The sequence below is a fragment of the Brachypodium distachyon genome, chromosome 4 (assembly GCF_000005505.3).
Source record: "Brachypodium distachyon strain Bd21 chromosome 4, Brachypodium_distachyon_v3.0, whole genome shotgun sequence".
NCBI lineage: Eukaryota > Viridiplantae > Streptophyta > Magnoliopsida > Poales > Poaceae > Brachypodium > Brachypodium distachyon.
The window spans coordinates 27,262,075-27,334,163 of NC_016134.3; the positions used below are offsets into that span (position 1 = coordinate 27,262,075).

A 72,089-nucleotide genomic window follows, 5' to 3' on the forward strand; every position below is an offset into this window, starting at 1 on the left:
AGTCCCAAAATCAAAAAAGTTCAGCAAGGATCAAAGATAGCTTGGATATGAACTTCTCCACTACTACAAAACGGTCTATATGCAATGTCACATCAGTAACGGGTCCGGCGCGACCTTTACTGATGAAAAACATCAGTGTTGGTCGCTGCCACGACCGTTACTGATGATCTGAGCGGGCACCGCTTGTCTCCGGCCAGCGACACATCAGTGGCGGTCGCCCCAAAAACGACCGCCACTGATGTACACTCATAGCTCGCGAGTAACATCAGTGGCGGTCGTTTTTGGGGCGACCGCCACTGATGAACCATGCATCAGTAACGGTCGGTCCAGCTCGACCGTTACTGATGTGTACACGATTATCAGTAACGGTCGACAAAACCTCGACCGACACTGATGTTAATCGCGTTTTAAATACGCTGAGCGGAGCCGCAGCTGGTCGCACTGCGCGTCGTACCCGACCAGCTACGGCCCCTTCCTCTTCGACGACGGCGAGGTGCCGCCCGACCGCGCCATGGCTGCCGGTGAGCACCCCAGGTACGCCCTCCCCCTTCCTCCTCCCTCCCCCCGCGCCGGCGGCACCGCCTCCATGGCCGGCGAGCGACCATGGCCGCCGAGCTCCATTTTTGGAGCTCCGGTGGCCGGCGAGCTCCGATCTTCGAGCCCTAAGCTTCCATCTCCCTCCCGATGTCTCTCTCCCCCCGATCTCTCTCGCCGGCCTCCAATTTCTCCCCGAATTTTCCCAATTTCAAACTCTTGAGCCCCACGGCCGCCGGCCGAAATGCGGCCTCCTCGTCATCGCCCGGAGCTTCCCTCTCGCTTGCGAGCTCTCTCTCCCTCCCGATCTTTCTCGCCGGCCTCCAATTTCTCTCCGAATGTCTCTAACTTAAAAAATTTAGTTAGCTCCGGTTAATAAGCACCTTAATCTCCGTGTCAATGATTAGGCTAACTATTTTGCTTTTTTGTTTTCTTGTGTATTGTGTTGTGATCGAAGGACCGTTCTTGGATGTACGCCAAGGAAAGAATCAATGCTCGATGGATAACCGAATGGACGGTCTTTTTTGGAGTCACGAAAGGTGATATGGAACGAAAAGGACTTTCGATGATGCGTTGCCCATGTCACAAATGTGGAAACACATGCATGATGAAGCCAGAAGATGTGCAGATGCACGTGCTGGCATCGGGTTTTGTCGATGGTTATTCTCGCTCGACTTGTCACGGGGAGGATGCGGTTGATGTCGGTAGCGGCCGGCGGCGAACCCCGTAGGTATCCCTCCTCCCTCTCCCTTCCTCCTCTCCCCCCCACGCGTGCCGGCAGCCCCCATCCCCAAGGCCGGCTGGCGGCCGGCCATGGCCGGCGAGCTCCGATCTTCGAGCCCGAAGCTTCCCTCTCCCTCGCGAGCTCTCTCTCCCTCCCGATCTATCTCGCCGGCCTCCAATTTCTCTCCGAAGTTCCCCAATTTCAAATTTTTTTGAGCTCCGGCCGCCGGCCAAAATGCGGCCTCCTCCTCGTCGCCCGGAGCTTCCCTCTCCCTTGCGAGCTCTCTCTCCCTCCCGATCTTTCTTGCCGGCCTCCAATTTCTCTACGGATGTCTCTAATTTAAAATTTTTAGTTAGCCCCGGTTAATTAACACCTTAATCTCCTTGTCAATGATTAGGCTAACTATTTTGCTTTGTGTTTTCTTGTGTATTGTGTTGTAGATCGAAGGACCATTCTTGGATATACGCCAAGGAAATAATCAATGCTCGATGGATAACCGAATGGACGGTCTTGTTTGGAGTCACGAAAGGTGATATGGAACGAAAAGGACTTGTGATGATGCGTTCTGCATGTCGAATGTGGAAACACATGCATGATGAAGCCTGAAGATGTTCAGATGCACGTGCTGGCATCGGGTTTTGTGGAAGGTTATTCTTGCTGGACTTGTCACGGGGAGGATGCGGTTGATGTTGAAAGCGGCAGCGAAGATGATGATGTCCTGCGGTATGATCTGGCGAATGATTCCGAGGAAGAAACAAGGGTCGATGAGGAGGCTAATGTGGAAGGTGAAGGAGCTCCACGTGGCAGGATTGCCGAAATGCTAGATGACCCGTACCTACGGGACCAGCTGGAGGACCCTGAAGATGAGGCAGAGTCTGCTCGGTTCAAAAAATTGTTGGAGGACGCAAACACACCCTTGTATGATGGAGCTGGCGAAGAAAATAACGTGCTCGAAGTGACGCTCAAACTTTTGAGGCTGAAGGCAGCATCATGCTGGTCAGACAAGGGCTTCACGGACTTGTTAGTTACCTTGCTACGGTTTTTCCACGGCCAAATAAGTTGTCCAAGAGCACATACGAGGCGAAGAAGATTACATGCCCGCTTGGATTAGATTGCGTGAAACATCATTCATGTCCAAACGACTGCATGGTATACATTGGAGAGTACGAGAACCATGAGAGCTGCCACATATGCGGTGCATCGAGATACAAGAAGAAAAACGCCAGAGCTGGCGAAAACGATGGGGAAGAAGTGATGAAGGGCAGGCCGGCAAAGACTGTCTGCTATCTTACGACAGGTGGCCAAGTTGAACGTTGGATGCAGAACGTTAAGGACGCAAGGTATCTCGTCCATCACGATCCGGCGCAGGCTGCATTCGATCCTGACGGGCACTACCGTGTGGAGGAACCTGGGGTCCTAAGACATCCTGCCGATGGGACTTAGTGGAGGAAATTCGACATGGCATTTCCGGATTTCGGGGCAGAGCCCAGAAACCTGAGGCTCGGTCTCAGCACTGACGGGATAAATCCTTTCGGAAGCATGAACAACAAGCACATCACATGGCCAGTGATCTTGTTTGTCTACAACCTTCCTCCATGGTTAATCATGAAGAGAAAGTACATCCACATGTGCATGCTCATACAGGGTCCAAAGCAGCCGGGAGCTGACCTAAATATGTATCTGCAGCTAGTGAAGGATGAGCTGAAACAGCTTTGGAACCCTGGCAGAGTGGTTTCGGACGCAAACAGGAGGGAGTACTTCACAATGAGAGCAGCGCTTCTGACCTGCGTGCATGACTACCGCGCGAATGGCAATACTTCATGCCAGGTGACACATGGGTAAAAGGCCTGTACAAAGTGCGGGCAAAACACGACATCGGAGAAGTTGCCTGCTTCATCCAAAATTGTGTACATGGGCCACCGAAAGTGGTTGGATGCTAAAGACCCTTGGAGGGATGACAAGGAAAGGTTCAATGGGAAGATGGAGCACGGGACAGCGCCGAAGGAGAATTCTGGTATGCAAATCCTCGAAATTGTGAACGATCTTGAGGTTGTCAACGGAAAGATTGCTGCGAAGAAATATAAGGAACCTGAAGGTGTCGTGTGGAAAAGGAGGTCCGTATTCTGGGACCTGGAGTACTGGGCACATTTAGAATGTCGCCACAGAAAAGATGTCATGCACGTGGAGAAAAATGTATGCGACAACGTGCTGGGGTTGCTGATGAACATTCCAGAGAAGACGAAAGATGGACCCAACGCACGAAAGGACCTGGAACTCATGTCTATCAGGAAAGAATTCTGGGGCAAAGATCAAGTGTCGGTAGCCGACAAGAATGGTTTCATGACGGTGACCACGCGGTGTCGTCTTGCATGTTACAACCCGTACAAAGACAAGTTGCATAGGATGTGCCAGCGCCTGCAAGGCATTAAAGTCCCATCGAACTACTCGTCGAGCATCAAGCATCTAGTTGACATGAAGAGTCACAAGCTATCTGGCATGAAGTCTCACGACAACCATATCATACTGACTCAGTTACTTCCAGTCGCAATCAGAGGTATCATGGAGCCGCACGTAAGGGAGACAATCATGAAGCTTTCTGACTTCTTTGACAGCATCTCGCAGAAGTCAATCACCGTTAGACGATGCCAGATACTGAAGGATAGTATGATACAGATTCTGTGCGAGCTCGAGATGTTCTTCCCTTCATCATTCTTCGATATCATGGTCCATCTAATGATCCACATATGCGATGAGATCCTGTCCCTAGGGCCCTCGTTCCTGCATAACATGTATGGCCCTGAACGATACAACGGGGTTCTGAAGCGGTACGTTCGTAACAGATTGTGTCCAGAAGGTAGCATCGTGGAAGGCTTTAGGGAAGAAGAGTGCATCGAGTTCTGCACGGATTGGTTGGCCGATCAGAAATCAATAGGTGTTCCCGAATCACGGCACAAGGGCAAGCTCGACGGCGAAGGTGGCCTTGGACATACATACCTTAATGTCTATGGAAGAGGAAGGGAAGCTGACTTTGAAAGAGCACATTTGATTGTGTTGCAAACTGTCGGTTGCTGCCGGCCTTATCAGGAAAAGCACATGGAACAACTGCGAAATGAAAACCCTAAAAGAGGAGAAGTCTGGATGCACTGGGAGCACAATAAAACATTCGCAGCGTGGCTGAAGAATTATTGGTACGGCAGGAAGACGACCAATGTATTCGAAGAGACGGTTGCATGTTTGTCATGGCAACCTGCTTACCACGTCTCTACTTGGCAATCATATGCAATCAACGGCTATAACTTCTACACTGCGTCTCTGGACCGTAAAAGCACGTATCAAAATAGTGGTGTAGTCATGACTTCTGAGACCGCGACCGACGACAACAGCAAAACCAAAGCGTTCTTCGAGGAGATCTAGGAATTGGAGTACTCGATCACAAAGATCCCAATGTTCCGTGTAAGATGGACCAAAGGTCACAAAGAAGAAAGTCACAGGTTCACGATGATGGTGCTACCTCCTGAGATCCCTCGTGAACAAGTTGACGTAAGAAAAATCCCGGCAAGAGAGGATTCATGGGTCTTTGCTAAACAATGCAAGCAGGTATTCTACATAGATGACCCGGCAAATAAAGGTCGCGTCGTAGTAAGAAGAGGGAAAAGAAACATTATTGGAGTGGACGGAGTTACTTCACAAGAAGACTACGAAGGTTTCCATGATCCGACGACCGCCGCAGATGACGAAGAAGCGGGACGCACGATATTAACGAGGAAAAGGAGAGGGAAAAGAAGAAGTGATGGGAGCGAGAGCGAAAAAATACCACAAAAACCCTACCTCAGAAGAAGTTCTGCGAGGAGTCAAGTTATGACTTATCGAAGGAAGGAGAAGCACTAATAGTCACATTGTAAAAATGTACTCGTACTGAATCTTAATGCAAACATTGTACTAAGTAAAATTATGTGTGAAACTTTGTACTGGTCAAATACTAGAGAAATGTGTGATCGATGTACTTTTGTGTATGCATGTTAGTACATGGCTTTGTCACTCCCGAAAATTCAATCCAAATTAGCAAAAAAACTAGACAAAATGCATTAATTTATTCATCAAACTTCAACTTCATCTATCTCAACACATCAATAATGGTCGCTTAGTTACTCGCCCATACACACATCAGTAACGGTCGTGTAACTAGGCGACCGTTACTGATGTTCTGTTGAGCATTGCTCACTTGAGCACATCAGTGGCGGTCGTTTTGTTCCACGTCCGTTACTGATGATTGAAGGAACATCAGTAACGGTCGCGTTGCTTACCCGCCCGTTACTGATGTCTATGGGGTATATAAGGGAACCGGCCGAAACAGTTAGAATCATTCTCGCCTATGTGTCCTCCCTAACCCGAGAGACCAGTTGTGGGTGCTTCCTAACCCTAGTGAAAGCGCTGCCAGATTTTCGCGCCGCCGCCGCCACCGTCGACCCCGCACGCTGCCCCGAGCCCGCCCCCGTGCCTCCCCGTCCTCGACCGGAGCCCGCCGGCACCGGCCTCCTCCGCCCCGAGCCCGCGCCTCCCCGTCCTTGACTGGAGCCCCGGCCGTCTTCCTCCTCACCGAGCCCGCACGTCGTCCTTGCCCCGAGCGCCGCCACCGCGCCCGATGCTCCTGCCTCGACCATGCGCCACCGAGCTCGACGCCACTGTCTCCCTCCTCACCGAGCCCGCGCCGTCTCCATCCTCGCCACAGGTGCGCGCCTCCTCTGCCTCCTTCTCCTCTGCCTCCCTCCCTGGCCTCTAATTTTGTCGCACCAGTGGCACCCGGGGTACCCCCGCTGCGTGACTCGTGGGCCCGCCCCCGAGTTCTCGGGAAGGTTTCATCCCGGGCAGCGGCTACGAGCAGCCCGGCAAGCTACCAGCCCAGAAGGGCTAGCGGGGCTTCGGGGAATATTCCCGCCTGGGCACCACCCGGGAAGCCGCTTCCCGGGAGGAGGTTCCTGGGTGCGTTGGGCCCGGGCGCTTCTGGGGGCATGACTTGCCGGGATGAGGGGTTCCCGGGCGGAGGCTCCCGCCTCAAGGGTGGGGCCCAGTGGGCAGATCAACAGCGCCACGCGGGCGCGTGGCGGGCATGGGGTGCGCGGCCCCACCGGGGCAAGGAGTAAGGCGCACGGCTCATTAAATGAGCCGACAGGAGGGGCGTTACCCGTCCGATCAGGTGAACAATGGCTGTCCAATCCTACTCTAGGGTTTTAGACCCCTAGCGGCGGAGGTGGCATCCATGCATGCCACTAGCTCACCAGCGGGGGGGGGGGGGGGGAGTTGTATGCCTCTCCGCTCGACACTTGTAGCCCATGCACCGTGGCACCTGTGGCATCCCCTTGAGTATAAAAGGAGGACCCCCGCCAACGGTCAAAGGGTTCGGGGAGAATAGGGTTGTTGGTTCCGGTTCCGGTTCGAGGTTAGAGGTTCGAGGGTTCCACGTTCGCAAGGTTGGTTAGTTCAGGGTAGCAAGTAGCGTTCGCAAGAAAAGAGAGAGCCCGGGGACCTTCCCCCGGCAAGGTGTAAACACTTGATTCATAATCAATACTAGCTCAGACAAGCAGGACGTAGGGTTTTACACCTCCGGGTGGCCCGAACCTGGGTAAAAACGTGCGTGCATGTGTTCTTTGTTTGTGCGCATCCTGAGTACATCATCTCGCCGGCCCCACAAGGCCGCATCGGCCGTGCCGCCGATCGCTGGGGCGAACCCCGACGCCCCTGCCGAACCTAAAAGGGGGCCGTGACCGCATGCCCCCGGTGTCAGAGCACCGTGCGACGACAGATTTAGCTTGATTTAGGGTTAGGATTTGTTCCTGTTAATTTAGGGTTAGGATTTGTTGCTGTTAATTTAGGGTTAGGGTTAGGATTTGTGAATTTGATAATTGAGTTAGATGGGCATGTTAGTTTAGGATTAGCATTGTAGTTTGTAGTTTGTAGGATTAGTATTTGTTCCCCGAGCCACATAAGCATGTTAATTAGGATTTGATAATGCCATGCTGACTATCAGAATAGTTTATTTCCCTCCTTAACTGAGTTAATGGGTTCAATAATAAAGGTTAGAGATCAAGCCTGACAACGATGGGTCTGATTGTTACTCTCTTTGCAATTCAAACTGATGAAGTACATTAAGATTGACGTATATTAGACACTGTTTGCTAGTTGTGCTGTTTATATAGACATAAGCTTATCAGATGTGTTTATAACACATGTTTATTCTTGCATATATTCTACTGCTGTTATTTCTCAGTAGCTAGGAGCATGTTTATTCTTGCATATATTCTACTGCTGTTATTTTATTGCAATCTTCAATCATCAGCTCGGTTTGGTTGTTATTTCTCAGTAGCTAAGAGCATGTTAAACAGATCATATGCTATATACATGCTATATATGACTTATATACGTGCTTCATTTATGTGAATTGTGGGCCTGACCATCGTGTCGGGTCATTAGAGAAGGGGCCGGCCATCGTGCCGAGGGGGTACATATGTGGGTGGGTTTTTTATGCAGGTTTCGAGCTCCTAGGTCATGCCGAAATTTTTAGTATAGGTCATGCCGAAATTTTTGGCCGATATATATTTGATGGTTTCGATTGCATAGGTACGAAATGGGCAAGAGTAGCCAGAAACCAATTCTTGATCGGGTGGAGGTAGATCGTGTCGATGAAGAGTCGTCATCGGGAGAGCAAATTGCCAGCTCTGGCTCAGGTAGCTCTCATTCAAAAGAGCGTGACAACGAGCGACGGGTGGAAGAGAGTAACCCGCTGCCTTCTAAAACTCCCGCTAAGAAGCAAAGGAAGAAGACGCCGAGGGGGAGCCACAACTTAAAGGAGTTCTGTTACGTGGTCACCCGGCACTCTAAGAGAGGCCGCTCGGAGTCGCCTGAGAGGGCACAGAAGGCCTTCGCAACGACCTATGGAGCCGTTGCATGTAAGTATTGCAAGATCACCGACGAGTGGAGTGACATCTCCCAAGTCGTTAGAGACACGTGCATCGCGGACGTTGCAAGGAGGTTCCAAGTCACCGACGAGTGGCGCGAGCGATTCTTAGCGGCCGTCAACATAGCAGTCTGCAATGGACTTGCTAATTGGAAAACCACCGCCAGAAGTTGGATGGACAAACCGTACGAGATCATCAAGAAGAAATGGCCGTCGGTAACTGATGAGGCCGAATGGGAAAAGTTCAAGAAGGAATCGTCTGACCCCGCCTTCATTGCGAAGAGTGAACGCATGAGGGCGCTGCGCTTAAGGAAGCCCCTTAACCACATGCTAGGGAGTGCAGGGAAAGAGGGGAAGAAGAAGGTCTGGCGCAAGCAGGACCAAATTCTCGAGGCGGCAGGCAGGGTGCCTCCAGTGCATGACATGCTGGAGGACCAACGTGCTAGAGAATATGCACGTGAGCACATGACACCCGAGGAGTGGGCGGGCATTGAGCCAATGCCGCCGCCTGTTAAAAATGCCCACAGAATGCAAACAGCACACATACAAGAAACAATGCCTATTTACCCACAAATCCATCACTCCACAGCATGAAAACATCACACATATTTGAAAACATCACTCAAGAAACAGTCGCTACTTCAGTGTAGAAGATATTTTTCGTGTTGCAAAATCCAATTTTTTGAGTTCCGCTATGGTAATTAAGTTTCCCCCCAATAGAAATAAGATAATGGAAGAAGATTTAGACATGAGCGCCTACACCCAACTCAGTGAGGTAAACAACAAGTTTCAACAATGACATCATCAATCCGAAGATCATTTAAACCCTCTGAAGATGCAAAAAAGATATTCCTAAAGAATAATGAGCATGGATTTGAATATGTCTACTCTATGCATGATTAATTACTATATATACTACTCCAGGTATCGAAATAATTGCGACAAGCAGATCAAGGTAGTGTAAATCGACACACTAGCTACATGGCTAAAATAGCATGCATGTTTGTAAAACAGTGAAATAACTAATGCCCAATTAAAAATAGAGGGAAGGGAGGGCATACCTCCATTGATGAATTTTTCTTCATCATATTTAGTCTTTTGTCCTTGGCCCACCTCATCAATCTCTACTCCTCGTCATGGTAACTAAAATCAACAAAATAAATACAAATCAATAACGTTAAATGAGATAGAATGAGAGAGTGAATAGATGAGGAGGCCAAGAATCGGTTTGGAATAGTTTTGATAGGATGTGATGTTGCATGGTAAGTTGGAGAAGAGAGCTTGATTCCTTAAATACATGAAATCATCCTCATTGTGGTAATGAGACTGAGGTCCCGAACTTGGCAAGTTGTAGTGACATGAAAGATCCATGTGTCTATGTCATGCATTTCTACGCTCTCAAGATCAGTGAACTGGATATCACACAAACATTGAGTGGGCAATGGTCGTAGACAAGCATGAAATTGCTACGGCCTCAACAGTCTCACCGATGCATATATAGGGAAATTGCACAAATTTCAATCGGTAGCGCCGATTCATGGAAAGAACTTACATTCTCACCGCTTCACCCGAGGACAAGAAGGACGATATGTGGTCAAGGATACCGTTTTGGAGGTCACAGATCACTATCGAAACTATGCGGGGACAGAGGCTGATCCACAACTGGTCTGCCGTCCCTCATCACGGGTAGATCTATGTTGTACATCCAGCAGACAAATGGCATTTTCAGAATGGTTTCATAAAATATGGCCACTGCCTCCACTAGTCGAGTTGGTGTCAATGTCGGGAAGCTGTTTGTGGCTTTATAGGGTGGAGCAGTTGTGCGGGCAGTGCACAAGGGTCAAATGTAAGGGCAAAGAGCAACGTGCACACAAGAGAACACATGTCCCCACAACAACTGGGAATAAGTGGAGCATAGATGAAAATTCATGGAGGGGAGGAAAGACGGGAGAGATTCCATTTCTTTACTAATTGGGCTGCACCACAGGAAATGTCTTATACACCTAGACCGGAATGGAATATACACCTGGTTATTTACAAGTCTAGGGGAATACGTTATTAACATGCAGCGTATCGTCGCCATCATTGTAAATGATCTTCCATACATGCATAGTTGGTTGCTCGCGGATGCGAAGAAGGTTGTTAGCCAACTCATGTACATGCACGTGTAACTAACTGCATGCTAATAATAAGTGATCAGAAAATGCTTTTAATGTATGTTGCAAACACAAAACTCATCGATGCCTTCGTATTCCCACAGGAAGTACCGCGGAGATCTCCCCTTGATGAGGAACAACACACCAATTGTCGAAGCCTTCTATCCACCCAAGGTCTCGATAGTGATCTCTGACCTCCCGAACAATATCCTTGACCACATATTCTCCTTCTTGTCCTTGTGTGAAGCAGTGAGAGCGTGTGTTCTTTCCAAGAATCGGTGCTACCTATGGAAATTTGTGCCAATTCCCTATTCGTTAGGGAGACTGTTGGGGACTGCAGCAATTTCTTGCTTGCCCGCAACCATGCCCCACTCAATGTTTGTGATATCCAGTTCGTGCATAGAAAGATGGATCTTCATCTCACTACGACTTGCCAAGTTCGGTGCCTTAGTCTCATTATCCACAGTGAGGATGGTTTCATCTAGTTAAGGAATCAAGCTCTATTCTCCAAGCACATGGGAGCTCTATGTTGAAAAGGTTAAGTTAAAATTTCATACCATTGTATTCTTCACATACACTTGGAAAGGCTGCACAAAAAATGTGCTCTACACACTTGGACCGGCATGTGTTATTACACATAACTCGTGTCAGCCCGTCAAGCCAGCATGGTCGTCTCTTCCCCAGGCTGCCGGTGGCTCGGGCTCCAGCCTGGAACGGTGCGTTTCCGGCCCCGCACTTCCAGCCCAACTGCAACATCCTCGGCCCCTCCCTCCGCTGTGGCTCCGGCCTGGAATGGTGCCTTACGGGCCCAGCACTTACAGCCCGACGACAACATCCTCGGGCCCCTCCCTCTGCCGAGCACCGGGCCGGTTCCGGTGCCTCTGAAACAACCCAGGGGTCGTTGGGAGCCCCTGCCTCTGGAATGATCGACAGTTCGTTTGGAGCCACAGCAGCCATGGCGCGACTCCTCTTATCCCTCCAAGAGATCCGGCAGAAGGCTGCATCCACCCTCCCACGTGCCGTGGAGGGAGGATCCTGCTCCGTCGCCTTGCTACCCCTTGCCACCGTGCCGGATCCTGTGCAGCCCGGTCTACTGCCAGATCCCATCACGCTCACCGCAGATCCAGTGAGTACGTACATTTCCTTTTTTTTTATGTTATTGCAAAAAAAGCCAAATTTAAGAAACTACCATATGGGAGTTGGTCGGCCAATTTCTCTTTCCGGAGGAACCCGTCAAGCTACATCCATGTGAATGGATAAGTAGGTCATATATAGTCATTAGAGGGAGGGTAAATACAGGGATTTCTTCTTCTTTGCGTATATGGAGAGGGCATCACACGTGTCAAAACATACCCTCCCATACTGATATCTCTGGCCCAAGGTAGAAGAAGACACACACAAACACAATGAATTCACGGAGGCTTTTGGCACCCGCACACCTCGTGCCTTTTTTCTCTTGTTCACATATAAACACAGCTGATTACAAGTCTTAAGTAGAGAGGAAAACACACGCACACACTACTGCCCTGATCCGCTAATTGCTCTCCACTAGCTGGTAGCAGGCCACGAATAATCACGTTGGATACGGCTACACGATTCAGCCGGAGTCCTCCTCAACTTGCTGATTACTCGGTCCACACCTGAAGCCTCTAACGGCCATGCAACTCGGTCGGCAACAGCACATGTACCTGCATGCTACTTATCCTATCGATGCGCACACATGCATCCATTCTCCACCAAACTAGCTAATTCAGCTAACTAAAGTACTAAACTCACTTAGCTTGCATGCACACACGTGAACACATATCTGCGTGTGCGCTGCCACGGGTGCTACCTGGACGACACAAAGGAATGAACATGATGAAAAACTCTAAACAACAAGGTTAACTCCAACAAACACGTACGTCATCCTGACCGACTTGTAGGCCCTCACCTTCAAAAAAGGTCAGCATCCCATTCTTCTTCATTTTCATTCTCTTTCTTTCTGGATTCTTTTAGAGCCACACATTTGGTTAATGGATGCTCATCTTCAGTTAGGTCTACAACAAAGTAGACTTTACTGATGAACAGAGCGCGGTCTGCCCGTCGCCGCCCAGCCATACATCAGTGGCGGTCACGCGAGGAGCCCGCCACTAATGTACCATCATACCTCGCGAGAGACATCAGTGGCGGTCGGTTAAGAGACGACCGTTACTGATGAACCACGCAACAGTAACGGTCGCCCTAACACGACTGCCAGTGATGCGTGGTACATATAAGTAATGGTCGCTCTCGGCCCGATCGTTACTGATGTGTGGTACATCAGTAACGGGCCGTGTTAAAGTGACCGTTACTGATGTATCCCCTATTATCGTTAACGGTCGCCCGTGGCTTGACCGCCACTGATGAGGGTCGCGGTTTAAATACGCAGACCAGAGCCGCATCTGGTCGCGTTGCGCGTCGTAACGGACCAGCTGCGGCCCTTCTTCCCCGGCGACGGCAAAGCCATGCCTGATTCGGCCGACGGCGAACCCCGCAGGTATCCCTCCTCCCTCTACCTTCCTCCTCTCTCCCCCCCACGCGCACCGACAGCCCCCATCCCCAAGGCTGGCTGGCGGCCGGCCATGGCCGGCGAGCTCCGATCTTCGAGCCCGAAGCTTCCCTCTCCCTCGCGAGCTCTCTCTCCCTCCCGATCTATCTCGCCGGCCTCCAATTTCTCTCCGAAGTTCCCCAATTTCAAATTTTTTTGAGCTCCGGCCGCCGGCCAAAATGCGGCCTCCTCCTCGTCGCCCGGAGCTTCCCTCTCCCTTGCGAGCTCTCTCTCCCTCCCGATCTTTCTTGCCGGCCTCCAATTTCTCTACGGATGTCTCTAATTTCAAATTTTTAGTTAGCCCCGGTTAATTAACACCTTAATCCCCTTGTCAATGATTAGGCTAACTATTTTGCTTTGTGTTTTCTTGTGTATTGTGTTGTAGATCGAAGGACCGTTCTTGGATATACGCCAAGGAAATAATCAATGCTCGATGGATAACCGAATGGACGGTCTTGTTTGGAGTCACAAAAGGTGATATGGAACGAAAAGGACTTGTGATGATGCGTTCTGCATGTCGAATGTGGAAACACATGCATGATGAAGCCTGAAGATGTTCAGATGCACGTGCTGGCATCGGGTTTTGTGGAAGGTTATTCTTGCTGGACTTGTCACGGGGAGGATGCGGTTGATGTCGGAAGCGGCAGCGAAGATGATGATGTCCTGCGGTATGATCTGGCGAATGATTCCGAGGAAGAAACAAGGGTCGATGAGGAGGCTAATGTGGAAGGTGAAGGAGCTCCACGTTGCAGGATTGCCGAAATGCTAGATGACCCGTACCTACGGGACCAGCTGGAGGACCCCGAAGATGAGGCAGAGTCTGCTCGGTTCAAAAAATTGTTGGAGGACGCAAACACACACTTGTATGATGGAGCTGGCGAAGAAAACAACGTGCTCGAAGTGACGCTCAAACTTTTGAGGCTGAAGGCAGCATCATGCTGGTCAGACAAGGGCTTCACGGACTTGTTGAGTTACCTTGCTACGGTTTTTCCACGGCCAAATAAGTTGTCCAAGAGCACATTTTGCAAAAGTCAATCACCATTAGACGATGCCAGATACTGCAGGATAGTATGATACAGATTCTGTGCGACCTCGAGATGTTATTCCCTCCATCATTCTTCGATATCATGGTCCATCTAATGATCCACATATGCGATGAGATCTTGTCCCTAGGGCCCTCGTTCCTGCATAACATGCATAGCCCTGAACAATACAATGGGGTTTTGAAACGCTACGTTCGTAACAGATTGCGTCCGGAAGGTAGCATTGTGGAAGGCTTTAGGCCAGAAGAGTGCATCGAGTTCTATACGGATTGGTTGGCCGATCAGAAATCAATAGGTGTTCCCGAATCACGGCACAAGGGCATGCTCAAAAGCGGCCTTGGACATACATTTCTTAATGTCTATGGAAGAGGAAGGGAAGCTGACTTTGAAAGAGCACATTTGGTTGTGTTGCAAACTATCGATTGCTGTCGGCCTTATCAGGAAATGCACGTGGAACAACTGCAAAATGAAAACCATAAAAGAGGAGAAGTCTGGATCCACTGGGAGCACAATAAAACATTCACGGCGTGGCTGAAGAATTATTGGTACGGCAGGGAGACGACCAATAAATTCCGAAGAGAGGGTTGCATGTTTCTCACGGAACCTGCTTACCACGTCTTTACTTGGCAATCGTATGCGATCAACGGCTATAACTTCTATACTGCGTCTCAGGACGTAAAAGCATGTATCAAAATAGTGGTGTAGTGATGACTTCTGAGACCGCGACCGACGACAACAGCAAAACCAAAGCGTTCTTCGGCGTTATCGAGGAGATCTGGGAATTGGAGTGCACGATCACAAAGATCCCAATGTTCCGTGTAAGATGGACCAAAGGTGACAAAGAAGGAAGTCACAGGTTCATGACGATGGTGCTACCTCTCCTGAGATCCCTCGTGAACAAGTTGACGTCAGAAAAATCCCGGCAAGAGAGGAACCATGGGTCTTTGCTAAACAATGCAAGCAGGTATTCTACATAGATGACCCGGCAAATAAAGGCCGCGTCGTAGTAAGAAGAGGGAAAAGAAACATTATTGGAGTGGACGGAGTTACTTCACAAGAAGACTACGAAGGTTTCCATGATCCGATGACCGCCGCAGATGACGAAGAAGCGGGACGCACGATATTAACGAGGAAAAGGAGAGGGAAAAGAAGAAGTGATGGGAGCGAGAGTGAGAAAATACCACAAAAACCCTACCTCAGAAGCACTACTGCGAGGAGTCAAGTTATGACTTACCGAAGGAAGGAGAAGCACTAGGGGTCACATTGTAATGTACTCGTACTGAATTTGAATGCATACTTTGTACTAAGTGAAATTAAGTGTGATCGATGTACTTTTGTTTATGCATGTGATGAATTTTTTGAGTTTAATTTAGCAAAAATACTAGAGAAATGCATTAATTGATTGATCAAACTAAAAATACATGAATTCCATGATGTACAAATACTAGACAATTGGAGTCCATGTCCTATGCTCATCAGTAATGGTGAGGCTGCTATGCACCCGTTACTGATGAGTCCCTATACTCATCAGTAACGGTCAGGCTTCTATGCGCCCGTTACTGATGAGTAGTTGGGCATTGCACATAGGAGAACATCAGTGGCGGTCGCTTTCTAGCGCGACCGTTACTGATGATTGAATGATCATCAGTAACGGTCAGCTCCCTTACCCGACCGTTACTGATGAGTGTCGGGTATAACAGAGAACACTTAGCAAAATTTAGGATTATTCCGCCCGCGCGTCGTCAACATACAGAGCGACCAGTAGTGGGCGATTAACCCTAGGAGAGGCGAAGCCCTGCCGGATTTTTTCGCCCCGAGCCCGCCGCCCCGCGTCGAGCGCCCCCCCCCCTCCTCTCCTTGTCCTCGCCTCCTTCCTCCTCCGCCCCGAGCCCGCGCCGGATTCCTCCTCCGCCCCGAGCCTGCGCCGTCTTCCTCCTCCGCCTCGAGCCCGCGCCTCCCCGTCCTCGACCGGAGCCCGCCACCGACGGCCTCGTCGTCCTCGCCCGGAGCAGCCGTCGACCTCGCCCGCGACCTCCTCGCCGTCTTCCTCCTCCGCCCCGAGCCCGCGCCGTCGTCTCCCTCCTCCGCCCGCCGTCCCTGAGCCCGCGCCATCGTCCCCGCGCCCACCGTGTCATCGAGCCGTCTTCCCCGACCCACAGGTGCGCGCTCCCTCTTCCTCCCTCCCACTGTTAGGGTTAGGGTTAGGGTTAGTCTAGATTGTTGCAGCTTCTGCTCCTGTTTTACAAATGTTGTTACATGCTGTTTACTTAGGATTTTAGCTATATACATGCTGGGATACATGCCAAAATTTAGGATTTATATACATGCTGGGATACACCAAGTATATGATTTTAGCTTATATACATGTTGTTTACTTATGATTTTAGAGTAATTTAGGATTCATATACATGCTGTTTACTTATATACATGCTGGGATTTATATACATGTTGTTTACTTATATACACCAAGTATATGATTTTAGCTAGATACATGCTGTTACTTATGATTTTAGAGTAATTTAGGATTTATATACATGATGTTTACTTATGATTAATAATTCATTTCTAGACCCTTGAACAGTGAAATTTAGGATTTGTATACATGCCGGGATACACCAAGTATATGATTTTAGCTATATACATGCTGTTTACTTATATTTACTTATGATTTTAGCTATATACATGCTGGGATACACCAAGTATATGATTTTAGCTATATACATGCTGGGATACACCAAGTGCTTCATTTATGTGAATTGTGGGCCCGACCATCGTGTCAGGTCATTGGAGAAGGGGCCGGCCATCGTGCCAAGGGGGTACATATGCGGGTGGGTTTTTTATGCAGGTTTCGAGCTCCTAGCAGACAAAATTTGCTAGTTTTTTTAGCATAGGTCATGCCAAAATTTTCGGCCGAAATATATTTGATGGTTTTGATGGCATAGGTACGAAATGGGCAAGAGTAGCCAGAAATTAGTTCTTGAGGACGTAGCTCCTGAGGAGGTAGATCGTGTCGATGAAGAGTCTTCATCGGGAGAGCAAATTGCCAGCTCTGGCGGCGACCCTAGCTCTGGTGAAGGTAGCTCTCGTTCAGAAGAGAAGAAGCCAAGGAAGAAGACGCTGAGGGTGAGCCAAAACTTGAAGGAGTTTTGTTACGTGGTCACCCGGCACTCTGACAGAGGTCGCCCGGAGTGGCATGAGAGGGCACTGAAGGCCTTCACAACCACTTGTGGAGCCGTTGCATGTATATATTGCAAGATCACCGACGAGTGGAGTGACATCTCCGAAGTCGTTAGAAACAAGTGCATCGTGGACGTTGCAAGGAGGTTCCAAGTCACTGACTAGTGGCGCGAGCGATTCCTAGCGTCCGTCAACATAGCAGTGCGGAATAGTCTTGCTAATTGGAAAACCACCGCTAGAAAGTTGATGGACAAACCCTATGAGATCATCAAGAAGAAATGGTCGTCGATAACTGATTAGGCCGAATAGGAAAAATTCAAGAAGCAATCGTCTGGCCCTACCTTCATTGCGAAGAGTGAACGTATGAGGGCTTTGCGCGCGAGGAAGCCCTTGAACCACAGGCTAGGGAGTGCAGGGAAAGAGGGGAAGAAGAAGGTCTGGCGCAAGCAGTACCGAATTCTCGAGGCGGCAGGCATGGTGCCTCCAGTGCATAACATGCTGGAGTACCAACATGCTAGAGAATATGCACGTCAGCACATGACACCAGAGGAGTGGGCGGGCATTGAGCCAATGCAGCCGCCTGTTAAAAATTTTACGGTAAGGGTTCACGTGCATTAATTTGTTTTCGGCGTTAGGCGGCGTATTCGGTGAAAACCTTCATTCGGTGCAAACTTCATAAAAATCATGTTTAAAAGTTTCAAAAAAAATCTACGAAAATATCATATGTTGGGATTGTGATGTTCTACAAACCTGCAAAATTTCAAGTTCAAAGTCAAAATCATTTGGAAGGAATTAAAAAGAGAAATTTATGATGAATAGTGTCAGACATTGAAAGATCACTATTCATGCAGAATTTGTTTTTTTCTCTGCTACCAAATGCCATTGAATTTGGACTTGAAATTTTGCACATATATAAAACATCACTTTTCTAACATATGTAATGTTTTCGAGAATTTTTGAACCTTTTTCGATGGAGTTTTCACAGTTTGCACCGTAGAGGTGGTTTTCACCTGATATTTTGCCTCGGCGTTAATTATGACACTCATGATCCATATAGACTCACGTCCTGTTTTATATGATAACAGGAAAATGCCCACAAATGGGAGGAGAGCAAGAGGTCAGAAACATCGGCCGACTCCGTGCAGAGCAAGAGGTGGGAGTCGGCTGTGACCGCCAGCTTGCAAAAGGCGGAGCACATGGGCCGTGTTCTAGGGGAAGGCGAAGGGGCCTGCTGGGATGATTATTTCCCGCCTGCTCCGAAGCGAAGCAGGGTCCAGAAAAAGCTCCCCGCTTCTGCTGAAATAATAGAACAAGCTAAGGCGGAGACGCGAGAGCAGGCATCTATGGTGTGTCAAGAGGTGTCAAGAGAATATGCCGTGCAAGCCGTCCATCATTTGGTGTCGGCATTGGCGAAAGACCACCCCGCCCTTGACGCCATACTCGGGGGAGGAGTGGAAGGTTTGAGGAACCTCCTTCCTCCTCTTCCTTCTCTTCCCCCGCGAAAGAGCACCCCGCTGAAGAGCAGCGCCGCCTCTGACACATGTATGGAAGACGATGACACATACACCCCAGGTTACGGCCCGGCTCCTAGCATGGACCACCCCCCCGCTAGACAACCGGACCCAAGCGAGGGCATCCGAGATAACGATCCGGGTTCGAACAACAACATCTTTGTAAGCATACTTTTCAGACACCTTTTCACTCCTTACCTTCATGAATAAAGATCTTACACACATATGCCTTCTTCTTGTTACGCGCAGGCACCGGCGAAGTGTCGTATCCACGTAGACAAGCCTGGGAAGCCTGTAGGCGCCATTGGCCGCCTGATGCCCAGACAATCACCGCCATTGGTGCATGGCATTCTTATGAACAACACACAAGTGAGTGTAATGGTGGACTCCGTCGTCAACGACAATCGTGATTATGCTATCCCGCTACCTCCGGAGGAAGGCGTGGATATCCTAGGCGGTTGTCCAAACTACCGCATTATGTGGCCTAGGAGCTTGGTATCTCTCTACAACCAGCGCCAGCCCTCTATGACTCCATCTCTGTCCGCCCACAAAGGTACTTCTCAATCGCCGCTCGGCCTTTCCCCTAGGATACTTCCTCTTGTCGATGCCGGCGGAGATGAAGAGCTGGCAATGTCGATGCCTCCACAGCTCAAAGATAGCCAGACAATGGCTGGAAGCGTCCCTCCTACCTTCTCTCTCTTGGGTGCCGCTGAGTCCATGGGTGGCCGCAAGATCGATGACAAGTACAAGGCAGAGGAGCAAAAGGCATGGGACAATAAGAGGAGGCATAAAAAGAGGGGGCGCGGCGGCAATACCATCAAGGAGTCCTCCAATGTCAATCAAGATGAGATGCACTATGTGCCTGACATAACTGGAGTCTGGGAAGACAATAGGCCTGACATTCTTATGAAGAACCCCCATCAAGGCCAGAGATTTGAAGACGGATCCTATTTCGTGGCTAGGGAGTTTGATCGGGTGCTTATTACGACAAGTAGACAATGACGATGTGGAACAAGGACAAAAAACTAAATCTAAAGAAGGACAACCACGACACGCGATTGATTACGTCTAACCTCTACAACTGAAGCGCTGCATGCGCTCGAGACTCGCCTCTGACATGTCGAAAACGTACCGACCTTCCTGATCACTTTACTAATTATTTGCACTGAATGAAATACAATAGATCAATTACAATGATGGCAAGGACACGCTGCGCGTTAATAACACATCTCCTCTGATTTTCCATGACTATTTCAGATTCCGTTGGTCCAAGTGTAGAAGACATTTTTTATGTTGCAAAATCCAATTTTTCGTGTTCACTATGGTAAGTTTCCCCCGGAATAGAAATAAGATAGTGGAAGAACATTCAGACAAGAGCCCCTACACCCAACTCAGTGAGGTAAACAACAGGTTTCAACAATGACATCATTAATCCGAAGATCATTTAAAGCCTCCGAAGACGCAAAACAAATATTCCTAAAGAATAATGAGCAATATGGATTTGAATATCTCTACTCTATACATGGTTAAGGAGGTGATTGTTGGAGTTAACCTTGTTGTATAGGTTTAGTCTCATATTTATTTCTAATTGCATGATGTTGTTTTAGTAGCCGGCTAAGCTTTACCTAGCTGTATGCATAAACATGGCAGAGAGATCGGCAAGAGAGCACAGCACTAAGCGAGATAGAGAGAGTGCGTGCAGTGCAAGCCGCCAGACTGCAGCCATGAGTTGAGTACTTGCATGCACTAGAATTAGTCAAGGTGATAAGTGTTAGTTAGCCGCTGCATGGAGTTGGCCGAGTCTTGTGTGGCCGTTGGGATAAGGCTGGTCAAGTGCTCAGGTGTGTGCGTGCATGGTAGGAAGTCGTCAGTTAGCTAGTTGTTAGGAGCTGCATGTAGGTTGTTAGTAGGCTGAGACGTGTGCACATGTTAGCTTGGTTTGGCCGGGTCTTGAGGATCCTGGAGCCAATCTAGGAAAAAGAGGCGAGGCGTTGGGTTAGTACGTGTGTTGATAAGCACGTTAGTGGCACGAAGCAAAAGTCAGTTTGTTGCTCTGGTCGGCTACTTAAGCCTTGTAATCGTGTTGTGAACAGGTTGAGTGGAAGTGAAAAAAGCACAAGTTGCGGTGCTGCGAAATTCCTCTCGTGTGTGTATTATATCCAGTCAATTAGCGTGTGCGTTGATCCTTGGCTGACATTTGGTATCAGAGCCAGCCCAAGATCCTACGATACTACCTCGACGACGATATGGTCATCGTCCCGCACGGTGCCGGGGGGAGCATGGTGTCGCTCTCCCTACCGATGCTCACGCTGGCGAACTACACCGTCTGGGCAATCAAGGCGGAGTCGATCCTCGATGCCCAGGGCGTCTGGGAGGCAGTGTCCCCTGCGGATGGCGAGATGGTGGACGAGAAGAAGAAGACGGCGAGGGCGCAGCTTTTTGGCGCGCTGTCCGAGGATATCCTCATGCAGGTGTCGACGAAGAAGACGGCGAAGGTGGTGTGGGACAGCCTCAAGACGTGGTTCGTCGGCGCCGATCGCGTCAAGGCGGCGCGGCTCTCCACCCTCTGAGGCGTGTTCGACATGTTGTGCATGGCGGAGGGAGAGCCGCTGGAAGACTATGCCGGCAAGATCAACGGCATGGCGGCGAGGTATGCCAGCCTCGGCTCGACGCTTGACAACGCCGCCATGGTGAAGAAACTCCTCGACACCGTGCCTGACCGGCTGTACTCCGCGGTGGCCGGGATTGATCAATCTGCAACGTGGAGACGTTGGCGTTCGAGGAGGCGTTGGGCGGGCTCAAGGCGTTCGAGAAACGTTCACGGCGGCGCGTGCTGCTAACCGGCGGTGTGGACAACAACGACCATGGTGGTGGAAGTCGCTTGCTCCTCACGGAGGAGGAGTGGCTCACTCGCTACAAGGACCGCAACGGCACCGGCAAGAAGAAGAGCACTTTCGACATATGGAAGGTGCGCTGCTACAATTGTCAAGACTACGGGCATTTCTCTAGAGATTGCCCCAAGCCAAGGAAGGAGCAGGCGCATCTTGCCGTTGCCGATGATGACTACGAGCTGGCGCTGCTTTGAAGGTCTGCGTGGAGGTTCAAATAAATGCCAACAAGGTTAAGGAGGTGATTGTTGGAGTTAACCTTGTTGTATAGGTTTAGTCTCATATTTATTTCTAATTGCATGATGTTGTTTTAGTAGCCGGCTAAGCTTTACCTAGCTGTATGCATAAACATGGCAGAGAGATCGGCAAGAGAGCACAGCACTAAGCAAGATAGAGAGAGTGCGCACAGTGCAAGCGGCCAGACTGCAGCCATGAGTTGAGTACTTGCATGCACTAGAATTAGTCAAGGTGATAAGTGTTAGTTAGCCAGCTCCATGGAGTTGGCCGAGTCTTGTGTGGCCGTTGGGATAAGGCTGGTCAAGTGCTCAGGTGTGTGCATCCATGCTAGGAAGTCGTCAGTTAGCTAGCTGTTAGAAGCTGCATGCAGGTTGTTAGTAGGCTGAGACGTGTGCACATGTTAGCTTGGTTTGGCCGGGTCTTGAGGATCCTGGAGCGAATCTAGGAAAAAGAGGCGAGGCGTTGGGTTAGTACGTGTGTTGATAAGCACGTTAGTGGCACGAAGCAAGCAAACGTTAGTTTGTTGCTCTGGCCAGCTGCTTAAGCCTTGTAATCATGTTGTGAACAGGTTGAGTGGAAGTGAAAAAAGCAGAAGTTGCGGTGCTGCGAAATTCATCTCGTGTGTGTATTATATCCAGTCAATTAGCGTGTGCCTTGATCCTTGGCTGACATCACTGATGCATATATAGGGAATTGAGACAAATTTCAGTAGGTTTCATGGAAATAACATACGCTCTCACTGCTTCACGCGAGGACAAGAAGGACAATATGTGGTCAAGGATATCGTTCTGGAGGTCAGCGATCACTATCGAGACCATGCAGGGACAGAAGGCTTCAAGAATTGGTGTGTTGTCCCTCATCACGGGGTAGATCTTCGATGTACTTCCTACTTCTTTAGGCCTTTTCCCTTTTTCTGATGGCATATCCATACTTTAATAACCTAGTGGGGGAATACGATGGCATCGATGAGTTTTGTGTGTTTCCAGCAGGCATTAAAAGCATTTTCAGAATGGTTACATAGAATATGGCCACTGCCTCCACTAGTCAAGTTGGTGTCAATGTTCGGAAGCTGTGTGTGGCTTTATAGGGAGGAGCAGTCGTGCGGGCGGTGCACAAGGGTCAAACGTAAGGGCAAAGAGCAACGTGCACACGAGAGAACACATGTAGATATGAAAGTTCAAGCAGGGTAGGGAAGACGGGAGAGATTCCATTCTTTACTAATTAGGCGTTACACCACAGGAAATATCTTATACACCTAGACCGGAATGGAATGTACACCTAGTTATTTACAAGTCTAGGAGAATGCGTTATTAACATGCAGCACATTGTCGTCATGACTGTAAATGATCTTACATATATGCATAGTTGTTTGGTCGTCGAATCGAACAAGGTTGTTAGCCAACTCATGTACGTGCACGTAACTAATTGCATGCAAATAATAAGTGATCAGAAAATGCTTTTAATGTCTGTTGGAAACAAGAAACTCATCAATGCCTTCGTATTCCCACAGGAAGTACCGCCGAGATCTCCCCATGATGAGGGACGACACACCAATTGTCGAAGACTTCTGTCCACGCAAGGTCTCCATAGTAATCTCTTTCCTCTCGAACAATATCCTTGACCACATATTTTCCTTCTTGTCCTTGCGTGAAGCAGTGAGAGCGTGTTTTCTCTCCAAAAATTGGCGATATCTAGCTATGGAAATTTGTGCCAATTCCCTATTCGTTGGGGAGACTGTTGGGGACTGCAGCAATTTCTTGCATGCACGCAACCATGCCCCACTCAATGTTTGTGATATATCCAGTTCGTGCATATAAAGATGGATCTTCATCTCACTATGACTTGCCAAGTTTGGTGCCTTAGTCTCATTATCCACAGTGAGGATGGTTTCATGTAGTTAAGGAATCAAAGCTCTATTCTCCAAGCACTTGGGAAGGCTGCATGTTGAAAAGGTTGAGTTAAAATTTCATACCATTGTATTCTTCACATACACTTGGAAAGGCTGCACAAAAAATGTGTTCTACACACTTGGACCGGCATGTGTTATTACCATAACTTGTGTCCGCCCGTCATGCCAGTATGGTCGTCTCTTCCCCAGGCTGCCGGTGGCTGGGCTCCATCCTGGAACGGTGCGTTTCCGGCCCCGCACTTCCAGCAAAACGGCAACATCCTCCGCCCCACCCTCCGCGGTGGCTCCGGCAAGGAACGGTGCCTTACCGGCCCAGCACTTACAGCCCGACGACAACATCCTCGGCCCCTCCCTCCGCTGTGGCTCCGGCCTGGAACTGTGCCTTTCCGGCCCAGAACTTCCAGCCCGACGACAACATCATCGGGCCCCTCCCTCCGCCACCCAGGGGTCGTTGCGAGCCGCTGCCTCTGGAACGATCGACAGTTCGTTTGGAGCCACAGCAGCCATGGCGCGACTCCTATTTTCCCTCCAAGAGATCCGGCAGAAGGCTGCAGCCACCCTCCCACGTGCTGTGGAGGGAGGATCCTGCTCCGTCGCCGTCCTACCCCGTGCCACCGTGCCGATCCCGTGCAGCCCGGTCTACTGCCAGATCCCGTCACGCTCACCGCTGTCAGAGCTCGTCAGGCCCGGCGCAGATCCAATGAGTACGTGCGTTTCCCTTTTTTTATGTTATTGCAGAAAAAAGCCAAATTTAAGAAACTACCATATAAGAGGTCGTCTCCCAATTTCTCTTTCCCGGAGGAACCCGTCAAGCTACACCCATGTGAATGGATAAGTAGGTCATATATAGTCATTATAGGGAGGGTAAATACAGGGATTTCTTCTTCTTTGCATATATGGAAAGGGAATCACACGTGTCAAAACATACCCTCCCGTACGTCATCCTAACCGACTTGTAGGCCCTCACCTTCAAAAAACGTCAGCATCCCATTCTTCTTCATCTTCATTCTCTTCCTTTCTGGATTCTGCTAGAGCCACACATTTGGTTAATGGATGCTCATCTTCAGTTAGGTCTTCAACAATTAGTCAAGTGTATTGCTACTTTCTACAATGTTGCTATATATTGTAGTATAAATTATTATTATGTTAAAGGTTATGACTAGTCAAGCTATATATATCCCTCATTCCAGGTATATCTTTAGTTTTGTTAGAATTTATCGCAGTATCACATTCTACCAAAACTGTTCCAAACCGATTCATGGCCACTTTATCTATTAACACTCTCATTCGTATCTAGTTTAGCGTTATTGATTTTTATTCATTCCGTTGGTTTTGGTTATCGTTACGACAAGTAGACAGTGACGACGTGGAACAAGGACAAAAAACTAAATCTAAAGACGGACAACCATGACACGCGATTGATTACGTCTAACCTCTACAACTGAAGCGCTGCATGCGCTCATGACTCATCCCTGACATGTCGAAAACGTATCGACCTTCCTGATCACTTTACTAATTATTTGCACTGAATGAAATACATGAGATCAATTGCAATGATGGCAAGGACACGCTGCGCGTTAATAACACATCCTCTCAGATTTTCCATGTCTATTTCAGATTCCGTTGGTCCAAGTGTAGAAGACATTTTTTGTGTTGCAAAATCCAATTTTTCGTGTTCCTCTATGGTAAGTTTCCGCCAGAATAGAAATAAGAGAGTGGAAGAAGATTCAGACATGAGCGCCTAAACCCAACTCAGTGAGGTAACCAACAAGTTTCAACAATGACATCATTAATCCGAAGATCATTTAAAGCCTCCGAAGACGCAAAACAAATATTCCTAAAGAATAATGAGCAATATGGATTTGAATATCTCTACTCTATACATGATTAATTACTGTATACTACTCCAGCTATCAAAATAATGGCGACAAGCAGATCAAGGTATTGTTAATCGACACACTAGCTACATGCCTAAAATAGTATGCATGTTTGTAAAACAGTGAAATTACTAATTCCCACTTAAAAACAGAGTTAAAGTACGAACAATGGAAGGGAGGGCATACCTCCGTTGATGATTTTTTCTTCATCATCTTTAGTCTTTTGTCCTTGGTCCACCTCATCAATCTCTACTCGTCGTCATGGTAACCAAAATCAACAAAGTAAATACAAATCAATAACGTTAAATGAGATACGAATGAGAGAGTGAATAGATGACGAGGACAAGAATCGGTTTAGAACAGTTTTGATAGGATGTGATGTTGCCTGGTAAGTTGGAGAATAGAGCTTGATTCCTTAAATACATGAAATCATCCTCATTGTGGTAATGAGACTGAGATCCCGAACTTGGCATGTGACATGAAAGATCCGTGTGTCTATGTCATGCATTTCTATGCTCAAGATCAGTGAACAGGATATCGCAAACATTGAGTGGGGCATGGTCCTAAGCAAGCATGAAATTGATGCGGTCCTCAACAGTCTCACCGATGCATATATAGGGAATTGAGACAAATTTCAGTAGGTTTCATGGAAATAACATACGTTATCACTGCTTCACGCGAGGACAAGAAGGACAATATGTGGTCAAGGATATCGTTTTGGAGGTCAGAGATAACTATCGAGACAATGCAGGGCTAGAAGGCTTCAACAACTGGTGTGTTGTCCCTCATCACGGGGTAGATCTCCGATGTACTTCCTACTTCCTGGGGGAATACGATGGCATCGATGAGTTTTATGTGTTTCCAGCAGACATTAAATGCATTGTCAGAATTGTTTCATAGAATATGCCACTGCCTCCACTAGCCGAGTTGGTGTCAATGTCGGGAAGCTGTTTGTGGCTTTATAGGGAGGAGCAGTCATGCGGGCGGTGCACAAGTCAAATGTTAGGGCAAAGAGCAACGTGCACACGAGAGAACACATGTCCCCACAACAATTGGGAATAAGTGGGGCAGAGATGAAAGGGAAAGACGGGAGAGATTCCATTTTTTTTTACTAATAGGGCATTGCACCACAGGAAATGTCATATGCACCTAGACTGGAATGGAATCTACATCTTGTTATTACAAATCTAGGAGAATGCATTATTATTGTCGCCATCACTGTAAATGATCTTACATGCATGCATAGTTTTTGGTCGTCGAAGCGAATTGGTCGAAGAAGGTTGTTAGCCAACTCATGTACATGCATATAACTAATTGCATGCAAATAATAAGTGGTCAGAAAATGCTTTTAATGTCTGTTGGAAACACAAAATTCATCGATGCCTTGATATTCCCATTGGAAGCTAGTACCGCAGAGATCTCCCTGTGCAAGGTCTCAATAATCATCTCTGACCTCCCAAACAATATCCTTGACCACATATTGTCCTTCTTGTCCTCGCGTGAAGCAGTGAGAGGGTGTGTTCTTTCCATGAATTGGCTCTACCTATGGAAATTTGTGCCAATTCCCTATTCATTGGTGAGACTGTTGGGGACTCAGCAATTTTTGCTTGCCGGCAACCATGCCCCCCTCAATGTTTGTGATATATCCAGATCATACATAGACGGATGGATCTTCATCCCACTACGACTTGCCAAGTTCGGAGCCTTCGTCTCATTATCCACAATGAGGATGGTTTCATGTGTTTAAGGAATCAAGCTCTATTCTCCAAGCACTTGGGAAGGCTGCATGTTGAAAAGGTTGTGTTAAAATTTCATACCAATGTATTCTTCACAATTGGGAACGCTGCACAAAAAATGTGTTCTACACACTTGGACCGGCATGTGTTATTACCATAACTCGTGTGGTCCCAATCGTTGGAATTAATCAGCTGCTTCACTGATATTCTGGCGAAAGCTGAGGAGGCGCATTTTGTCAGCAGGCGCGTCAAGGTCTAGGAGATCCTGGTGGAATCCATGGCAGGCAGCTGCCACCAAGGGGTCGCGTCGAATAGGATGCAGTCTTTTGGGACATTACCATCGTGGAATGAGGATACAACATCAACAAACATCCTGTTAGTGGTAGAGGTGGGCGTGGGGCTGGGTCGTCTGCCATTGAACCGTTGGCAGTGTACCACCAGACCTACTGCAAACTTTGCCAATGCAGGCCCTTCGCTCTCTCTCTCTCCACTTGCCGCCTCTCTGTCTCACACTCCTGCTCTCTCCCTCCTCACCATGCGCCGGCGCAACCCCTCCTTTTCCCTCCAAGAGATCCGGCAGAAGGCTGCAGCCGCCCTCCCACGTGCCGTGGAGGGGAGGATCCTGCTCCGTCGCTGTGCTGCCCCGTGTCACCGTACCGGATCCCATGCAGCCCAGTCTACTGCCAAATCTCATCACGCTCACCGCTTTCAGAGCTTGTCCCGGCACAGATCCAATGAGTAAGTACGTTTTCATTTTTTTTTTGTTATTGCAACAAAAGCCCAATGTAATTATGAAACTACCAGAGTTTGTCTGCCAATTTCTCTTTCCAGGAGGAACCCGCCAAGCTATGTACGTGAATGGATAAGTAGGTCTCCAGCGAGCTTCAAGTTGACCTCGCCGTGCCGAGGAGGTGGGCCCCGCTGTCAGTTTCGCTGTTAGCAACGCTGACAACAAGATTATGGGTTCTGCGCTACACTTTGGTCCACGAATACGGGTTATGTGATAAAAAAAACCCAAAATGTGTAGTTTTTCGATATAGTTCGTCGGAAACTAAGGGTTTTGTGATATTTACTCTTTCTTTTTCATCATCTTGTCTCTATTCGGTCGCCTACTCTTTCCTTCCTTCTGCCTCCTTCCTCTCTCGCAAGGTATCTGCTGCCTCAAGTATTGTTTCGATAATCCCTCCGATGAGATTGTGTGGAATTGTGTCTACTAACGGTGAAATCTTGGGCAAATTCAAAAACACCGAGTGTTGTTTGGATTTCTCGCGGCCGTGCGTAACATCACGAATGCCTGACTTGTTCTCATGTTTCCTGCCGATTAAAGCATTTTTTAATGATCCCTTCGGTGGTATTGTGTGGAATCATGTCTACTACCACAACGCAAAATTTCTTCACAATCCAATGGTGGAATCTCCGGAAAATTTCAAAAGGCCGAGTGTTGTTTGGATATCTAACTACCGTGCGGGACAACACGATCGTCCGACTTGTTCGCATTTTTTCCACTGCCTCAAAAAAGGTTTTGCTGATCCCTTCGATAGGATTTTGCGGAATCCTCAGATGACAGGTGTACAGAATCAGAAGTCATACATTAATAACCTTCTCTAACAATGACTAGTGTCCGTACATACCCGGCCAGTTAATAACTTGTTCGTGGAACACGAGGAGGGCCATGCTACCTATCTACCTATCTATGGGCAACAGGAAAAGATTGTACGTAGCGTGTAACATTCTTACACCTTTTGATATTTTACTGCTTGAGTCACGTTTGGCATTTATATAACCAAGTAGTCGGGCACGTCATACTCTGTGCAGTGTTTTATTGGCTATGCATAAGATATTGGAACTAGAGATGGCGATAATATGAAGTGAATAGCTTGGGAAATTTCTGATCGACATCAGGGTAGGAAGTAGTAGAGCTGTCAGTGGTCGCTTCTAGATTGACCGCCTGCGCTGAGATGGACCAGCTTTATTCTTTTACGAATCTGTCACCAGAAGTGAACATATACTACGTAGTTTAATCTATCGTCCCATCTAACTTTCTTGCCACAATTGAAGCATTGTACCTTTCTTCCCTTCATTCATCTACCAGCTCTCGTTGAGATTCTCTTCTTCCTTGAACTCCCACGGAATAGCTGCTCTCCCTTGGGCACCACACCTCTCATCTTTTGTCAAGTTCTCCTTCACCGCTACTCGGTTCCTTAGTGGACTCTTCTTCCTATAGGTGAAGATCGCATCCTCTTCATCTCTTTCTTTCAAGGTGATACTGCGCATCTGCTTGGCTAATGCTTTGTTGATTAGCCAATAAATTCCCAAATTGGTATCAGTGGCGGTGGTATTAGATAGAGGTGTGTAGCAGTAGTGGCGGTGGTTTAGGACAGCCACCAGAGGTAGGTAGCATCAGTGGCATTGCACATCACAGCCACTGGTGGCTCATAGCACCAGTGGCGCGAGGTTAGTGGCTGGTCGGTTTCACCACCACTGATATTGATTTCGAACAGCCACTGGTGCTATATTCTGTAGCAGTTGTTTGGTCGTCGAAGCCAAGAAGATTGTTAGCCAACTCATGTACATGCACGTAACTAATTGCATGCAAATAATAAGTGATCAGTAATGTCTGTTGGAAACACAAAACTCATCGATGCCTTCGTTATTCCCACAGGAAGTAAGGCGGAGATCTCCCCGTGATGAGGGACGACACACCAATTGTCGAAGCCTTCTGTCCACGCAAGGTCTCGATAGTGATCTCTGACCTCCCGAACGATATCCTTGACCACATATTGTCCTTCTTGTCCTCGCGTGAAGCAGTGAGAGCGTGTGTCCTTTCCAAGAATTGGCGCTACCTATGGAAATTTGTGCCTATTCCCTATTCATTGGTGAGACCGTTGGAGACTGCAGCAATTTCTTTGCTTGCCCCCAACCATGCCCACTCAATGTTCATGATATATCTAGTTCGTACCTAGACAGATGGATCTTCATGTCACTACGACTTGCCAAGTTCGGGGCCTTAATTAGTCTCATTATCCACAATGAGGATGGTTTCATGTATTTAAGGAATCAAGCTTTGTGATATATCCAGTTCGTGCATATAAAGATGGATCTTCATCTCACTATGACTTGCCAAGTTTGGTGCCTTAGTCTCATTATCCACAGTGAGGATGGTTTCATGTAGTTAAGGAATCAAAGCTCTATTCTCCAAGCATTTGGGAAGGCTACATGTTGAAAAGGTTGAGATAAAATTTCATGCAAATGTATTCTTCACATTCAGGGAGGCTGCCCAAAAAATGTGTACTACACACTTGGACCAGCATGTGCTATTACCATTACTCGTGTTGTCCTAATCATTGGAATTAATCAGTTGCTTGAGTATGGCGGTGGAGGACTGCTCACTAAAAAGGAAATACGAAAATTGATGCAAACAACTGGTTAATTCCAATGATTGGGAAGACACGAGTTATGTTAATAACACATGCCGGTCCAAGTGTGTGGAACACATTTTTCTGTGGTTTAATTCGTCCATTTGTTAAGGAAATGGAATCTCTGGTTTGACGTCTATGTCTTGCTCTTTGGTGTTGATTGGGTTTTGTGATGTTCCTAGATTTTTCAGTTTCAAGCAGGAAAACGAAAATCTAGGCATTTGATGGATGATGGACATACCGGGTGTGTTTGGTTCTCTCGTAAGCCGTACCAAATTTTGGCAGCCTATACTATTTCGCTCTTTATTTTGTTGGCAGATGTTCGTTTATTGTTGTCGCTTGCATTGCTAGCTAACACCATTAATGAACACCACTTTAGAGATCACACACCATCCTGCATTGAACGGTGGAAATAAAAAAGGGGTAAACATAAGGAATGTATTAATGTGAAAGGTACTATCAGAAAACCCTCCTTGGCCGAAGGCTTTTTGTCGGGGCCTTCCGTGCATGCGTTTTCCGGCAAACCGCTCTTTGCTGAAGGCCTTTTCTCAATCCTTCGGCAAAGGCTTTGCCGGAGGCTTTTTCTCAGCCCACTGCGAAGACTGCGTGCGCGAGGAGAGAGAGAGAGCACAGGTGTGTTTGCTTCTCTCGTAATTTAAGCCATACCAAAAAAATTGGCAACCTATACTATTTCGTTCTTTGTTTGGTTTGTAGATTTTTGTTTATTATTGTCATTTGTTCACACCATTAATTCACTGAATATTTTCAACAATAATATTCTCAAATGTGTAGTAAGATACGACCTTTAGCGGCTCAAATTTATCATTATGCGACGAATTAAACATATATATGTCCCAGGCCCAACGCAGGAGAAGGACATGCATCTGCTCTCCAAACGCAATAATGACCAACGGAACCTGCATGCAGGACACACACATTATTACATTGACTAGGCTCCAAGATCAAGCAGCAGCTGCAGGTACACATCGATCTCCACGACGCCTCCGGTGGCCACGTCGTAGTCGTAGCTCCTGCTGTGTGCGTACCCCCTCGCTAACCGGAACCGGCCGGTGCCCCCCACGATGACGGACTCCCTAACCGCGGTGTCCGTGTCCACCCTGCCCTGCACCGCCAAAGAGCTCCCCGCGTACTCCCCGGTTTCCAGCACCAGGTGCAGGCTCAGGGCGTTCACGGTCCCTCCCTCCGCCACCCGCACCGTGAACCCCTGCGCCTTGCCCACGCGCGCGCTGCCGGGCTCCGGACCCTCCGTCAGCACGTTGTTCATCACCGCGATGTCGCCGAACCTCCGTGGGTTGTTGTCCTTTTCGCCGGGTGTGGCGTTGTCTTTATTGTTGTCCCTTCCGGCGACGATGAGCGCGGCCGTGGGGTGCGGACCGGTGTAGACGTCGTGCATGTAGAAGTGGAGGTGCGTCGTTGTTGTCGTGGGGATGCTTGGAACGTTTATGCGGTGGGAGTAGTAGTAGGAGGATGCGGCTAGCAGGGCCGAGGAGACTACGAGGATCCAGGAGACCGAGCTAGCCATGGTGATGAGTACAACTGGTCGATCGAAAGATTAACGGCGCTGTGGAATGATATATAGGCAACACAAGAAAAGAGGGTGGTGGGTAGGATACCGATGAGGATAATTTCAACTGGATTTTATTAAAGGAAAATGGAATGGAGGATATGTCCCAAGTTTCTGATCATACACAAGCATCTTTGTTAAGGTTCTGAAGTACATACGACCATGCATCTGGACAAAGCACAAAAGTAAGTATTGTGTACTAACAAGCTATATATACGGTCAGTTTAGGTATAAACCGATCGATTTTGCACTGGCCGAATGAAGAAGACTTGTGTTTTAGTTTATTAATATACTCCAGTATAGAGCGTGCAACCATTCTGGTAGCATATATGGATCTATTAAATTCGTGGATTTGTTTTTCATTCATGAATTCTTCTATGCTTCTGTTTTTCTTGATTCAGTGAAAAATTTAGCATTCATAGCCTGTCAATCCTGCTTCCTTTTGGCAACATAAGGAGATCTAATATTGATTTGGTTGAGCTTCATGCTATAGAGAGCGAGGGATCGAGGAGGTCATTGTTGACCTTCTTGGATCGTGCGGATCTTTTTTTCCGATGACGCGAGCTTTATATTCAATTAGGATGTAGCATGAAGGGATACATCAAACCAAGTTCACACCTGGCCTCTTCCTAACAGGATGCGCATGTGCACAAACCAAGAAAACAAAAACGCAAGAAATATGTGATATTACAACCCGCCAAAAAGAACCAAGGAGACGGCAGACCTAGAATCACCCACTGTGGATGAACACCTCCCTAAATGCCCGCTCCACTTGCAAGCATGCAGCGATAACAATTGGCAGTCTTGCTCTCGTTGAAGAAATGTCCACAAATGTAGTCAATGCATTCACAGGTATATAACTTTTTTTAAACGATCATACGATCGTGCTCCACTATCAAGAGATAACGGAACAGTAGTTCACCGCACACAGAGTCTTACCACAGGTATATAACTTGTATAAAAGATATAGAATGTCGTTTGCTAAAAACGATGTCATTCTACATAACCAAATTGACCAACAAATCTGACATTGCTTCCTTTTGGGATTTAAGCAGTAGTACTGCAATAAGCTTTGCATATATTAGCCGTTTGCCTTTACAGAACACATTGCAACCTATGTACGTATATGTATTAGTCACTTGCAAGTTGCAGTCGGGGCAATTAATGAAGCAAACGGTTGTTTTAGCAGTTTAATAACTTCAGTTCTCGTGGAACATGAGGAAGGGCTAATTGTACGTGGCGTGTGATTCTTGCACCTTTTGACATCTTACCGTGTGTAGCGTGTGTGCCGTGCAAATAGACCAAACCACACCGGACAAAAGAATATGAACACTGGCGACATGTACTGATGATAGCAGACAACTAGCTTCATAATATATATATATTATGAACATCTAGTTGGGAGAAGCAGCAAGTAGAGCTATGAGTGGTGGTGGTCCGCTATATATGTGGACTATGGCGACGTTGTGCCAGTTTATAAAGACAGCAAGTTATGTCTCGAAGAATCTACCTAAAGAGGTACAGGAACCGCCACACCGATCGTTCAATGAATTAAAAAAAATGGAAATTGGATTTGTCCGCTGGCCCTGCTATCCCGTCGGGCGTTCAAAAATTGGATAATGGTCACCGGCCTAATTCAAAAAATTATAAAATTGGATAATATACGCAGGACGCAGCTCTCCCACCAGCCAAATTCAAAAAAATAAAATTATAGTGGTAGCCGGGCACTCCTCTCCCACCGATGGAATTGAAAAAAAAAAACCTCTAGCTGTGCTCCACCGCCGGCCGCCTCCCGCAGTGCTCCTAGTCGGTGCTATCTGGCCGCCGCCCCCAGAGTCGTCTGTCAAGCACGCTGTCAAAAAAGTCCGGCCCGAACTTAACAAACGACGACTATGGCCGGGGCAAGGCTTCGAAGGCGCCCTGTACCTCCGCTGGCCACCTCCCGCCATGTTCCCCCTCGGTGGTTCGCCTCTCAAAAAAAAAAGCGTTAACCGACCAGAGTAGTCTGTCAAACACAGTGCTAAAAAAAGTTCGGCCCGAGCTTGACAAAGACTCTGGCCGGGGCAAGGTTTCGACCGCAACAGCACCGGCTGGGGCAAGGCTTCGACACAGTAGCCGTCCATGGCCTAAAAAGCCGGGCTGGTCATGCGAAAGAGCTGGCCTGGTCATGCACTCATGCGTAGCATGTGATTCTTACACATTTTGACGTCTCACTGCGCGGGGCGTTTTTGGCGTGCAAATATATAAACCCAACAGCTAGCTGGTCATATAATATTCCTCGGTGCTTTATTGGCCAAGCATAAGATAGCAACTATTAACTAGAGGCGTCAGGATATGGACAACGGTAACATACATGAGCAGATAGCGCTGATTATCTCATTTATCAGTAGAATTTTAATTTTGATCAAAGTCCCTGGTTATCTCGAGAATTTCCTATCAACCTCGACCCAGTTATGAGGCAGTAAAGCTATCAGCGGTCGCTTGATGCACGAGATTTATTCTTATGTTGCATGCATTTTGGTGCAGGCCAGGCAGGGGGATTACGAATTCCACATACCACAATAAAAATCATTACCATATGTTTATCCTGTGTACTATTAAACGTACGAGTCGTGATGGACCCAATATACGTAGAGGGGTACAACATGTTTTAATTACCCAACAGTACCACCGGCCGCCCGGGGCGTGTTTGGCGTGCAAATAAACCAAACGGCTGGGGTCATATAATATTCTGCAGTCCTTTATTGGCTAAGCATAAGATTGCAACGGGAGGAACTAGGATAGGAACACTGACGACAAAGATGAGCAGAGAGCTGCGAACGTAAACTGTTGTTTGTGTCTTGTTCAGCTGTTTAGATTCAGAGTCGTAGAAGGATATTTCGTTTCCGAGTAGAGCTTGTGGTATGTCTTGCCGCATTGAGTCGGAGTCTTTGTTAACCTCCTCTTGGAACAACATGACAATATTCTAAGAGTTCTTTTACGGCATGCCTGAATAAATAAGGACCTTCTATTTCTCTTTATCCAATGGATGATCTCAAGTGGCCCTCCGGTGCGATTACCACGGAATACCTACTAAATAAGTCAGGGAGTACCTCAAGCTTATAGGGTTAAAACCGTAATTTAGAAGGCAATTTATATGTATGTTATAACAATTTTATTTCATTCATATTTCACGCTGCTAGTTATGGATGTCAGAATAGCTATTCGTTTTTATCCCCGTTAATCATCCCTGAAAACCTAATCCTTCGTTGACTGGGATAGCCGCCGGAGCAAGGAAAGAAATATACATCGACCATCTATCGCTGGATTGATTGGTACAAGGCGAAGGAAACCATGAAGATGATCCGGTTGTAATAGGGAGAAGAATGCAGATGCACCTGTGCGTAGGATGAGACTAGATGGGATCCATGCGCAAGGATGGCCGGCCGGGGCGCATACACATCACATCAATACATCCACACAAAATCATACACGCATACACATATAGCATTCACATCACAAGCATATAAACATCTCATGAAAGTCTGAAAACATCACATATCTCACAACAAAAGTATTACAAGGGTTCATCACATGGTAGCAACATATTACAAGTGTTCATACATGAAAAGAAGGTGCTCGGGCACCTTCAACATCCACCAGCAATTGCACCAGTATAAACCTATGAAATAGAGTTGGAATAGCATAATTAGATATAAATAAAGGCATTGAAGTGACAATTGTAGTATTTGAAGCGGAACTTAGCCATTTGGCTAAAAAATGATGCAATGGTCACATAAATAAGCCAAATGGCCCAGAAATGCTACCAAGGCACCATTTTGAAGCCAAATGAGCCAGAAATGGCTCCAAGGCACCATTTTGGAGCCATTATGGCTCATTTGACTCCAAGATGGTGCCATGGTCGCATAAATGAGCCAAATGGCCCAAAAATGCCACCAATGCACCATCTTGGCTCAAAAACGAGCCATTTGGCTACATTATGCCACCATGGAATCATTTTTGAGCAAATATGGCTCCTTTGGCTCCAAACATGGCACTAAGGCACCATTTTGGAGCCAAATGACCCCTAAATGCTCTAAAATGGCACGATGGCACCATTTTGGAGCGAATATGGATCATTTGGCTCCAAGACGGTGCCTTGGTCGCATAAATGTGCCAAATGGCACAAAAATGCCACCAAGACACCATTTTGGCTACAAAACGAGCCATTTCGCTCCATTATGCCACCATGGTTCCATTTTGGAGCCAAAATGGCTCATTTGGCTCCAAAATGGTGCCTTGCCAAATGACCCCTAAATGGTCTAAATGTTAGAGCCAATATGGCTCATTTGGCTCCTAAATGGTGCCCCTGGTGACATTTTTGGGCCAAATGCCACCAAGGCACCAATTTCGAGCCAATATGGCTCATTTGGCTCCAAAATGGTGCCCTGGTGGCATAAATGAGCCAAATGCTCAAAAATGCCACCAAGGCACCATTTTGGAGCCAAGTGAGCCCTCTTGGCTTTAAAATGGGATCTATGTCACTATGTGATACTAGGTTATGCAGTTCTACGTGTGGAGACAAGAAAGTAAGTTTTCAAAACAACGGACCTCGAGATGAGACAAGTTTGTGGCAACTTACCCGAGTCAGTGTCCAGGAGCAGGTGACTGGCCAAGAGGGTTGCCTCCAGCAAGGCTTGCGTGTGAAGAGGGGTCATTCGAGCCACGGCCGGATTGATGCTGTTGCACAGATGATTAGGCATTGACCCAACCCTCAACGAAAGCAAGAAAAGTCATGAATGGAGATTGAAATGTTTCGAGTGAACTCACCAGAGTCTGTGGAGAAGGCCGTGGAGCATGCTCAATCTGGAGATTGACAAACGCCAAGTCGAACGGCGGTGGTGCCGTAGGCGGCTCTTGAGAGGTGGCGGCGAGGTACGGCTGCATATTGAAAAGACAAAGAGTTGCATTACGAAACTAATACCACGCTTTCTTGGCTATTATGTGTGGTAAACATACCCTAAGGTGGTCATACTGAGCCCTCAGTGCGGCCTGCATCTGAGCCTGAACCTGAGCCACCACCTGAGCCTCCTGAGACTGCCTCTAAGCCTCCATCTGAGCCTGCACCTGAGTGGCCACCATACCCGCCACCTCCTGCAATGTCATTACAAGATCATTGTCGTTACAATGAAATGCGAAAAGACACGAGATGGTGAATGAAGAACAACTAACCTCCTGTGAGAACTGCCGTGCACCTGGACGACTGCGTATACTAGCACTCGAGCTCGTGGAAGTAGCCTTTAGGTGAGGTAGGTGGGGGGAAGGTGGCCGGAGGGGGCGGAGAGGGGAGGCAGGCCGACAGGGGGAGGAGGCCGGGGCGGCGGGGATGAGGGGTAGCGGAGTCGGCGGCGGCGGTGGGGCAAAGGGGGGAGGACGGGGCGGCGGGGTGGGGCAGGGTGGGGGAGGAGAGGAGGGGAGGCGGCGGTGGGGAAGGAAGGAGGGGACCGCCGGCAGTGGGGGAGGGGGGAGGGGAGCACCGGTGGTGGTCGCGGTGGGGGGAGGCGGGGTGGGCCGGGCCGGAGAGGCAGGGAACGGCCGGATCCGGCCTTGGAGGGGCGGGGGCCAGGGATGCGGCAGCGGCGGCGGTCGGGCACGAGACGAGGGAAGGAGTGAGTGAGAGAGAGAGAGAGAAAGAGAGATAGGGTTAGGGGGAGGTTTTAATTTTTTTTCATGAATCTTTGCTGGCGGCCGATAAAAAGCCGGGCCGCCAGCAAATAATCCTTTGCCGGCAGCCCGACAAAAAGATGCCGGCAAAGTCGTTTTCTTCCTTTAGTTTTTTTCTGTTTTTATTTCACTTATTCACTAAAAACTGGTGTTTTTCCATGTCACTTTAGACTTCCTTTAGGGTTAGGGGAACGTTCGAGCGGGTTAGTCTAGTTTGTGAAGGAAGTGCAACCTCAGATACTTGGATTGTGTTTTCCTCTTAACACCATCTTTATATAACCATTTGATACATCATCCAAGATTTCAAGTTCTCTGGACCATTCGTCGTGTAATTTGAGGCATCACCCTCTCCTGCGGGCCTCGTGGCGTCTGCGGGATAGCTTTTCACCAAAACTGGGGTTCTCAAGTCACTTTACTCTACATTTGTGTTGTACTAGCACACGGGGACATGAAAAACCAAAAGGCTACCCAAGCCCTGCAAAGAATTCTACTCCGTCCGTCCGAATTGCGACTTTTCCCCCCTAAGTCCGAAACTTCCGTGCGGGTTAGTCTAGTTTGTGAAGGAAGTGCAACCTCAGATATTTGGATTGTGTTTTCCTCTTAACACCATCTTTATGTACCCATTTGATGACATCATCCAAGATTTCAAGTTCTCTAGACCATTCGTCGTGTGATTTGAGGCATCGCCCCCTCCTGCAGGCCTCGTGGCGTCTACGGGGTAGCTTTTCACCAAAACATTGGTTTTCCTGATGTTTTGCTCTTACTTAGTGTTATATTGCCACATGGGCACATGTAAAACAAAAAATCTACCCCAAGCCCTCACAGAATTCTTCTCCCTCGGTCCGAATTGCGTGTTTTCCTCATTCTAGGGCTTGGGTTTTAATGTTCCTTAGTGTTTTGTTACTAGCTTTTCACCAAAACTTGGGTTTTCATGTCACTTTACTATATCATAGTGTTGTATTAGGACATGTCAACATGAAAAAGCAAACATCTACCCCATGGACCGACTAAATTATGTCCCATCGGTCTGAATTGATACTTTTCCCGTTAGGTGTGGAACATTCATGCCCATTCGCTAGTATTGTTTGCAAAGGAAGTGTCACATAAGGGCTATGGATTTGATTTTACCATTAACAAACCTTTCATTTACATATACATGGCACACCATGCACAAGGCGAAAGCCGGGAAACCACTTGTTTCGTCATTTCATGCTTTGATGAACCGATCGTAACCAATTAACTCATGGGCATGCAAACTTATGATTTGGGAAACTAAAATTTTATAAGTACAAACTGGGTTCAATCTAAACAACAATATATATTGCTCTATGCGTTTACAATATGGTTGATTTCATCACAACCAAACAAAGAAAAGAAAAAGAAAAATATCCTTTGCCGGCGGCTATTATATGGGCCTCCGGCAAAGGTTTCTTTAAACCTTTGCCGGGGGCCAATTCTCGGGGCCGCCGGCAAAGCGATCTTTGCCGGCGGCCTTTTCACGCGGCCGCCGGCAACGTTTTTCAATTTTTTTTAATTTCCGCGCTCCTCTCCAAGATTTGAATTTCATGCGGACGTGGGAATTATTTCAGGCTTTGCCGGCGGCCTATTCTCGGGGCCACCGGCAAAGATTTAACTAACAAAAAAATTTGGCCCGCCCGGCCTGACCGTGGCTCAACCAGGCAGACCCGAGAAACGACACGGCCAGGCAGGCCCACGGGGCATTGAACCGACCCCACACACCAGCGAAATAGGTACTGGGCCCACTAGGCAGGGGAGAGAGGAGCATGTGCAGCTTAATACAATAGGAAGTCATCCTCCCAAATGGAAGGGGGTATATAAACAGGTAGGCGCGCACCTAAATTGGCGAGGTGGGACTAAATGTCCCACTCATCCCAGTTTAAGCGGAGCACGCCCGTTAAATGGGCCGCGAACGAAGAAAGGCCGAAACGGCCCGTTAAGCGGCCAGCCCAATGAGGCCTCCAAAGGGTGTCGGTTTTTTTCCGTGATCCTTTCTGAGATTTGAATTTCGGGAGGCGCGGGAATTATTTGGAGCTTTGCCGGTAGCCAACGGCCGGCAAAGTTTTGCCCTATTTTTTTTCTCCGGGCGCACCGTCTCGCCCGCCGTTAGCCGCACGAGGTGGCCCCCGTGCAGGGTCTCTTTGCCGTGGGCTTCCCTTTGCCGTGGGCCTCGGGCACTCTTTGCCGGCGGTCTGTTCTTTGCTGGGGGCTTTCCAGGTGGCCCACAGCGTATGTGTCTCTTTGCCCGCGGCCCGACGGAAAGCCGCCGGCAAAGTGGAAGGCCGCCGGCAACGAGCGGTTTTCCTGTAGTGTCAAGGTTAACTCAACCCAAAATACTAGCTTGATGGTTGAGGTTTGTCCTATCTCGTAAGTACGCCGTGCTCCTTCACAGCCCATTTCGGATGTGAGACTAAAACTAAATAGACGAGTTTGAAGAAATTTTGCGCCAAGGACTACAGCATATTCCAAGTCTTGGCAGAGAGAGAAATCGTTTAGCATCGTCAGTGATATATGTTGTTAATGAAACAGCTAATTAAAGATTGTTCTGTATAGAAGAACGAGCCATCACCCATCTCAGTGATATTTTATTGGAGTTTCCTATATAAACCCATACATCCTGAAAGGCATCACCTCAAATTCCCCATGGCTTACCCTCTTCTCCTCGCAGCACTACTTACCTTGCTCGTAGCAGCAATTCTCCAACTCCTTTACAGACACTACAGGTACTACTCCACCTACAACCTGCCTCCAGGCCACCTGGGCATACCCATCATCGGCAGAACCTTCTCCCTCCTGCGTGCCTTCAGCACCAACTCCGATGACCAGTGGTTCAGGGACCGGATCAACAAGTATGGGCCGGTGTCTATGCTTACGCTGCTGGGCTCGCCGACAGTTCTGCTGGCCGGGCCTGCGGCCAACCGGTTCATATTCAGCAACGACGGTCTGATACTAACGCAGACAAGTGCCCTGAGAGCCCTTGTAGGTCGGTCCGTGCTGACGCTGGCCGGGGTTGAGTTGAAGCAGGTCCGCGGCGCGCTGCAGGGGTTCCTGAAGCCGGAGATGGTGAGGAGGTATGTGTGCAAGATTGACCACGAGGTCAGGAGCCATGTCGAGCTCAACTGGGTTGGTCGCGACATCGTGACGGTATATATGAACAAACGCTGTTAATTAGACGTATGACATCAGTCGCTTTTTAGGCGAATTTTAGTGCCTGGCTATGCGCAGATAATCTTTTTCTGTCATTTGTTTGTTTGCATGCTTTTGGCTGTGGTTTGGAATCTTGGGATTGAGTTTACAATATTGCCCTTGGGCTTTTCCCCTTGCTTTCTACTCGTGGGGAGGGGTAATTTGTTTTTTTATTGTGAAGATGAAGATTAGGAGAGAGGAGAATACCTATGGTTATCTTGTTTTGGTTGTACAATATTCCCTAATCCCTAGTAGATTACTATTCTTTCATATTAGAATACAACAATCACCTTATAGCAAGGAGCTCTATAGGTTTTCCACAATCATAAAGAAGAGGGATGGAACAATTTTGTTATCAAAACTCAAGTTTTCCCAAAAGTTTACCGACAGTTTGCGTCATCATTGACATTGGAAAACAAAATGACAGACTCAGAACAAACCACTTGATGACTGATATTATCGACCAAATCAAGTTTGTCGTTAATTATACAAACATTTATGCTGATATACTTTTGGTGTTCTTCGGCCGGGGCATAGTATATATTGCTCCTCTAGAAATTTAGGAACATTTCACATGTGCAAAACGTTTCTAGGATGGTTTATTAATTAAGTGTCATCTGATGATATATGGCCCCCTTCTTTTCGGCTTCCAGGACGAGCTTCTCGGAGAAGCTGCTCTCCCCCAGCTTCCGGAGAAGCCTCCTGAATTTTTTGCTAGGTTTCCAGATTAGGTTAGGCTAACCTAATTTGGAAGCCTAACAAAATTTCACATGTGGCTTCTCCAGGAAGCTGGGTGAGAGCAGCTTCTCGGAGAAGCCCATCCTAGAAACCGAAAAGAAGGTGGCCTAAATTTTTAAATTGTAAAAAAAGCTTTTTTATCTCACAGACCATCGGTGTCAATTTTTTCAATTGTAAAATGTTCATGAGAATTTCAACTTTGATGATGAAAGATTGAAAATTAGTTATAGCATCCAACAGTGTTGTAATTCTTTGAAAATGAATGCTCGCTATTAACGATACAGGTCTTGCCAACCGTGAGGCGTCTTGCACTTGGCATCATCTGTTCGGCTGTCTTGGGCCAAGAGGCAGCCCATTTTAAAGAAAGCCTTTGCACTGATTTCGTCACTCTTGGGAAGGCCATCTTATCATTTCCCGTGAAGATACCTTTCAGCAGGTTCAGCAAGGGCATGACTGCGAGCGCGAAAATTAGAAAGGCTATCACAAATATTGCCCAAAAGAAGCAAGAATCACTGTTGCACGCAGGCCATGGCGCTGCTGGCAATGATTTCATCACATACATGCTCATTCTTTGCTCTCAAGGTGTCCACTCCCTCACAATGGAGGACATTGTGGATAATGCGATGAGTCTCATCGTTGGGGCGCACGAGACATCGTCTGTTCTTATCACCTTCATGATCCGTTATCTTGCCGGTGAGCAAGACATTCTTGACAAAGTCACTAAAGGTCTCTATATGTGTGTGTGCTTCTTTGCTTCCATATTCTAATCAGCAAGGATTCTTATTGTGCACCATGGAGAATAAAATTATCTTTTGCACTTTTTGGTTTCCTACAGAACAGGATGAGATTGCATCGAACAAGAAACCAGAGGATGCTCTTACCTGGGATGATGTTGCAAAGATGAAGTACACCTGGAAAGTTGCAATGGAGACACTTAGAACAGTTCCTCCTGTATTTGGTAGCTTTCGGACAGCTACCAAAGACATTGAGTACCAGGGCTACCACATCCCAAAAGGCTGGAAGGTAAGTACCTATATTTCTCTGCGATATTAATAAAAAATCATTTCACATGATTCTCACAGAAGAAGAAAAAATATGCCACAACCATTGTCCTGGCAGGTCTTCGCCGCGCAAAGCGTCACACATATGGATGCACAGATCTTTCATGAGCCTCACAATTTTGATCCTACTCGGTTTGAGAAATTTGTTCCACCATATTGCTACATGCCATTTGGTGGAGGTCCCAGAATGTGCCCTGGGAATGAGTTTGCCAGGGTAGAAATCATGGTGGCCATGCACTATCTAGTGAGGCAGTTCAGGTGGAAGATCATGTGTAAAGAAGAAACATACAAGAGGGATCCAAAGCCAACGCCTAGCCTTGGACTTCCAATCAAACTCAACATAAGATCCATGCCCTAATTAAGTCTTGGCTCGAATGTATATTGAAATACTTACATGTTGTTTATAGTAATAGAAAGTTTATCTTCCATTGAAATATATAATTCTTACATCACCATTACTGGCCGGATAAACTGAGATTCTTTGCTCACAAGCATGGATGGCAATATTATCTTCGGCAAGCATTATAAACATCCAAAACAGAACACGCTTGCACAAAATATTAATTATGCGCGCTTTGTTAAGTTTATGTCCACTAAGAGTAGTGTTACATTTGGACTTTCAAAATTGCAGTTGTAATCAGCGGTATAAGAGCATCTTCAGCAGTAACCCTTATATCAAAGCCCCTAAATGATGTTTATAGGGGCTTTCTTCTAAATTTTTGAGCCCTTATTTCAATTCCATCTTCAGCAGGAGCCCCTGTTTAATTTTTTATTACACTGACACATGGGGCCCATCTGTCACTGGGACATTTTCCTTTTTCTTCTCTCCACTGTCTTCTTCCCCGAGCCCATACGAGAGGCACGCAGAGGCATAGCCCAGTGGCGGACGCGGCGCGGCCAAGGGAGGAGATGGGCGGTGCTGCGGGAGGAGGAGATGGGGGGAGCAGCAGGGACGAGGAGATGGGGGCGGCGGCGGGAGGGGGAGATGGGGACGCGGCGGTAATCAGCGGTATAAGATAATTCCAAACTCATAACCTGGGCTCCATATAGGGGTGTGGGGTGTAGGGGAGGGTCTTGGTGTACTCACTGCACTAGAAAGTAGAAACTGCAACCCCACTTGTGTGAAAATTAAGATCCCATTGGCTTATGGGTGCCGATTGGAGCAGCGCGTAGAGGAGCGGGGAAGCACGGCAAGAGGTGGCCGGCAGGGAAAAGCAGCGCACGCCGAGGAAAGCGGTGTCGTTTAGGTTTTCTTTGGGTTGCTGCGATTAGAGAACGTAGAAATAGGAAAACACAAGATTCAAATGCCACCTGCATTGAATTCTTATAGGATTTGAAAACAGAGGAATTTGGCCAGCGATGTCTTTCAATGGTGCATGGGAAATGAACATAGCAATTTTACAGGAATTATGGAAGATCTAAAGGGTTCTTATCGAAAAAGTTTCTAAAGATTAGAATCTCAACAAAAAAAAATGTTACAATATCCAAAGAGGCCCTTAGCATCCGTGAGGCAGTTCCGATTTTCTTCCGTCACTTTCCAAGGCTCGTGTGAATTAATGCTGTTCTCTTTGCTTTTGGTCCTTTCGTCTTCCGTTGGTAGAGTCAAGGTGTTAATGCAGAATGCAGAGGGATCGGTGGGGGAGGCGATGCGATGCCCGTGGTGATATAAACTCGATCCCCGTCGTTGCCTTCCTCTCCACAACCGAGCGGAGTACTGCAGATCGCGAGCCGCCGAGGGTGGCGATCGACTAGAGGTGAGTTCTTTTGCATCTGATGATTCTGGTTTGCTATTCTTTACTCATTCCGTATCCACCACCACCATGGCAGTTTCGGCGCGGACCACCTGTTCGACAGAATGGCCAAAAGGCTCAATCCACCACCATGGCAGTTTCGGCGCGGACCACCTGTTCGACAGAATGGCCAAGAGGCTCAATCCACCACCATGGCAGTTTCGGCGCGGACCATCTGTTCGACAGAATGGCCAAGAGGCTCAATGAAGATGGAGAGAGGAAGGTTGCCGTGGACGCCGACGAGGAGGACCGAATCAGCGCCCTCCCAGAAGATGTCCTCCAGCAGTTGCTGTCATGGCTGCCCTCTTGCCATGCCGTGCAAACGTGCGTGCTCGCTCGTGACTGGCGGAACCGCTGGAAGACCGTTCCACGTCTGTGCATCTATCATCCTGCTGAGGATATGGAGACCTACGGGAGTTTCGAGGGCTTAAACAACTTTGTGAATAACCTTCTGCACTCCCGTGAACAAACACCTTTGGATGAATGTGTGATTAATACCTTTGAAGATGTCATGGTAGCCCAATACGTTGAGCTGTGGATCCGGTATGCTGTCTCTTGCAAAGTAAAAATGCTTAAGGTCTTTGACAACTGTGGTGCTCGGCATTTGCGGCTATCTGACGGGGCTCTTGTCTCCTAGCACTTGACGGTGTTAGACTTATCCCATATAGAGTTTTCACTAAATTTTGGGATCTGCGAAGCACTTGAGGTGTTAAAGATGGAAGATTGTATTATCGATTACCTTTGGAGTTCTTTGCCGGAATCTTTATGACGTCTGACAACCAGAAATTCATTGATATATCCTGTGGATGACCCTGATACCCGGCCATATATTTCTGCTCCAGGTCTGGTTAGCTTAGAAGTATCCGACTGATTGTATTCGACTCCATGGCTTGATGGACTGCCGTCATTGATGACAGCATATATCAGGGTCGCAGAAGATTGTGAAGATTGTTGTTCTGAATTTCGCAACTTTGGGGAATGTGGCGAAAAGTCATGTGAGGGGTGCCATGATGAAGATGATTGTCTGCTTTTTCTCAAAGCTTTGTCGGGTGCTACGAATTTAGAGCTAATGAGTGCAACATATCTGGTACGCTTTTGTTGATTGTGATCCACCCTTGCCTAATGATATCAATCAATCAAAGCAGGTTAAGCTAGTTCCTTATGCACATTGGCATGTTTGTTACCAGTTCACACTTTTGATTTGGTTTGTTAAAAAAGGCGGGACATCATGCTTGTATTTGTTTTATAGTGCTACTTCATACTTCTCACATTGTACTACAGTTTAGTTGATAGAGACTAATTTGTTTTAATGCATAAGATGTAGATTAATTTGCTAGCCGTGTTAGTATATGCAACACTTAATAAAACTATTCAGATCAAACAATATCTCTATCTGTTATAAATCTCTGCATTTCCTCACATTTTTAGTAGCTAAGAAAACAGTCTAAAAGCTTTTATTCAGTTGAGTAATATTAAATCATGTTTTTGATGTTGCAACTTCAATTTTTCTTAACCCTTTGATACTTCTTGGAAAGGACTTGAAATGGTTACTCTGTTATAAATCTCTGCATTTCCTCGCATTTGAGTACCTAAGAAAACAGTCTAAAAGCTTTTATTCAGTTCAATAATATTAAATCCTGTTTTCGACGTTGCAACTTGAATTGTTCTTAACCCTTTGATACTTATAGAATTTTGGAAAGGACTTGAAATGGTTCCCTGTGTTTAGCAATCTGAAAACATTGTTGCTCAATGAGTCAATGATTGGTGTCTGGCTTCATACTTCAATGGACTAGTTTACTTTCTCCAGAACTCACCAATTCTTGAGAAGCCCTTCAAGTTAGATTTTTGCAAGAGGTATATGATTTTCAAATACAATACCTTTCGTCTTTGAAGGCTCCATGTACTGTTGATAAACTTCAGTTAACTAGTTTGTTTGCTGCAGGAATCTGACACCATAATGGGTGAATTTGACTACCCAAGGAATCAATTCTTTGTATCCAAGCATCTCAAGGTAATTAAAATCAAATGCCGGAAGCAAAATAAATGGATTCACCAAATATTAAATGTCCTCAGTTACCATGGAGTTCAATCTGAACTATTTACCATCAAAGAGAAGTTCCGGTGTTCTACAAGTAAGTAACCATTATCACTATTATTATGTTTATATAGGGTGCATGTGTTTCACTAAATTTAGAAGTTGGAACATGTTGTAGTAAAATAAAACCCTTATATGGGCCGGGCCGTAAATCCTACGTCGCGACGGCCAAGTTAACATTTCGCAAACACAAGTCAAGACGCCTACATGGCACGGTCAATCCTACGTGGCAAAGTAAGACTAGTCAACGAGTCAAACCTTTCATGCCATGGTCAAAGGGTCAAATGAACTAGAGTGGGGGGCAAGAAAGGTGAGAGGAGGGGGCCCCTAGTCCATGGTGGACCATGGACCAAGCCCTACTTTTCTCACATGTTGCACACAAAAGCTATGGACCAAAGGAGCTACTTTTACCATTTTGCCCCCACTTTTCTCTCTCCTCAAGGTAGCCATGGTCTTTTGTCATGATCCCCTAGGCTATAAATATCCCCCCATGGGGGCATGTATCATTCACTCTCAACTTGAATAAACTCAAGGGGAGAGGGCTAGAGCCTCTTGCAAAGAGCTCTAGTTTCGAGATCCGGGAAGACGCGTTCGGCCCGGACTCGAAGGAGAAGGGGTTGGGTTAGAGTTTCGAGGGTATCCTAACCTCGATACTTGGAAAGACGCGTTCGGTCCAAGTGCGAGGCGGCCCCGACGAATCTCTCGCCAAAAGGTGTCTTGGAAAGATCCGCTCGGCCCAAGCCCTTGGCTAACAACCCCCTCGAAGCCTTTCCTAACATAGGATTAAGTCGCACCCGCAGGGTCGACCGAACCTATTTAAAAAATATCGACGCGTCAACTTGTCCAAGTGTACGGCGACCTTCGCTATAAGGCCGGCGTACACCCCCTACATTTATACCCGCACCTGTGCCATCGAGCATTGGCACCCCTTACTCTAATTGTTATTGAGAACAACAACAGCGGCACCGACCGTGAGGAACCCTTGCCGCAATTGAAGATCTAATGGCTCCGACGAAGCCTACTTCATCAGGTCCCCAACTTGCCGCGAAGTCTACACGGTTGCAAATGAAGAAAGCAAGTGCCTCGGGGGCTCCCGAGGAAGAAGGAAACATAACCAATCCGGATGCCGCCGCAAGCATGATCGCCACGACAGAAGTCGCGGTCGCCCCTCCGCTACCGGTCGTCCCAGAAGGAACCGAGGTGCTCGAAACCGTCGTAGGCGGTCCCTCGACACTCACCAACGTAGTGGCAAGGATCGGCGAGCTGCCTACGGTTGCCGCCCCCGCAGGAGATACGGAACTCGGCATGCCTCTCTCGATGGGCTTCGCGCCACCTTCCCAACGACCGGTGGTAACCCTGCCCTCGGAACCTACAAGAGGAAACAATGTGGCGTCAGGAGGATCCGTGCCAGAAAACCAAGGAGTCCCGGCCTACGACCTCTCCAACCCGGGATTACCTCCATTGGTGCTCGCCGCGATCGCCCAAGGAGCTCTTTGGTATCATCCTTATTGGGGGCTTCCGCCGCAAGGTGCTCTCCAAATCGCACACCCTCAACATTAACCTCGCTTTGCGAATGCCCCGCAAGCGCCCCTTGCTCCCCCCACCAGGGTCGAACAAGGCGGTCATCAGGTACCACCTCAAGCTGCGCCCCGCGAGGAACGAGACCCTAGCGTGCAAGGAAACGAGCAAGTGGCGGAATCCGGAGCCCGTGCCGGCGGCAAAAGGAATTCCCGTCGATGCTTCGACCCTCCAAGAAAACGTCGAGATTATTCTCCAAGCGACCCCCTCTAGCGACGAAAGCGACGAGGGAGGACCTCGCCATCGAAGGAACCAAAAAAATCGACCGACTTGCAACCCGCTCATTCGGGAGACCCAAGACATGCCTTTTCCACCAAGGTTCAAGCCGCCCACGATACGGCCGTACGACGGGGAGTCAAATCCTCTTCAATTCTTGGATGTCTACTCCACCGCCATACGGGCTGCCGGGGGAGGTCCCGTCGAGATGTGCAACCTCTTTCCGCTCGCGCTCACCGGAATGGCGCAAACTTGGTTTTACAACCTGCGGAGGAACTCCGTGCACTGATGGGAACGCCTTCAGGAGGTCTTCATCGCCAACTTTCAAGGAAACTTTAAGGAGCCCGTGCAGGCTCATGAGCTATACGCCGTGAAACAAAAGCCGGGGAAATCCCTCCGAAGCTTCTTCCATCGCTTTGCGAAGGTGCGAAGCCAAATCGCCTGCCGTCGACCACCGTGATCGACGCATGCATGCAAGGTCTTCTCCAAGGAGAAGTGAATCGGGCCCTAAGTCGTAACCCACCGAAGACGACCGAAGAGCTTTATCGAATCTTGCAAGAATACGCCCGGGGCGAAGACGGGGACATCGCGAAGAAGGACGCGCCACGCGTCGCTCCCGAAGGAACTCCCTCGTCCGACAAACCTCCTGCACTCGCTTCGTCTTCCAAGAAGAAGAGGAGGTGGGGGAAAAAGGGGGCCGGTGACCAAGCCCGAAAAATCTTCGCCGTTGAAGGGCAAGCACCACCTCAAAAAACTTGGCAAGCCAAGAAGCCACCTCGTCCGACCGAGGGAGTGGCTGGAAGGTGCCTCATTCACAACTCAGCAAGCCATACCACCGAAGAGTGCAACACGCTCATCGCAGCCCGCGAAGAGTTCCAGGCGCGAATGCAAGCCCGGCGCAAGGATGAGAAGACAGCCGAGGCTCCGCGCCCCGCCAACGTCTTTATCGGTGACCCAGCACCCAAGGAAGACAACCTCCCGTTCCAGGAACCAGCACATCATGTAGGAGTGATACTCGGGGGCTCTGCAACGGGACAAGGATCAAAGCGATAACGCAAGGAGTACGCTCGTGAAGTCAATGTCGTGGGAACCTTCACCCACCACCACCTAAGTGGGCGAGCATGCCAATTGCCTTCACCGAAGAAGACGCTAAGGGGATACGCTTCCCACATGACGACGCCCTCTTTGTGACGGCGATCGTCGCCAATTGTGAGCTCAAGAAGATTCTTGTGGACGGCAGAAGCTCCGCCGACATCCTATATCTGAGCACATTAAAGAAATTGATGGAGCCACAAGGGGGATACAAGAACGGCTCGCTTCAGCCATCCCTTTATCCCCTCACAGGTTTCGTACCAGGGAATTCCATTCATCCGCTCGGACAAATTGAGCTCCTCACGACCTTCGGAGACGCCACAAATCACCGAACTGAGCTCGTACACTTCGATGTGGTGGATATGGAGGCCTCCTTCAACGCCATCCTCGGGAGGACGACGCTAAACCGTGTTTGCCGCCACCCACCACAATTTCTTGTGCATGAAGATCCCAGGCCCGAAGGGCGTGATAACGGTCCGCGGCGAGTAATCTTCCGACAAGAAGACACTTTACCGCCATGAGACCAAGTGCGCCGAAAAGGGAGAATCATCCAAGAGTATTAACTTGCTTTTGAGCATCGGAGCATCCGAAACCGATCCTCAGGAGTGCTACGTCCCCAATCCTCTCCCCGAGGGAGAGCTCAAGGAAGTACGCATCTCCCAAGATGACGCCACACGCACGGTGAAGATTGGGGCCGACCTCCCGAGTAAACTCGAGGAAGAACTCGTCGGCCTGCTCAGGAAGAATTCCGACCTCTTCGCTTGGTCACCTTCCGATATGGGAGGAGTCCCGCGTGACGTCATGGAACATCGCCTCGCCGTGAGACCCGACAAAGCTCCCGTGAAGCAAAAGCTTCGGAAACTCTCCGCCGAGCGAAGCGAAGTCATCAAACAAGAAATCGCTAAACTCTCCGATGCCGGGCTTATCCGAGAAGTTTGGAATCCCGAGTGGCTAGCCAATCCTGTCTTGGTGAAAAAGACCAACGGCAAGTGGCGAATGTGTGCGACTTCACCGACCTGAACAAGGCATGCCCCAGGGACGACTACCCGCTCCCTCAGATCGAGCAACTGGTCGACTCCACGGCGGGATGCGAGAGGTTGAGCTTCTTGGACGCCTATTCGGGATATCACCAAGTCCACATGGCCAAGGAAGACGAGGAAAAGACCAACTTCATCACTCCTGTCGGCACTTTCTGCTATCGCAGAATGCCCTTTGGATTGAGAAACGCTGGCGCGACCTTCCAACGCCTCGTCAGCCTCATCCTCAAAGAACAGTTGGGGAGAAACGCCGAAGTATACGTTGATGACGCCGTCATCAAAAGTTAAATTGCAGGAACTCATCCCAAGGACCTGCAGGAAACCTTCGACAATCTCCGCAAGTACGGCGTAAAGCTCAATCTGGAGAAGTGCGCATTCGGAGTTCGAGGAGGAAAACTCCTGGGCTTCCTCGTCTCTCAACGAGGGATCGAGGCTAACCTGGAGAAAATTCGGGCCATCATGGAAATGGAGCCTCCTCGCTCCGTCAAAGATGTGCAGCGCCTAGCGGAAAGAATGGCGGACTTGGGATGATTCGTCGCCCGATCAGCCGAGAAGGATCTTCCTTTTTCCAAAGCCTTGAGAAGCCTCGACAACTTTGAGTGGACCGACGAAGCTCAAAGGGCCTTCGAAGAACTCAAGACCTATTTGTCGACCCCTCCGCTTCTCACGAGCCCAAAGCAGGGGGAGCCCTTGCTCCTGTACCTTGCCGCGACCCCGGTCGCCGTGAGCGCAGCACTCGTGAAGGAGGAAGATGGGTCACAACGCTCGGTATATTACGTGAGCGAAGCCTTGGGAGGAGCGAAGGGTCGATACACCCAGATCGAGAAGATCGCTTACGCCCTCCTCATGGCCTCTCGAAAACTCCGTCATTACTTCATGGGCCATACCATCATGGTGCCAACCACTTTCCCACTCAAGGAAGTCTTCAGCAATAAGGAAGCCACCGGAAGAATCGCCAAATGGGCAACGGAATTGGCCCCTTTCTCATAGAGCTCACGGCGAGAACGGCCATAAAATCCGAAGTCCTGGCTGATTTTGTGGCCGAGTGGCATGCTCCACTAGCCCCACCCGAAGAAATCACATCCAAAACCAAGCCCTCCGAACCACATTGGATAGTGAGGTTCGATGGCTCCAAGCGCCTCGACGGCGCCGGAGCCGGAGTCATACTCATCAGCCCTGAAGGAAAAATCCTGGAGTACGCCGCCCATCTACACTTCAACGCCACCAACAATATGGCGGAGTATGAGGCGCTACTTCTCGGACTTCGACTGGCCAAGGCCATGGGAGTCCGACGCCTTCTCATCCAAAGAGACTCCCAACTGGTGATAAACCAAATGGACAAGTCATATCAATGACTTGATGAAAGGATGAAGAAATATATCGAAAAAGTTCGCAAGATGGAACGGTATTTCCTGGGTATGGAGGCGCGACACATTCCCCGAGGAGAAAATCACCTGGCCGACAGGTTAGCCAGAACAGCCGGTTCCAAAGAACTGCTGCCACCCGGCGCATTCTTCGAAGTGATTCACACCCCATCCATAAAGGAGGAAGCCGACGCCCTTGACAAAGCTTTAAAGACCAGCATGGTCATCAACGCTCCACCCTCTTGGATGACACCGATTATCCGTGCCTTGAAAGGCTAGGTGGACGAAGAAGCAGAAGGCCCGAGCGCCAAAACTCTGCTCGCAAAAGCCAAGATGTACGTCCTCCTCGACGGCATCCTATACAAGAAAGGGGCGGCCGCATTGTTTAAGTGCATCACTCCTGACCGGGGAGCCGAGCTCCTCCTAGGAATCCATTCGGGAATATGCGGCCACCATCTCGCGCCAAGAGCCACCGTGGCGAAAGCCTTACGACAGGGATTCTATTGGCCCACCATGGTGCAAGACGCAATCACCATATTGCGGAAATGCGAAGCTTGCCAGAAAATGGCTAAGTCAATCCATGCGCCCGTGACTTCCCTGAAGAATATCCCGATAACATGACCGTTTGCACGCTGGGGAATGGACCTTCTCGGGCCTTTCCCTGCGAAAAATACGTTGGGGAGCCTGCAGCATAATTTGCAAGCAGCGTTCTTGCTGTGTGCAATTATTTTGCATGCATCGTAAGAAATTTATGTTGGGCTTCCGGCAATATAATTTTCAGTTTTTCACCAAGCATTCTTGTTGTGTGCAATTATTTTGCATGTGACATAAGAAAATTATTTTGCATGAAATGCCCTTTCTACGGTAGCTAGCATCGTACTAGGTAGTTGTACTGCCTTCAGCGAAGTATAAACTTCTTCCTGTTCCATCTAACTTGAGCATATGAAGGCGATGCAGCTCAATTTCTACCAGGCAAGCAAACCCCACATTAGATGGAGAAGTAAATAGTTTGTTTGGTACCTTGGAATGAAGCAAGAACTTGTTTGATTTTCAAAATAGAGTGGCAAACAAAATATTTCAAGCATCATTACAGAGGGCCAATTAAGCACTCCGGGAGCATAATGGAGGGAGCTAATCTTTTTTTGTCACAGAAGCAACGAGCACAAAAAAACACATGCCGCACTTAACGGCTCAAGCACTACAACAACAGAAGAAGAAAGGTATACACATGATTGTAACTATGCAAGCCTTTCAGACTAATCATTCCTCCCTCAGGCCGGTAACACTTGTCCTCTCCATTTGACACAATGACTGCCTGCAAAATTGCCCAATATCCTGCAAATAATACCATAACACAATTTTGCTCAACTCAGTGATTTTTTAAAGTATATCAATAATTCAATATGATTGAGAAATGCACCTGTAAGTATTTGCACATTCTTGCTTGGGAGTATCTGTCATGAGACATGATGAAACAACAAGACATTAGGTTTCAGATTATATCATGATCACATTATCGGCAATCATATCTTAGACTAAGCATTTCCCGTTTCATCAAACAAAGAGTCAAAACCTAAAATATTTAGTCAAACTCACATCTGATAATCCAGTGGGCTTCGAATCTTGAACCGTACATAAAGTACTTCTGACTAACCTCCTAACCTGCAGCGTGTGACTAGAGGAAAAGAGTAAATAAAGGTGAAATACAAGTAAACAAGTTCTCACCAGAACAAAAGTTCAAGTTTTATTATCCTTAGAATTTCTTCAACGCTGAACAAGAGTTAGTATAGCATACCTTACAACATGCTCACAAGTAAAATTAGTGGAAGTTTATGTCTATGTAGCTCTTTGTGAATGCTGTAACAGCTCTTCCACCTCAATCCTAGAGCTAAAAGTTTCTCTTCCTCTGGTGGACAATCTCAACCTCTGCCATGAAAATACGGTACACTGGTCTATGGTCGGAGAAGCGAGACTCTCCACGAACGTAAGATAGCTCATTGAGACCATTACCGTACCAGAGAATGCAACACCTTTCAATCCATAAGCCAAACATGAAAGGGTTTGAGATCCACAGGAAGCAGTAGTGTACTGTAAGCAACTCTATCTGTATGTTATAGAAACTAAATAAACTTACCATTGTAACGGACTGATTTTTGGAGCTTTGAAAAACTTTTTCATAAAAATGTTGATCGAAAAATTTCATTTGATTTATCAAAGCTTAATTGGAAATTTATTAGAAGGTTTGGTTTTAAATTAACTTAACACCGGCTAGAGTTTAAATTTGAGTTTTACTTACCCTTTGATTTGTTTGTATTTTTATTTGAGTCGACATATTTGAACCTACAACCTTGAATGTTCTCGAAACTCCTGGAGCTTGTTTGCATTTTATTTTTGGACATTAGAGTGTGTGATCATGTATTTAAAAAGGAAAAGCTTTCTTTTCTTTTTCATGGGCTGAAGCCCAGCTTCTGCTCCTCTCTCCTCACACTTGCATGGGCCCAGCTCGTCTCTTCTAGCCCAGCCCATCTCTTCCCCTTCCTCTCGTTTTTCTTTCTCCTGGGCCTTCCTTTTACCAGTGACGTCGATGGGCAGGAGCAGAGTGCACGACCGCTCAGGGCCCCCGAAAAAGTTGGGCCTCCAACTCCAAATCGGTAGGAAAATGAAAGAGTTATCGATAGGAGCGGGGTGCATGAGCTTATTAACCGTGAAAATAAAAGAATTATCGATAGTATCGGTAATCTGGATCCAACCTTGTGAGGAATGAGAGATTGATCAACCTCCTAATGATGTATGTTTGTTTCATAAAAGTTCTTATATTTAAGCTTTTGGACTGAAACGTTTTCCTTTGTGACCTTACATATGTCACATTTAGTGCAGGGAGTTACTTGTTTATCATGCCAAGCTCATGCTATTCACGCGCATAAAGATGGTAAATAGTTGCGCATTAGTATATAGCTCTATATTGAGGTGGCTGAGTGGTCACATTCGGTTTCATAGTGTAGGTTACGCCTTTACAAGTGTGCCACTCTAGCTTAAAAATTAAATTGTACATCAACAGCCAGGAATAACTGTAAGTTATAGATCACGGGATTACAGATGACCACTAGATTCACCGAGCAGGGGAAGTAGAATCATAAAGTCCGATCCGATGAAGTGTGCGGCAACGCTGTTGAGGTAGGCATGCTGGTGGAACCTTCTAGCACCATGCGACCGTCACAAAGCACCGCGGATTGTTCTAGATTCGCAGCAGCAATGCCGAGCGCTAGAGAGCTAGTGCCGGTTGCCGGTTCACACTTGATTTCATATCTTCACACCTGGTGATATGTGAAACATCATCATCTCCCAACACATGTGCTGGTCTGTAGTTCATATGTGTTCTTCATACCCTTTATGACTATCGAATCATGGATCACTTAGAATAACATCATAAACATTATATAGTCCCACATAGTTGCTAATCAATATTAATAACATTCAAAGAACACAATAACATATTATTCGGAAGATTATAAACATAAAGTGATTGCCTTGAGGGCATATCATGAACAAGCAAGAGACACATAACACAGGACGTATCGCTGCACCTCCTGAGGCAGGTGTTTCTTACACTTTTGACGATTAACTTTTAGCATTTCTTTGTATTTTCAGCAACATACGGATGGTACAAGGGATCCATGGTCCCCAAACAAGGGTAAGGGGCAAAAGGAGGCTCAAAGGTGAAGCAAGAGGCAAGAATTGAATGGAAGAAAAAGCCTGTCAGGTCTTGCTTCTGCACGTTCAAGATGAAACCCTATTTTTCCAAACAAATACGGATGATCTTATTTTGTACTTTTGTGGAACGTTATCAGCATTTGGTCTTGCGTGGGAATCTGGTTTGAGACGAAGCTTAAGAGTACGGTCAAGGCCTTTGCAGGAGTGGCTCGGTGAAACATTCGTATATGGGCGTATACATGGCAGTAAGTACACTGTTTTACTCTATCTGGGATAGCCTCTCTATTTGCTGTTTACTCAGCAAATGCTGCTGGACAGAAGCTTGTACTTTTATTAACTATATCACTCCTATAAACAAACCTGTTGGTGGTGACGGTTCATTTGCTTTGGGGTTGTATAACTGTCCAATGGTTGATTGAGATGTGATTGCTCACCGACCACTTAAAGTCTTAAATATGCTTTGCAAAATCACCCCAATCTACGATGAATCATCAGATACACCTAGCAGTCCCTCAATTCAATAAAGTAGTTAATCTTGTAAACATGTAATGTGGTTTTTTTAGTTTGTAGCAACTCATGTTTTCTTGCTAGTATTTGTTAGTTCTCAGGCAGTTTTAGATTTCCCCTGAACCCCTAGAATAGCATGCCTATAATCCTGCAATCTGTGGGGCTCATGCTTACTAACTTTAATAGCCTTTAAACCACAATGTATGACTTGGTCTCCAATCTTTTGCAGCAATGAGAGTCATTGGCGTTAAATTTTATTCTCCCAGTCACGACGGCAAGGCTGCATTGAGAGTGAAATCCTTCGTGCTAGAACTATATTCAGATGTACTGAGGCCCCCCCACCCCCCCGCAACGCATCGATGTGTTGCCGAATGTCTATATAGGCGTTGCTAGTGTCTGCACCAACGCAAGCTGCATGTGTTGAATTTTGTGGCGTTGCAAGGATCCAGTGCAACGCATATGCCTGCGTTAGTAAAAGCCATGAAAAAGCGTTGGAAGATTGCAACATATATTTGCTGCAACATATATTTGGTAACACTTCTGATAACAACGGATTTGTATGCGTAATTTTGGTAGTGTTGCAGCGGATTTATTACTACTCATTACGATGATACGTATGTTTTATGGAAAGAACCTTTGCATGCTATTATCCACTGGATATATGTCTTATGGAAAAATCTCTGCATGCTATTATCCGGTGGACATTTAAGTGCAACACCTATTATCCAGTAGGTAGAAGGATCACCTGTCAGCCCCATATATTAAGCATGCCATTACACAGTGGACATTTCAAGTTTTCAACCTGTCCCATTGTTCGAAACACATGTATTACCCCATTAAGAATGTTCAGTCCAACGACGTGGTACCCCGGGTGCATCTAATTTGTACTTGAGTATACATGTGTTCGTACTCATAGCCAGGTGCGGGCCTACGGCCCGTGCTACCCGGGCTGACGGGTCCAGCCTAGCTACTTTATACAGGATATAGAACTTTTTTGGCCCGTGTAGTTGATTGCATAGCCCATCTATCCAACACCCCCATTCTCCCAACCCAACGTCTTAGGCCCACACAACACATCACGGCAGCCCAGGCGCCACGACCCTCCGTCTCACGATGCCATCGATCAACTCCTGCGGCTCCTCGTCTTCTATGTGCCCGGTTTCCCAATATGCGGGCAACTAAAACCTAAGCCGTCCAAACCCCAACCCTAACCTCCCAAAATCCCTAGCCGGCCGGCCCTGCCACAGTGGCGATGGGCGCCCGGTGGCAGTCTGCCCAGCACGTGACAAGGTGGACACAGGACGCGGATCCCTGATTGGCTGATTTTAACTCAATGGCCAGGGCACAGCTGGAGCCAGGAGCGCACTGCACGCTTTTGGTTTGTGTTTCTTCTCTCATTAGAGATTTTGATTTTTTGAATGACTCATGTCATGATCAATCATCGGTACTTGATGTTTGAGGTCTAACTAGATTATGTTTAACTTAGAATAAGATGGAGAAATTATATCCAAGATTAGAAGGCTCTAGTAGTGCGGAGCATAAACGTGCACGCATTGAGCTTAATTGGGATGATATTAAGGTGATTCTGGGCTTCGAAAACCAATTGAAGATTTTGATCCTGATATTAGAGATGCCATTGGAATCTGACGTGAATCAGGCCACCGCTCTCCTGATTGTTTTTTTTTCGAAAAGGGGAAGCGATCCATGGATTGGTACTTATCTTAAAAAATACATTTTGTATGTCCTTAGATTATCTTTTATTGCTTTAGAGACGATTGAATTGTTTGGGCCGTTGATTAAGTATTTTTACTATCGTGCAATTTATTGCCGTTTAGCAAAAAATTTAGTGTACCATAAGTTAGCCCCCTCTTTTATTCGTTCCTGGGTCCGTCACTGCTCATAGCAAAACTCTCGGTACTTGGGTTCACTTGTTCGGTTCCTCAATAAATAACACTCCCTCCATTCCATATTACATATTCTCTTCGTTTCATAATTCTTGACTCAAATTTACCCAAAAATAAATGTATCTATTTCTCAAAAGCGTCTAGATACATGTAATATTTTGACAAGAATTATGGAATGGAGGGAGTATTAAGTAACGAAAAATTACATGTATCTAAACACTTTTGGGATATAGATATATCCATATTTGGAAAAATTTAAGTCACTTAATATGAAACGGAGGGAGCAGTACCTAGGGTTGAAAATACTTGTGCCTAGTAAAAATCATTGGATCTTTCTGTTTAGCAATTGAAACAATTCGGTACTAAAGACCAAACAACTGGGTACCCCAGTAAACTTGCATCCGGTGCTCAAAGTTAGAAGACCCGTTGCTACTAAAATTGTCTGTGCCCGTTTAAATTATCTTCGTGTGACTAATACTTTCGGTACCCAAAGTCGAAAGACTCGGCACCTTGATGAATATGCAATCGGTACTGTCAGAGCCTGAAACTCCGGCACCGGGGATGCTGGGCACCCCTTTTTTGGTTCGGTGGAGGGCGAAGGGGGTCGCTCCGGCGATCGCCGGCGTGACCAAAGACACGAAGTGTGGACACGAGCTTTTACCCAGGTTCGGGCCACCCGAAGGTGTAATACCCTACATCCTGCTTTGGAGTTGTATTCATTAGTATGAGTGTAACAGGTTGCCGGGGGGTTTCCCGGGCTTTGCTACCTCTAAGGGCTTGTCTACCTAGGTGAATGCTGAACCCTTTGACCATTGGCATTGATCCTCCTTTCATAGTCAAGGGGATACCACAGATGCCGATGCATGCAACGCGACACGTTAACCCAACGCGTGTCAACGTAGCAAGTACTACTCTATTGATGATCCTCGTTGGGCTTCATGCAGCGTCAGGCCACTGTACGTGGTAAATAAAATGAGCTATAGGGTAGCCGTTGTAGCCTTGCTGAGCAAGACAAGCCCTGCATGTGACTTCTGTCAGTGCATTAAATGCTCTCCCTCTGTTGTCTTCACGGTTCTGCTGGCCCCACTTGTAGGCCCGGGCACAGGCACCGGGTAGCACTTCAATACTAGTGCCAGGGATGTTGCGGGGGCAGTGTGTTGTTTCCTTGCCGGGGGAAGGCTTCCCGGGTAGCCACTGCGGTGGCTAGCTTTCCTACTCCGGATCTTGGCTTTTGACGTTGTCAATTGTGTCAAAGCTTTCAATCTCCAGTGCGGTGGTCTTGCCAGTGAGTGTCTTCTCGTAACCCCATTAACTAGCCTTGTGGGGGTGGGCTTCCCGGGACGGGATCTCAGTCATTGCGACCCACGCGCCCTGCATCAGTGGGACCTCGCGGGCCACTGGTGCGACAGTCGCCCACGGGCGTGGATCGGCAACCTTGAGTTCCCGGGTCGCGTTGTCCTCTGTCGGTTGCCGGGCTACTCCCTTACCGACGCATGGGTCCCAGGAAAAGGTCCTGGTACCCGGCCACGTAGGCCGCATCCTTCGTTCCGCTCAACAGAGCGAAAACGGCCGGGTGCACGATCTCCTGCCTCGTTCCCCAAGTTTAACCGGGAGTTAAGGCCACGTCGCGCACCCTGTCTTGATTCCTCCGAAACTTTAGGACACTTAATTGCTGATCGTGGGGGTGTTCGTTGCAATCCGCCAGCCTCAGATAAATACCCAAGGCCGGCGGCGCCAAGGCACCCCAACTGCTCCTGCGTCTGCCACTGCCCTCCAAGCTCACCGTGCCCCAACCCTTGCCAAGCTCGCCCCCACCTCCGCCAATGTATTCCAAGGGCCAAAACCGCCCCAAGGGCAACATCAGCAAAGGAGAGATGTGCGAGAAGGCCTCCAAGAAGGAGCTGTCGGAGAGAGCGCGGAAGGACGAGGAGATGCGAGCCAAGTCCGCCTTCTTCACCCCCGGGTACAACGACGAGGGGGTGGAGAAGATGGGCTTGGAGCTTGCCACCAAGCATAACGAGTACGGGCCGACGCGGGTCTTGCCCATCGGCGCGGACCGCGACGAGCAATACTTCCGGGTCTTCGGACGGTTCATCCTCGCCAGGTTCGTGCCGCCGCATTCCCTCTTTCTTTCTGCTATCATGGAGACCTATGGGCTCATGCTAGCGCAAGTTCACCCCACGTCCTTCTTCACACTGGCTGTCTTCAACACCTCTGTGAAGCGTTTGTGGGGGTGATGCCATCGGTGGCGCTGTTCCGCCACTACTACTACCCTAGGACAGAGAAGAAGGCTCCCCTTTCCTCAGACGTACTGTTCCGGTTCCGCGACAAGCTGAAGTCGTAGTTCATCCAGCTGGGGAAGAAGAAGATCGAGAGTGAGTGGCACTACAACTAGTGTTGGATGCGCACCGACGAGCTCCAGTAATTCCACGAGGAGCCCCTCGGGCCGCCGAAGGGCTCGAAGGACTGGACTTTCCGCGACCCCAGGGACGAGGAGCTGGCCCCCATCTGCAGCAAGATTCGGGCGCTCCGTGATGCCGGGCTCACGGACATGGATGTGTCACGCAACTTCATCGGGAGGCGCGTAGCTCCCCTACAGCGGCGCTCACATTCGGCGTGGATGTACACCGGGCCGGACGACCGGACCGGCTACATCCGGCTACATCGCAGAGACCTGTCCCCAGACGAGATCCAATTCTGGGTGAAGGGCATCACCGGTGAGGACGGAGCCTTCCAGTTGCTGCCGCTTGGAGCGCATGTGCTCCACGCCGGGGTCCCGAACCCAGGAGCTCGGGACTTCCCACTCTGCGACAAGTGGGGGCTTGTGGAAGATTCCACATCGAGGGCCCCTCCCCCGCAACCTAAGAGCCGTGCCGGCAAGGAGTCGGCCATGGAGCCAGAGGAGGGAGAGGACTCGGACTGGGACTCCCCCAGGTCGGAGGAACTCGGGCTCCGGCGATGATTCTTCGCTTGGCACCGGTGGAGACTCGGGGGATGACGCTCCCCGGGAAGCCGGTAGGGGCGTGCCGGAGGAGGGCGACGATGACGCCCCCCTGGTTAGGCGGACGACGTCGCAGAGGTCGAGCGCGCACGAGGCGAGACCACTGCCCCAAGCATCACCGCTGGAGGCGGGGACAGCAGCGCCCGCTGGCAGCGGGGTGGTCACGGAAGTCACCCCCGCTGCTCCGGCGGCTCCGCTGGCTCCCCTGCACGAAGGGTACCACCGGCGAGGAGCATCCTGGCAGACCGGGTGCTCAAGCTCAACCCGCCGGAGTAATACTACTTTATCCAAGCATTTTAGTTTCTTCGATTTCCGCTGATTTCGCTAATTTCCACTTCCGCGTTTCTGCAAGTTCTTGAAGAAGAGGGGGCGGCCTAGCACTTCGCCGACGGCCCCAGCCAAAAAACCACACCCGGCAACGGGTGGTGGAGACAAAGATGTCGTTGCCACGGCGGGAGCATCGGCGGATGCCGCCGCTGGGGATGCGAACATCACCGGCCTTGACCAACAGGGAACTGGCCCGGGAGCAGGTAGCCCCGCCCCTGCTCGTACCACCCCGCCGCTGATCGCTATTGTTCCCCATCCAGATGCCGTTGCTAGCTGTTCGCTGTTCTTCCTCGACGGCCCTCGATTGATGCGCAGTTGGGGCTCTCAGATGGCTTTGATTGCTGTGGGTGCGTGAATTCCGACCGAATTTGGTATGTGTGGGCGCGAATTCCGGTCAAATTTGGTTTATGTGTGTGCGTATTTGGATGAACTGTCGATTTCTATCTGACGAACTTTCGTTTCGGTACCTCTTTACGGTTTTGCACGGACCCGGGCAGAACAGATACTGAATTCCACGTTTTCGGGCCAGTTTTCAGTTTCGGTAAAAATGGAACCGAAAAATACTGATTGAGTAGACCGAATATCCGTTTTTTCAGGCTAATTTTTTCAGTAACCGTTAGAGTTTTTTTTAACCGTAACCGTTAGAGTTGGCCTAACATGTGTATTTCCCTAAAAAGAATATCAGATTGCTTAAACGGTTATGCCAAGTCAAATTTTCACAAGAGTGGGGGTCGTTTTCAGGAAACTCACAAAACCCCGGTCTGTCTTCCTCGACACACCTCTCCCTCTCTCTTCTCTCTGGAACTCTCCACGTTCCAAAATCAGCTCCTGCATGTCACACCACTAGAATCCCCATTGCTCAAGTTTTCCACCCATACTAGCATCGTTCGCATGCACGCAAGTTCTGGCCTTTCTGGGAGGGAAGAAGCGGGAGGAGGAACTATTTCTCCGAGTTGAGCAGGGCGGCGCGGGCTCCGATCTGGTACGCACGGATGAGCTCCTCCTCGGAATCTTCGGACTCCTCCTGCTGAGCGGAGTGTTGAGCTCTGGCCGGCCAGGTGAGCCCATCTCCCTCTCCCGTTCTCTGCACCTCTGCGTTTCGTTCATCTGATGGCTTCTAGTGTTGGAATTTTGGGTTAGCCCCAGCGCCCAATTTCAGATTAATTCCTAAAAAATCTCAAAAGCCCGTTTATGGAGTGGGATAATGAAGTGGAAATAGTCTCGCCTTGCTAGCTTAAGAGGAGTTGGACCAGGTATGTTGGTTCTCACCTCTTGAGCAAGTGAGCAAGGGAAATCCCCACGCGCACTCCTCCTCCGTTGTCTCGTCACGACGCGCGCGCGTGCCGCGTTTCATGGATCGATTTCGAGTTCGAGCCGTGCGGGGCGGGGTCGTGCTTATCTTTTTGGCAGTCGGAATCCATTGCGGACGTGTAACAAATCCCGATAATTGCAGAGTTGGTTTTGGTTTCCTAAACCAAACTGAAGTCCGACTACGTGCTTATATAATAAGACGACCGCGGCCTCCGGACGTACCACGCCGCAACCCTAGCCATCACGCCCACGATCCAATCTCGCTGTTCACCGCCAACCGCTACTCCGTGATTCAAACTGGATATCTGATGTTGATGAGCTAAAGGCCATGAGTGGATATGTGTTCACACTCGGAGGGGGCGTTGTTTCATGGAAGTCTTGCAAGCAAACGATCTTAACCAGATCAACAATGAAAGCTGAACTTTCAGCATTAGATACATCCACGGTTGAAGTCGACTGGCTTCGTGAGCTCTTGATGGACTTGCCGATTGTTGAAAACCAATACCGGCGATTCTTATGAGCTGTGACAATCAAACTGTGATAGTCAAAGTGAACGGTTCTAAAGATAACATGAAGTCATCAAGACATGTCAGGAGACGTCTGAAATCTGTCAGAGCAATGAGAAATTCCAGAATAATAGCATTGGGATATATCCCAACGGCTAAAGATCTGGCAGATCCCTTTACAAAGGGTCTGTCAAGGAATGTGATAGAATCTGCATCAAGGGAGATGGGGTTGCGACCCACGTGAGTTACCATGGCGGTAAACCAACCAATGTGATTGTAGATCCCGTGAATTAGTACCTGGCAAACAAGTCATTGGATAACTGAGGAGAGTGTACATTTTTTATCCCACTCCGTTGACGATGCATTACTCTCGTGTACTGTATGGTAGGTTGTTTAACTTAATGTGTTCTAACGCATTGCATTAATTTGCAAAGGAGATACTGTTCTACAGAGTAGTTTCTAAAGAACACACCTATATGAGCGTGACTGTTGGTCGCAGTTTATGAGATTTGGGTGGTCTCTAGTAAGCTCATGAAAAGGCCTAAGAATGACTTATATGCTTCACACCGCGGGGTAGCTGTCACAGCACGGGGCTTTGACACTAGGGATGCGCGGGCACCCCCTTTTTGGTTCGGCAGTGGGCGACGGGGATCGCTCCGGCGATCGCCGGCGGGGCCAATGCGAAGCGTGCTAACACTCAATGAACACGAGCACGCGTTTTTCCCCAGGTTCAGGCCACCCGGAGTGTTGGGTTCGTTGCATAGGAAACCAAAAATTTCCTACGAGAAGTGCGGAAGAAACCCAAGAATATATATACTAGATGTATGTAACGAGAGGGATCATGAACACCATACCCTCGTAGACCGCTAAGCGTTACGATCACGAGATCGTTGTTGGTGTAGTGGAACTTTCAATGAGATCAATCTCAGTGCCGAACGGACAGCACCTCCTTGGTATCCACACGTTCAGCTTCACGTTATCTCCTCCTTCCTCGATCCAGCAAGTGAGAGGGAGAGGTAGACGAGATCCCGGCAGCACGACGGCGTGGTGACTATGGTGAATATTCTCACGGGCAGGGCTACGCCGTGCGCGTGAGAAGAGGAGGAGAGGAGGGCTCAGGGGAGAGAGATCCAACTGAAAGCTTGGGGTGTCTCTCTCCCTTGCCCCCCCTTCTATTTATATAGGGGTAGAGGAGGCGTGGCCGGCCAGGACTATCCGGCGGCCAGGACTCTCATGCGGCCAGGACTCTCCCGCGGCCAGGACTCTCCTCCTGGCCGCATGGGCCCTGTGGGCTAGCCCCTCGGCCCATTAAGGCCAGGGTGCTCCCTCACAGGCCCATTTAGCCCAGGGATAGGTGGGCCTCAAGGTGGAACCCTCCGGATCCCTCCGGAACCTTCTAGAAGCTTCCCGGTCAAAACCGGGAAATATTCCAAACTTTTCAGAACCCTGAAAACAACTTTCCATATATAAATCTTTATCTCCGGAACATTCCGGAGCTCCTCGTTGCGTCTAGGATCCCATCCAAGACTCCGAATCATAATTCAATGTCATCATCATTTATCTCATCTAACCCAAGCAACATGAAACGTTAAGTGTGTGACCCTACGGGTTCGAGAACATGTGGACATGATCAAATATCAACAACCAATAGCGGGACCTGGATGTCCATAATAGTTCCCACATATTCCACGAAGATCTCATCGGTTGAACCACTATGTCGAGGATTCAATTAATCCAGTATCCAATTCTCTTTGTCTCGCGATATATTAGTTGCCCGAGATTTGATCGTCGGTATCGCCATACCTAGTTTAATCTCGTTACCGGCAAGTTCTCTTTACTCGTTCCGTAATATAATACCCCCGCAACTAAACACATTAGTCGCATGCTTGCAAGCTCATTAGGATGTTATATTACCGAGAGGGCCCAGAGATATCTCTCCGTCACAAGGAGTGACAAATCCCAGTCTTGATCCATACAACCCAACAAGCACCTTCTGGGATACCTGAAAAACACCTTTATGATCACCCAGTTACGAGATGACGGTTGATGCCCACAAAGTATTCTTCCGGTACTAGGGAGTGGCATGATCTCATGGTCTAAAGAAATAATACTTGACATAATAAAACATAAGCAACTTAAACTTAAGTGACACGATCAAAAGTTATGTTTAGGTTTGGGTCTGTCCATCACATCATTCTCCTAATGATATGACCTCGTTATTAAATGACAACACATGTCTATGGTTAGGAAACCTTAACCATCTTTAATCAACGAGCTAATCTAGTAGAGGCATATTAGGGACACGGTATTTGTTTATTTATCCACACATGTATTTGAGTTTCCAATCAATACAATTATAGCATGGGCAATAAACATTTATCAAGAACAATGAAATATGATAATAACAAATTTATTATTGCCTCTAGGGCATATTTCCAACACGGAGGTGTAAAACCCTACGTCCTGCTTGTCTGAGCTTGTATTGACAGGAGAACAAGTGCTTACAGGTTGCCGGGGAGAACAACTCCTCCAGCTAACTGCACCACCATTCAAAATAAATACGTATCCGGATTGAGACTTAGAGTCATCCGGATCAGTGTCAAAACTAGCATCGACGTAACCCTTTACGACGAGCTGTTCGTCACCTCCATAAACGAGAAACATTTCTTTAGTCCTTTTTAGGTACTTAAGGATATTCTTAACTGTTGTCCAGTGTTCCACTCCTGGATCACTTTGGTACCTGCTAGTCAAACTAACAGCATGACACACGTCTGGTCTAGTACACAGCATGGCATACATAATAGAGCCTATGGCTGAGGCATAGGGGATACTATTCATCTTTTCTCTATCTTCTGCCGAAGCTGGACACTGAGTCTTACTCAATGTCTTACCTTGCAACATGGGCAAGAACCCTTTCTTTGCTTGATCCATTTTGAACCTTTTCAAAACTTTGTCAAGGTATGTACTTTGTGTAAGTCCTATCAGGCGTCTTGATCTATCTCTATAAATCTTGATGCCTAATATGTAAGCTGCTTCACCAAGGTCTTTCATTGAAAAACTTTTATTCAAATAGCCTTTAACACTTTTAAGAAGTTCTATATCATTCCCAATCAGCAATATGTCATCCACATACAGTATTAGAAATGCTATAGAGCTCCCACTCACTTTCTTGTAAATACAAGATTCTCCGTGAGTTTGGACAAATCCAAACCCTTTGATCACCTTATCAAAACGGAGATTCCAACTCCGAGATGCTTGCTTCAGCCCATAAATGGAACGCTGAAGTTTGCATACCTTATTAGCATCCTTAGGATCGACAAAACCTTTGGGCTGAACCATGTATAACTCTTCCTCAATGTGACCATTAAGGAACGCGGTTTTGACATCCATCTGCCAGATTTCGTAATCGAAAAATGCAGCAATTGCTAACATAATCCGAACAGACTTTAGCATCGCTACGGGTGAGAAAGTCTCATCGTAGTCAACTCCTTGAATTTGTCGAAAACCTTTTGCGACAAGTCGAGCTTTATAGACGGTAACATTTCCATCAGCATCTGTTTTCTTCTTGAAAATCCATTTGTTCTCAACGGCCTTTCGGTCATTCGGTAAGTCTACCAAAGTCCATACTTGGTTTTCATACATGGATCCCATTTCGGATTTCATGGCTTCTAACCATTTTTCGGAGTCTGGGCTCATCATCGCTTCCTCATAATTCGCAGGTTCATCGTTGTCCAACAACATGACATTCATGACACGAACATTGTACCACTCAGGAGTATTACGTGTTCTCGTCGACCTGCGAAGTTCAGTAGTTGTCTCATTCAAAACTTCATGATCATTATCATTAGCTTCCTCTCTAGCTGATGCAGGATGCACGGGAACAGTTTCTGGTGCTGCGCTACACTCAAATTCGAGAGAAGGTTCAATAACCTCATCGAGCTCTACCTTCCTCCCACTCACTTCTTTCGAGAGAAACTCCTTCTCTAGAAAGGACCCGTTCTTAGCGACAAACACTTTTCCTTCGGATCTGTGATAGAAGGTGTACCCAATTGTTTCTTTAGGGTATCCTATGAAGACGCATTTTTCCGACTTGGGTTCGAGCTTATCAGGTTGTAGCCTTTTTACATAAGCTTCGCATCCCCAAACTTCAAGAAAGGACAGCTTAGGTTTCTTGCCAAACCATAATTCATACGGTGTCGTTTCAACGGATTTAGATGGTGCCCTATTTAAAGTGAATGCGGCTGTCTCTAATGCATAACCCCAAAACGACAGTGGCAAATCAGTAAGAGACATCATAGACCGTACCATATCCAATAAAGTACGATTACGACGTTCGGACACACCATTGCGTTGTGGTGTTCCAGGCGGCGTAAGTTGTGAAACAATTCCACATTGTCTTAAATGCGTGCCAAACTCGTAACTCAAATATTCACCTCCACGATCCGATCGTAGAAATTTAATTTTCTTGTTACGATGATTCTCCACTTCATTCTAAAATTCCTTGAATTTTTCAAATGTCTCAGACTTGTTTTTCATTAAGTAAATATACCCATATCTACTCAAGTCATCTGTGAAGGTTAGGAAGTAACGATATCCACCGCACGTTGTAACACTCATTGGTCCGCACACATCAGTATGTATGATCTCCAACAAGTCACTGGCCCGTTCCATTAAGCCTGAAAATGGGGTTCTAGTCATCTTACCCATGAGGCATGGTTCACATGTATCAAATGATTCAAAATCAAGTGATTCAAGTAGTCCATCAGAATGGAGTTTCTTCATGCGTTTTATACCAATATGACCTAGACGGTAGTGCCACAAATATGTTGAACTATCATTATCCACTTTGCACCTTTTGGCATTAACATTATGAATATGTGTGTCACTGCTATCGAGACTTAATAGAAATAAACCATTCACAAGTGGTGCATGACCATAAAAGATATTACTCATATAAATCGAACAACCATTATTCTCTGATTTAAATGAATAACCGTCTTGCATTAAACAAGATCCTGATATAATGTTCATGCTCAACGCAGGCACCAAATAACAATTACTAAGGTTTAAAACTAATCCCGAAGATAAATGTAGAGGGAGCGTGCCGACGGCGATCACATCAACTTTTGATCCATTCCCGACGCGCATAGTCACCTCATCTCTTGCTAGTCTTCGTTTATTCTGTAGCTCCTGTTTCGAGTTACAAATGTGAGCAACTGAACCAGTATCAAATACCCAGGTGCTACTACGAGTACTAGTAAGGTACACATCAATAACATGTATATCAAATATACCTTTGACGTTGCCAGCCTTCTTATCTGCCAAGTACTTGGGCAGTTACGCTTCCAGTGGCCAGTCCCCTTGCAGTAGAACCACTCAGTATCCGGCTTAGGTCCAGATTTGGGCTTCTTCGCGGGAGTGGCAACAGTTTTGCCACCCTTCTTGAAATTTCCCTTCTTACCCTTTGCCTTCTTGAAACTGGTGGTCTTATTGACCATCAACACTTGATGCTCCTTTTTGATTTCCACCTCCGCGGTTTTTAACATCGCGAGGAGCTGAGGAAGTGTCCTATCCATCCCTTGCATATTGTAGTTCACCACAAAACTTTTATAGCTAGGTGGTAGTGACTGAAGAACCCGGTCAATGCCTAATTCATTAGGAATCTCAATTCCCAGTTGTCTCAGGCGGTCGGCGTACCCAGACATTCTGAGCACGTGCTCGCTAACGGAGCTGTTCTCCTCCATCTTGCAGTTAAAGAACCTTTCGGAGGCATCATACCTCTCCGCACGGGCTTGGGTCTAAAATAAAGTATTCAGTTCCCCAATCATAGCATATGCCGAGTGGTGCTCAAAACGCTTTTGGAGCTCAGGTTCCATACCAAGCAAGAGGCCGCACCTAACTACATTGTGGTCCTCAGATTGAGTCAGCCAAACGTTCCTAACGTCAGCAGACTCAGTTGCTGCGGGTTCTGCACCAAGCGCTGCATCAAAAACATAAGCCTTTTTGGCAGCTTCGAGGATAATCCTCACATTCCGGAACTAGTCCGTAAAGTTGCTTCCATTGGACTTCAGTTTATCTTTCTCTAGGAGAGTATTCATATTGAACGTAGTACGAGCCATTGATCTACAGCATATTTACAAAGGCAATTAGACTAAGTTCATGATAATAAGTTCAAGCTAATCAAATTACTAATGAACTCCCACTAAAATCAACATCCCTCGGGTTGTTTAGTGACACATGATCCAAATCCACTACACCAAGTCCGATCATCACGTGAGATGGAGTAGCTTCAATGGTAAACATCAGCATGTTGATCACATCATTCATATGACTCATGTTTAACCTTTCGGTTCCTTGTGTTCCGAGGCCATGTCTGTACATGCTAGGCTCGTCAAGTTAACCAAAGTATTCCTGCATGTGTAAAACTGGCTTACACCCGTTGTATGCGAACGTAGAGTTTATAACACCCGATCATCACGTGGTGCTTCAAAACGACGAACTTTTGCAACGGTGCATACTAAGGGAGAACACATTATTATCTTGATATTAACAATTAGGGATCATCTTATAATGCTACCGTCAACTAAGCAAAATAAGATGCATAAAAGGGATAAACATCACATGCATAAATAATGTGACATGATATGGCCTTCTCTTCGTGCGCCTTTGATCTCCATCTCCAAAGCACGGGCATGATCTCCATCATCACCAGCATGGCGCCTAGGTCCTCGGGCGTCATGTATAGTTGCCTCCACCAACTATTGCTACTACGACTATTGCTACTACTAGCGATAAAGTAAAGCAATTACATGGCGATTAAATCATTGACACGAAGGTCATACAATAATTAATGAGACAACCATACGGCTCCTGCCGGTTGCCAAACTCATCGACATGCAAGTCGTGAAATATTACAAAACATGATCATCTCATACATCAAATATATTATATCATATCTTGGCCATACCACATCACATGCCCCTGCAAAAACAAGTTAGACGCTTCTACTTTGTTGTTGCATGTTTTACGTGGCTTTAGGGGCTGCACTAAAAGAACCGTTCTTACTTACGCAAAAGCCACAACGGTGATATACAAATTGCTTATTAACCATATAGGCCTCCCATTGCAAATCAGATTTCAACTATAGTGGGAGAGACAGACACCCGCCAGCCGCCTTATGCAATACAAGTTGCATGTTAATTGCGGAACCGGTCTCTTGTGCGAAGACAAGTAAGGTTGGTCCGAGCCGCTTCATCCCACTATCCCGCAAAATCCGATAGTGCACAAAGGAGGTAGCAATATGAACATCAACGCCCACAACTAAATTGTGTTCTACTCGTACAAAACATCTATGCATAAACCTAGCTCTGATACCACTGTTGGGTTCGTTGCATAGGAAACAAAAAATTTCCTACGAGAAGTGCGGAAGAAACCCAAGAATATATATACTAGATGTATGTAACGAGAGGGATCATGAACACCATACCCTCGTAGACCGCTAAGCGTTACGATCACGAGATCGTTGTTGGTGTAGTGGAACTTTCAATGAGATCAATCTCAGTGCCGAACGGCCAGCACCTCCTTGGTATCCACACGTTCAGCTTCACGTTATCTCCTCCTTCCTCGATCTAGCAAGTGAGAGGGAGAGGTAGACGAGATCCCGGCAGCACGACGGCGTGGTGACTATGGTGAATATTCTCACGGGCAGGGCTACGCCGTGCGCGTGAGAAGAGGAGGAGAGGAGGGCTCAGGGGAGAGAGATCCAACTGAAAGCTTGGGGTGTCTCTCTCCCTTGCCCCCCCTTCTATTTATATAGGGGTAGAGGAGGCGTGGCCGGCCAGGACTATCCGGCGGCCAGGACTCTCATGCGGCCAGGACTCTCCCGCGGCCAGGACTCTCCTCCTGGCCGCATGGGCCCTGTGGGCTAGCCCCTCGGCCCATTAAGGCCAGGGTGCTCCCTCACAGGCCCATTTAGCCCAGGGATAGGTGGGCCTCAAGGTGGAACCCTCCGGATCCCTCCGGAACCTTCTAGAAGCTTCCCGGTCAAAACCGGGAAATATTCCAAACTTTTCAGAACCCTGAAAACAACTTTCCATATATAAATCTTTATCTCCGGAACATTCCGGAGCTCCTCGTTGCGTCTAGGATCCCATCCAAGACTCCGAATCATAATATCATCATTTATCTCATCTAACCCAAGCAACATGAAACGTTAAGTGTGTGACCCTACGGGTTCGAGAACATGTGGACATGATCAAATATCAACAACCAATAGCGGGACCTGGATGTCCATAATAGTTCCCACATATTCCACGAAGATCTCATCGGTTGAACCACTATGTCGAGGATTCAATTAATCCAGTATCCAATTCTCTTTGTCTCGCGATATATTAGTTGCCCGAGATTTGATCGTCGGTATCGCCATACCTAGTTTAATCTCGTTACCGGCAAGTTCTCTTTACTCGTTCCGTAATATAATACCCCCGCAACTAAACACATTAGTCGCATGCTTGCAAGCTCATTAGGATGTTATATTACCGAGAGGGCCCAGAGATATCTCTCCGTCACAAGGAGTGACAAATCCCAGTCTTGATCCATACAACCCAACAAGCACCTTCTGGGATACCTGA

General features: G+C 47.8%; 2 protein-coding genes and 1 long non-coding RNA gene across 5 annotated transcripts; 2 read left to right on the plus strand and 1 right to left on the minus strand.

The window, feature by feature from the left end:
- Positions 1-31,526: 31,526 nt before the first annotated feature.
- LOC100838326 (dirigent protein 1) lies at positions 31,527-32,321 on the minus strand. Its single transcript, XM_003576141.2, has one exon. It carries the CDS (start codon positions 32,270-32,272, stop codon positions 31,679-31,681), a length of 594 nt encoding a protein of 197 aa, XP_003576189.1. The 5' UTR covers positions 32,273-32,321; the 3' UTR covers positions 31,527-31,678.
- An 8,298-nt stretch (positions 32,322-40,619) lies between these two features.
- LOC100838624 (cytochrome P450 716B1) lies at positions 40,620-43,472 on the plus strand. Of its 2 annotated transcripts, none has more exons than XM_024462692.1 (4): positions 40,620-41,179; positions 42,244-42,652; positions 42,795-42,982; positions 43,079-43,472. In XM_024462692.1, exons 1-4 carry the CDS (start codon positions 40,679-40,681, stop codon positions 43,376-43,378), a joined length of 1,398 nt encoding a protein of 465 aa, XP_024318460.1. In that variant the 5' UTR covers positions 40,620-40,678; the 3' UTR covers positions 43,379-43,472. The 2 variants fall into 2 exon arrangements, with proteins under 2 accessions (XP_024318460.1, XP_003576190.1); XM_003576142.3 differs by having other exon boundaries at positions 40,656-41,179; positions 42,244-42,685.
- Positions 43,473-45,444: 1,972 nt separating this feature from the next.
- On the plus strand, positions 45,445-57,056 carry LOC100839241. Of its 2 annotated transcripts, none has more exons than XR_001407568.2 (6): positions 45,445-45,897; positions 46,499-46,664; positions 46,739-46,942; positions 55,841-55,952; positions 56,041-56,148; positions 56,640-57,056. It is a non-coding gene; the product is annotated as an uncharacterized LOC100839241 (long non-coding RNA). The 2 variants fall into 2 exon arrangements; XR_732422.3 differs by having other exon boundaries at positions 46,753-46,942.
- The last annotated feature ends 15,033 nt before the right edge of the window (positions 57,057-72,089 follow it).

Coding starts and splice junctions, on each gene's coding strand:
- LOC100838326 (XM_003576141.2), bottom strand. CDS start 32,272: ATGGCTAGCTCGGTCTCCTGGATCCTCGTAGTCTCCTCGGCCCTGCTA.
- LOC100838624 (XM_003576142.3), top strand. CDS start 40,679: ATGGCTTACCCTCTTCTCCTCGCAGCACTACTTACCTTGCTCGTAGCA. Junction 42,686..42,794: donor TCTTGACAAAGTCACTAAAG/GTCTCTATATGT, acceptor GGTTTCCTACAG/AACAGGATGAGATTGCATCG. Junction 42,983..43,078: donor ACATCCCAAAAGGCTGGAAG/GTAAGTACCTAT, acceptor TTGTCCTGGCAG/GTCTTCGCCGCGCAAAGCGT.